Source organism: Strongylocentrotus purpuratus, unplaced genomic scaffold (genome assembly GCF_000002235.5).
Source record: "Strongylocentrotus purpuratus isolate Spur 01 unplaced genomic scaffold, Spur_5.0 spur5_scaffold_11, whole genome shotgun sequence".
In the NCBI taxonomy this organism is placed as follows: Eukaryota; Metazoa; Echinodermata; class Echinoidea; order Camarodonta; family Strongylocentrotidae; genus Strongylocentrotus; species Strongylocentrotus purpuratus.
In genome coordinates, this window is record NW_022145596.1 from 19,276,719 (window position 1) to 19,348,807 (window position 72,089).

At 37.3% G+C, this 72,089-nt stretch overlaps 2 protein-coding genes and 2 non-coding genes across 4 annotated transcripts; 2 read left to right on the forward strand and 2 right to left on the reverse strand.

The window, feature by feature from the left end:
• Window positions 1–898: 898 nt before the first annotated feature.
• On the reverse strand, window positions 899–1,031 carry LOC115922393. Its single transcript, XR_004063449.1, has one exon. It is a non-coding gene; the product is annotated as a U11 spliceosomal RNA (small nuclear RNA).
• Window positions 1,032–5,035: 4,004 nt separating this feature from the next.
• On the reverse strand, window positions 5,036–5,169 carry LOC115922399. The gene has a single exon (XR_004063456.1). It is a non-coding gene; the product is annotated as a U11 spliceosomal RNA (small nuclear RNA).
• A 12,070-nt stretch (window positions 5,170–17,239) lies between these two features.
• Window positions 17,240–24,341, forward strand: LOC105441515 (fibropellin-1-like). Its single transcript, XM_030981313.1, has 8 exons — window positions 17,240–17,430; window positions 17,542–17,698; window positions 19,333–19,575; window positions 20,631–20,747; window positions 21,247–21,360; window positions 21,836–23,209; window positions 23,812–23,925; window positions 24,283–24,341. The coding sequence occupies exons 2-8, from the start codon at window positions 17,578–17,580 to the stop codon at window positions 24,339–24,341; spliced, it is 2,142 nt and encodes a 713-aa protein (XP_030837173.1). The 5' UTR covers window positions 17,240–17,430; window positions 17,542–17,577.
• A 521-nt stretch (window positions 24,342–24,862) lies between these two features.
• On the forward strand, window positions 24,863–45,880 carry LOC755499 (adhesion G protein-coupled receptor L3-like). The gene is made up of 26 exons (XM_030981314.1): window positions 24,863–24,965; window positions 25,502–25,618; window positions 26,025–26,138; window positions 26,958–27,074; window positions 27,665–27,778; window positions 28,182–28,298; window positions 28,857–28,972; window positions 29,804–30,025; window positions 30,561–30,783; window positions 31,263–31,388; window positions 31,863–31,941; window positions 32,421–32,520; window positions 33,000–33,049; window positions 33,928–34,057; window positions 34,461–34,570; window positions 35,037–35,136; window positions 35,772–35,922; window positions 37,095–37,161; window positions 37,879–37,942; window positions 39,245–39,342; window positions 39,859–39,985; window positions 40,731–40,772; window positions 41,809–42,018; window positions 43,398–43,499; window positions 44,062–44,111; window positions 44,611–45,880. The coding sequence occupies exons 1-26, from the start codon at window positions 24,863–24,865 to the stop codon at window positions 44,726–44,728; spliced, it is 2,967 nt and encodes a 988-aa protein (XP_030837174.1). The 3' UTR covers window positions 44,729–45,880.
• Window positions 45,881–72,089: the final 26,209 nt, after the last annotated feature.

Consider the following 72,089-nt stretch of genomic DNA (forward strand, 5'->3'; position numbering starts at 1 on the left):
ACGCGGACTACTATAATTTACGATTTCCTCACTCTTGAATCTATTTTTCTCATAAGAAAAGACACATAAAACAGACCCGATTGAGAATCATACGAAGAATCATACGATTGAGAATCATACGAAGAATCATACGAAGAGAAATCATACGAAGAGAAATCATACGAAGAGAAAGGAGGAGGAGCGAAGAAGAAGAAGAAGAAGAAGAAGAAGAAGAAGAAGAAGAAGAAGAAGAAGAAGAAGAAGAAGAAGAAGAAGAGAAGAAGAAGAAGAAGAAGAAGAAGAAGAAGAAGAAGAAGAAGAAGAAGAAGAAGAAGAAGAAGAAGAAGAAAAGAAGAAGAAGAAGAAGAAGAAGAAGAAGAAGAAGAAGAAGAAGAAGAAAAAGAAGAAGAAGAAAGGAAGAAGAAGAAGAAGAAGGAGGAGGAGGAGAAGAAGAAGAAGAAGAAGGAGGAGAAGAAGGAGAACGGGTAAAACAGGGGAGGAGGATTAGGAGAAGGAGTAGCAGGAAAAGATGACGAAGAAGGAGGAGAAGAAGAGGGAGAATTAGAATGAGTAGGAGAAGGAAGAATATGAAGAAGGAGAAGAAGAAAAGAGAGCAGGAGATGGAGAAGGGGAATGAGTACAAGAAGGAGCAAGAGAATGAGGAAAGAAGAAGGAGAAGGAGGGGAAAAAACAATAAAGAAATACAAATACATATTTTAATCTTCATTAGGTTGTAAAACAATTTAAACAGATAAAGTATTCACTCCGATGTTTTCGAGGTCACTAAAGAAGGTGGACTAATTTACAGAATCTCACTTATAAATAATGAGGTGCATGTTTTCTCTTATGGAGGAATAACGTCTTTTTTAACAAAGTAATCGAATGTCTTGTATTCTAAATTCTTTCTTTGGTACAATACTAGGGCATCAGTGCAAGAAACAACTAACAGCCACAGGTTACAAATATTATGCTTCCGAAATCTCTTGATAGTGATTCCGCACAGGAAGCCCATATGGACTTCCCATGTGCCACAAGCAGCAAAAGCCCTTTTTAATGCAAGAAGGACGTTACATAAATTATATATTTTCAATATCCTTTAAATAAAATGGTTAATAAATTCAAACTTTAAATTATGATCGTTTCGTCTTTGATGTGTGAGCTAACATATTAGAAATATATAAACATAATTTTTTAAAATATTATGCCACGAATTTTTTCACAAAATTTATCAGATTATTCATTTAAGCGAAGCAAAATTAATGTGATATAAAACACAACTCATGCGGAAATGCATATTCATTAGAAACTCATGAATATGCATGTTCATCGAAGCGCGCTCGGCTGGTCAATATCACTGACCTGGTGTAGAGGTCAGTGGTCAATATACATCATCCGTCTCTTTCATCTCGCTTTCCTGTCCTTTCTCTCTCTCTCTCTCTCTCTCTCTCTTTCTCTCTTTCTCTCTTTCTCTCTCTCTCTCTCTTTCTTTCTCTCTCTCTCTCTCTCTCTCTCTCTCTCTCCTCCCCCTCTTTCTCCATCTCATTCTCTCCCCCCCCCCCCTCTGTCAAAGGGCTGATTTTATTTCTAGTGCCTGAAATAGCACTCTTCCTCCAAGCAGCGAGCGGTATTGCATGGTCATCTTAAAAGTCATGTTACTCAAGAAATATTTCTGGTGTGCTCATCAAATTTTTTGCAAAGATAAATTGATAATAGAAGAACGCAGAAATACCTTTATTACCTCCGATGTTTTCGAGGTCACTGACAAAGGTGGACGAATTTTAGAGCAATGTTACGGTTAAGGATGATCACCCCCCCCCCCCCCCCCCCCCCCCCCCCGCCAGCGACTTTGCGTTTTACACCCTGGCCTGGACCTTTTCCCAATAAATTTCAAGGAACCGACTGGGAAAAGTCTATCCATGACAAGATATTGCGCGCGCACGTAGCTCTTCTGCAATGCCCAACGTACGTCCTATATGTCCAGTGTCGCGGTACGCGGTACATGTACTTTTGTATCGAGACGTACGAGTGAGAGAAAAACAACGAATAACAACAGAAGGAAATAGAGAAAAACAATAAATAATTAAAGAACAGAGAGGAAACAAAGAATGTCATAAGCAGAGAGAGAAAACAAAAACTAACTTGAAAGAAAGAGAGAAATTAGAGAAGGAATTAATCAAAGTAAGGAAAGAGAGAAACCAAATAATATTATGGTTTTTGTGGTTTAATTCCGCCTTCTTCAGGGTTTCAATTTTTGACGTGTAGCCTACTTTCAAACCATTTGCTGATTCGGACCCCCCCCCCCCTAACACACGTGTACACATATCGACACATACACAGACTACACTCGACATAATATGTGTAATGGTAATGTAATGCATAAACTGTGATTTAAATATTGCACTCGTACCATTTTGTATTATTGTGGGATCACGTCTTTCATTTTTTAAATTCATGTCATTTGTTTCTAAGACCTAATTTCTCTAATTCTCTTGACCCCTCTCCCTTCATATTTGTTTTCTAAGACCTCCCCCCCCCCCTCATCTCTCTTCATATTTGTTTTCTAAGACCCATTTCTCCCCCGCCCCCCCCCCCCCCATCTCTATTCACATATCAATTCCTTCGCGCTCCTTTTGGGAGATCAACCGACCCGCGCGCATTTTATATTACATGACATATGGTAAAATTCTCGACATCTTTTTACACTTTTCTTTACCATTAAAAATCGAAATTGAGAATAATATCCTCAATCGAGATATGAGAAGAAGGAAACATTTCCTTTACATTCCATGTAAAACCATGCCCTTACTTGAAAAAAAACCTCCGTCACTTTGACGTTGAACTTTACAATCCATTTAAAAAAAATTACTCTCTCATACACAATGTCAATGGATCGGTCGCACTGTGCTCGATTGCCTTTCAATAAACCAATCTTTAACTTTGCAGCAACGCGTTTTGCGTCAAATTTGTAAATCCTCAATCACAGACAATGACATATGATACGTAAGCTTTTCATACATATAAATTTCATTTTGATTGATTCATTTTTAGCTCCGTCAATTTTCATGTCAAATCATGCTTCATGTCCCATTTTAGAAGCCCGACCCAGGGTTTTGTGCCAGCTAGCCCTGTATGCATATACGTAATGCTATGCATACACATATAACTGAACATGCATAAGTACAGTCATGTACACACGCAGCGCAGCGCGTACGAGCGCACTGCACTACATTTCATTGGGTCAGTACCATTATGAAAATAGGGGAACAATGAGTGGGATGGGTTTAGTGCCGTCACAATAAACTTGCGCATTACACGCGTACGTATAATTAGAGCAATTTATGCACCCCCAAGAAATAATGAATACAGCCCGACCTCTCTACACACAGAACTGCACAGATACCGCACAGTCCGGTCAAGGCGGTACGCGTAGCGTTAAAACTGCCAAATTTACAGAAATTGTGAGGAGCGCTTTTGCTATGAAAGGAATTGATATGATTTGTTTTCTAAGACCTCTCTCTCTCGACCCACTCTCTCTCTCGTATGTATTTCTCAGACCCCTCTTTCTTTCTCTCTCATTAACCCCCTCTTCATATTTGTTTCTAAGGCCTCTCTCTCTCTCTTCATATTTGTTTCTAAGACCCCCCCCCCCCTCTCTTTCTCATTTCTTGATATTTGTTTCTAAGACCTCTCTCTCTCTAGCTCTCAATTCATGATATTTGTTTCTAAGACCCCCTCTCTTTCTCACTTCTTGAATTCATATTTGTTTCTAAGACCTCTGTCTCTCTCTCCCTTTCTCTCTTTCTCATTTTAAATTCATGATATTTGTTTATAAGACCTCTCTTTCTCTCTTTTTCCATTCATCACTTTGTCTAGTGTAATGTACAGACACATAACATAATAAAGGAAATTATACACCAGTTTTACATGAATTCATTTGCACTTTATTTACTGCTTTACATTCATATACTTTTTTTTTGTGTGAAGGTAATCTAATCCTTCAATGTCAGAGAAGTAATACAAAAGATACAGGAGTATGTGTATGCATAAATAGTTATATAAAGAAGAAATATGTAGTAAAAGTGAAAGCAAACAATAGTAGAAATTTGAACAGATAATTTGACAGTGTGTTAAGATTTAGATGCAAGAAATGACTATAAGAAATTTTTATTTGAAAATACATGCACATGTAGATAAAAAGAGATCTGAACATAGGCGGATTCATACCCGCAAAGGCGTCTGCATTGCCACTCCGTCATCATCCTCGATGAATTCCATCGTGCAGCAAGCTTCTTAACTTGTTGTTCTGAACTTGAAATCCTATATCTTCTCACTTAATCTTCAGTATTGCAGCTGCGTACGGTGTGTATAAATGCTGCATCGACGGCGTACGTCTGTGCATGTACGATTCGATTTGGAACTGGCGCGCCCGATCGAGGAGCGTAGACTAGACTCATTCAAGCAGTTTCATTGCTATTTACCGGGAAAATGTCCAGGCCAGGGTGTAAAACGCAAAGTCGCCCCCCGCCAGAGTCTCACTTATAATAATGAAGAACCTTGTTTTTCCCTGTGGTGAGGCTAAAGTTTGAGCACTGAAGGATGAGTTATGGTCATGTGATTGCATTGTGAAAGGAACGTTGTGGAATCGATCAGAAAAGGTTGATCATCTCGCAATAAGACAGTAATGGTGTGTACTGCAAGGTTCTGGAATTATCAAAATGATAAGAAATGTGGCCCAGTCTTGCAGTTATGAGTTACAAGCACTGTACACAGAAATATGTATATGGGACTACACGAACACGTGGCATAACATTCCGTCCTGATTTTGTGCTGTTATAGGACAGTATTAGATGCTATTCAGGGAACTTTTTTTTTTATCTGATGTTCTTCCACACTTGCATAATTAATAACAATGATAACGCTCTCAAATTATTTTTCTCCTCTTCCCAGAACTCAACTTCCTCTTTAAGTTTCATACAGTAATACGCGCATATAGGAGGGTATTACGAGAGTACGTTACACTGAATCGTCTCATAATCTAATGTCTTTGGTATAAAACTAGGGCGTCAGTGCAAGAGACAACTAACAGCCACAGGTCACAAATATTATGCTTCCGAAATCTCTTGATAGTGATTCCGCACAGGAAGCCCATTATGGACTTCCCATGTGCCACAAGCGGCAGAAGCCCTTTTTAATCAAAGAAGGACGTTACATAAATTATATATTTTCAATATCTTTTAAATAAAATGGTTAATAAATTCAAACTTTAAATTATGATCATTTTGTCTTTGATTTGTCAATTACTATATAGGAAATATATAAACATGATTTTTTTTAAATATCATGCCAGAAAATTCTTCACAAAATTTATCAGATTATTCATTTGAGCGAAGTAAATGTGATATAAAACAAACCTCATGCGGAAATGCATATTCATTAGAAACTCATGAATATGCATTTCTTGAAGCGCGCTCGACTGTCACAATACATACACAATACATCTCTTTCATCTTTCTCTCTCTTTCTCTCTCTCTCTCACACACACACTCACTCTTTCTCTCTGTGGATCTCTCTATCTCACTCTCTTTCTCCCATTTTCTCTCTCTTCTCATTTGAGCGAAGCAAATGTGATATAAAACACACCTCATGTGGAAATGTATATTCATTAGCATCATGAATATGCATGCTCATTGAAGCGTGCTCGACTGGTCACATCAATATCCATCTCTTTCATCTCTCTCTCTCTCTCTCTCTTTCTCACTTCTCTCTCTCTCTCTCTCTCTCTCTTTCTTCCATTTTCTCTCTCCTTTAATATGAGCGAAGCAAATGCGATATAAAACACACACCATGCGGAAATGCATATTCATTAGATCATGAATATGCATAGAAGCGCTTGACTGGTCACATCAATCAGGGACGTGATAGAGAAGGACTGGAATCAAGCCGCTCTCCTTTGACCCCATGCTCCAAGCCGCCGAAAAGTTATGCGCTAATCTGCAACTGTTGACCAGGTGGTGAGATAAAAGAGCGCATGAAATTTCAGGAGTTAGAATTCCTACATCAGAAAATGGTATCACTGCAACTGTTCGCTGTCCCTTCCAATGATTTCTCATCCATTGTTGAATATGTAAAGAGTAGAACAAGCGAACACAAACTTGTGTACTTTCATCCTTTTTTAAACTTGAAAAATACAAAAAACACGCGAAAACACGCATTAGCAAACTTAATGTTATTGAAGATTGTAAATCATGGATCAAATAACGGGACATTAAAGCATGCACAAATTAGCGCATCATCCTAAAATATTGAGTTTTTGACAGGATGTAATTTTTCTTTTACCAACTCTGGCACACAAATTTAAGGAAGGACGGAGTTCTAAATTTGAAAATTTGTTTGATGCACTATTCCCAATAAAATCCCCATATAAAGTTTTTGATTTAGACTGAAATTTTGCCGGTAATTTAATATTTTGTAATAAATGTAAAACTGGTGCCTGGCTTCCGAAAGTCCCCGCAGTGGAAGCGCGGTTCGGAGCATGGAACTTCAAAGCCAAGTGGAATGTTATACATCCCATTGTTACGCTTTAGAACTCAAGAATGCGTTTGAATAAATTACAAGAGTTTCGCCTCCTTTTCTTTCACCTCCCTGCATCAATACACAATCCATCTCTTTCATCTCTCCCTCCCTCTCTCTCCCTCTCTCTACCTCTCTCTATCTCTCTCTATAATTATGTATCTAACTATCTCACTCTCTTTCTTCCATTTTCTCTCTTCTCTCATGCCAGTCAGACCGCAGGTCATGTGCAAATGAGCAAAAAAAAATTATTTCTAGCGCTTGAAAATTGTCCGTAAAGATTAACTGATACTGGTAGAGAAACAAAGGGACAAAGACACACCTTCATTAAAGGTATTACAAAGTTTTGGTAAATTTTGAAAATTGGCTGGATAGTGATTCTTTACAATTTTGATATATCTGAATGCCCCTATGGCTGTATTATAAGCACTACAAAATTTAGCCCCTAAACACTTCTGCTTTCGAGAAAAATTGAATATACAAATTTACCGGTGCTCCCGGTAAATTTTGATAAAATTCAAATAGCGCCTACGACCATACGATGGTAGCTGCGACCATGAAAATCTCAGAATATGTAGTTGTGATATATATATTCCAAACGGTAATAGCAAATCGGTCGATTTTATTCAAAAAACATTGTTTTATAGCTAAATTAATATATTGACCTTGAGAGGGGACTATACAACATAAATAGTATACTATTTACAATTTCATCACTTTAGACTCGATTTCAACCGCGACACCGATCACTGAATATTGTGGGATCGCCTATGCTTCCAATATGTTCATTTGAACCAAATTCATGACCACATACCAACACTTTGTATTACCTTTAATTCATAATTCTTATATTTATAATGAGTGGTTAGAAATAAGTGAATAAAAATGGACATAAAACACTTTTCTGTACAATATTTAAAGTGGTAAAAGGACACATAAAAGTATTATGAGCCACCAACAAAATACATGTATGTGAGCGTTGGAGATTTCTCTTTCACAATATGATATTCAAATATAATTGATTAAGTCATATCAGCTAAAGTCAGGATCCAGCAATATTTCAACCAAAGTACAAAATATAAACTTCAAGTTGTGAAGAGATTGGAATCCTAGCCCTGTAAATGGTCGGTCAGGCCAACCTGCAAGTCAGGGGTCGAATCAAAGGGTAGGAGTTGAAATTGGTTAAAATCTCCGCTGTTTCCCTGGAACTTAGATATTCGAAACACTTTTTCCCATTTCATAAAGTCAGGTAGTGTAATAGGTGTAAAGTAGAAAGTTGATGGAAAGAAAAAGACAAAGCAAAGACAAATTGTGCGTATCACTTTACCCTGTGCCACTTTACCCTGTATCACACTTTACGTGAAGCCTCAGTTGACCTTTGACACATTACGTCATACTGGGATCGCTGGCTGTCCGTGAGCTGGCTCATAATTTTACGCGAATAACTTTCCAATTCAGGGTATTAAGATGCAAAGTTATTATTCAAATATATATTTTCATATCGTGATGATGGCAAAATATTTGCATTGTAAATCAGAAGTTTACCCCACCATGTTCGCCGACCTAGATAACATAACTTTCAACACTTTAATTGTTGTTATATAGAGGAGACTTAAAGCCCCACTGTCCTACTTGTAGCTACTTGCTCCCTCTATATAGAAAACTTCCCAAATCGGTGCCTGTTGGTCCCCGATGATCCTCTTTTTCTTATGTTAGTTGAGAGCTGAGTTAATGAGATAGCCACATGTCAGTGACCTCGCCGTGTGGTCTAATCCCTCCTGGCCCAGTAGTGCTGACGGTCTTTAAATGCAATCTATGATTAAAGTATGATTTTGTTTTGTTTTGTTGTATTTTTACCGCGACAGCAAATTTGCATATCACGTAAAATTTACTGGGTTATAACGTTCTTACAATGTGCGCAGCTTGTTCAATGACATGACACACATCATTTGGTTCGTAGAGGGCAACGAATACAACTAAATGTCGTGCATGAAATTTTTTGCATACTCTTTCTAACATGATCACAAAGAATTAAAGCCCCACTGCACTAGTTTGTCCAGGAGGGATGAGACCTCCCTGCATGGTCATTGACAGGTGGTTATCTCATCAAATAAGCTCTCAATTAACATGAGAAAAAACGAATCATGGGGGACCAATGATCACTGATTAGACATTGTAAGTAGCCATATTTAGTGCAGTGGGGCTTTAAAAAATTAAAAACAGTAGCTAATTCACATGTTATGCAAGTTTAACTACTTTCCGCTACTTAGATTTTCCTGAACTTTTAGCATGGGATTATTCCGAAGGGTTTTGCTGCACAATAAACTATTTTGCAATTTGTCTTGGGTAAATTGCTATTTTGACTTGACCAAAACACTGGCGACCTTTTTCAATGATTTCGTGAATTTCCTAACACCTTGAACTCTCTTTTGTATTTTTTTTCTTCTTTGAAGAGAAGTAGGGCGACGTATATGATGAAAAGCAAGGTGTTCCTTGATTTCCATCACCTTGAATTGTCTTCACTTTATAAAAGAAATCCACTGAATGACGCATTTCTGAAAAGATGCCTTTCCTCCAACGTCTCCATCTCTGCAAGCGTTGGCAGGTGTTTTCATTTTGCCCACCCCATATTCTTTTTTTTCTCATCTGTTCCTCCCTTTTTCTATCATACGACCTCTTACCAGTTCAGCTTTTTTTTCTTCAAGAAGGTAATAACCCTCATCAATAAGTGATGCTACACCTCAGCGCTCTCCAAGTTACTTGTTATCGTTGATGAACAACTCGCAATAATGTTCTTAAATGGTATTGCATAATTATATCAGGTTCTTCTTGTAAGGAACAACTATCTGTGCATAGTAGTAATTGCGTATCGTTGATGGCGCTCTACCACGTTTTAAGAAAAGTCAAGTCTCGAGACAAATGAAATATGAAAAATGAAAATGAAAAAAGAAATAGACATCTACGGACGTGCATTGCACTTCAGGTGAAAATGTGGCGTTTATTCAAATTTGCTGAGCTTAATTATCCTCTGTAGCATTTTAGCTCGACCTTTCTCCGTCCACCTATCCCCCATTTAGGCTACTTATCCTAGCCGATATTTTGTTTTTCTTACTTTGCTAATCATTATACCAATTTTTGAGAATCATTTATCACAACAAGTTATTCTTTTATTCATTCTCAAGGCATCACCAGTGTTTTCCTCCCAACAGTTTTCTTCCCAAACCAACCTTGCAACCTCCTCTCGCCTGGAAGATGCATCGATTTGTTTCCATGACAACGGGACGCCATCTCGCTGCCTGAAGAGTAGTGGCAGGTGCGTCTTGGTTCTCTCGCTCCCACTGGCGCAGTTTCCGTTCCTTTCAAACCCCAAATGCGTGTTAATAATCTATATCTCCTTGTCACCATGGCTTCCTGCCCTTCCTATTCAAACATTGTTTTCTTCAGTCCACCTACAGGACTGGCGGAACCAGGATTATGTTACTGGAGGGGGGGGGGGGGCACTTGAGTGTGTGGACAAATATTCAACAGTCATGGACAGTTTTTAAAATGTACGGATATAACAACTTACATAGGTTTTGAAAAGTTGTAAAAGATAGCTAACAATCGGACCTGGCATGGAAGGGGGGGGGGGGGTAAATCTTACCCAGAGTGGATAGGGGCGAACGTTTCCCCCTCCCCCTCTTGGATCCGCCACTGCATAAATTATTTGACCCCAAATCTATCCTGTCCTTATGTCACGTTTGTGATGAGCTTATACAACTGCTCTAATACTTTGTATTTCAACAAATCTCTGACCAATCACATAATTATATCTGAGTCGAAAGGGATTAAGGCCCGGATGCCCTCAAAAAATGATGATTGCATAATCGGGAGTAATATCACGATATGTACAGTTTGTAGGTGAAATATATTTAATTCGACTTTAATAGACTAATATCAATCCTTGAGACCTGAAGTCGTTTTAGAAAAATAATTGCTTATAATATATAGGTCATGATAAAATATTCCAGAATTAAAAAAAAAATGGGAAAAGGTTGTAAAATGAACAGAGTCGCCTTGCATAAAACCATTTAATGTCAGACATAATAACAATGCTAATCGGCCTGATCTATTTTGTTGTCATTTTTTTGTACGTTTAACTTTCCATGGAAGAAGGCCCAGAACAAAGGAGTTAAGAGACAAAACGAAAGGGATGTGTGCGGATAGAAATCCTGAAATCACTTCAGACATTTTAACTAACTAGTCGTTCATTATATTCTTTTAAGTATGATATTATGTATCATTCATAGGTGTTTTCATTATATTTTAGAGATAGATTAATAAAGGAGAAAAAAGAAGAAGGGACAACAGATAGATATTATACACCCACTCGTCACCTTGTGAGAAGAATGTTGATAACTGCGTTTGATAGCCGTTAAATGCCAGGAATTTATAAAGTCATTGAACAATAGAGATTATCATAATTGATAGAATCACCTGCGACAAAATGTATTCAAATTTAACCCATTGCTTACGCGAACCAGGAGGTCCCTGTATAAAGCCTATGGAATTGGAAGAATTTAGTAGCCGACAGGTTAACTGGTCAACAGTAATTGTGACAAATCTACGTCAAGAAAAGACGAGAAGACGCGTTTCCCTAGAGTCGGTTCTTGTCTTCAAACAATCAGCGTTCATAATTTTTTTTTATTTACTCAACAGCATTTTCCTCCAGTAATAACAAAATCATTTTCGGTCAGATTATCCAAATATGGAAGTATACTTCAAGAGTGCGCATGCATGATTATGCAAAACAGAAACTTTGGTGGATATGAACGAAGCAACCTTTCTGTTTAATATCAATAATTAAAATCGCGTTAGTGCGAAGATTTATCCAATCGATGCTGACCAATAGGAACCGCCGCCCGCTTGCTGGATTTCTGCAGACGACATCTCAGCGATACTTCATTTTGGCGCGAAACGATCAATCACTCGGAGGGCTCTGTTGATTTCTCCCGAACGCCGATAAGCAATTGATCACGTATCGAACACGCCATTGATAACTATATCGGAAATTGGATTCACACATCGCGACAGGAAACAAGCAGGGAAATGGATTAGTGTCATTATCCCGGCCTGCTTTTGAATTTCTCTCTTTCTTTTTGGTTGTTTTCCCGCCAAAAACAATGGACGAAGGCGTCACCTACGATGACGGGCTTGTTGATGGAGCGATGGCGAGGATGAGCAGGAAACCGCCCCCGGTTGGATCGCGTACAACACCTGGTAAGTCGTGTTATGTTTTGAGTTGATATTTCATGTTGATTTCAAAATTAAAACAAGGAGTTTTTACTAAACCTACAGCTTTTCACCGTCGAATAGAATGTATACAAACAAAATATAGGCTAGTATTGATCCGGGGTTTTGATGAGAGCGAAATAAACGAGTCTGTTTGCACTTCATAACATATTTTGAAGACATAGCTTCAGGAATCACTATTCGTGGCGTATTACGTTTTACGGACAAACTGGTTTGCATCATAGAACTTTATGGATATGAGCCTAACCGTCGTTTGGTTTGAGTGATTCTCCTCTTATATAGGGTTGCGGGGATAACAGATATTATTAAAGTTTGTCAACTGGAATTTAATCACAAATAATATCTGCAGATACGGAACAACATCAACCATCAAGTTAGACAATAAGGACACGCGTACTGAAGCTGAGTAAGTTAAAAGATACGAATAATATATTTTCTTGTTTTTGTTTAGGGGCAGCTTAAGACTTTGATCTATCAAAATGTAGTTAAATGAGTTTAAAAGAGAAGTTGTGAAATAATGAACTATTGATATCATTCACTTAACCTTCTTTTGCATATGTTACCTATATGATAACAGCGAGTGATTATAAATAATATACCTCTTTTTAATACCATTACTACATTATCATCATGTTTTTCGTCTTAAAATTATTTTGCTATTGTTCTAAATTCGAATTTGTATTATGATTGCAATAATTACGTTGTGAAAAGAAATATGTTAACGTTGCATTAATAATGTGTTTATGTTTCTCGAACAAATATTTACTCTTACTTTATCGACATTATTTTATACGATTATCGTTATCATTGTTCCAACATCATCACACCAACATCCTCATCATCATCATCATCATCTTCACGACAATAATAGTAATAATAATAAGAATACGAATATACGAGATTTGTATCCACTTGAAAGCTAATACTCAAAGGGCACTTGTAAAACAACAGAAACAAGATATCATGTAAAAGCATCTGCATTATAAACAAAGAAACATGAGTAAGATAGAACATACAAACATGCAAGAACAATTCATTGTATTCTGAATTAAACAGATACGCTTCAAGATTATTTATTTAAATAACTCACACCCAGGTTACAACATATATGAGCTACATTGGTATTAAGGCCAGCAAGGGTAATGGAAGAAACATATAGCTTATTTAACTGTGTTTTGGAACCATATCATACAAATTTACAACAAATGTGAGTTTTGAAAGTATTACGAACATTTCATACGCAAGCCTCAAGATAATGGATAATGCTGTATAAATCTGTATAAATAAGATAATGAAAAGAGAAGTGTGGAAGAATACTTTTCAGACCAATTAAATAAAGTGGGAACAAAAGGGAATATTCAATTTGAAAATTTAGCCCTCTTTTACTAGATTCCCCCATATATCATTACAAATATATTTGTCTAATTTCAGTTAAAATACCATGCAATGGTATTTATTCTTCTTCTTCTGATTAAGTCTGCCTGGGCGCGTTTTATGTGCATTCGAGTGCTATTTACATGATAATATATACATGTAATCTCCATATGTTTATTCGACTATATTAGTACTTTCATGGCTAGATATTATTGTATGTTTTTTTTAACATCTATTGAAAGAACAGTTCTTGTCATTCTTATTGTTTTTTGCTTTTGATTTATGTAATGAATGTGAATGTGAAATATGAAATAAAACTAAACTGAGACTGAATGGACCCGCCCACAGAGCCCTGTAAGAGGTAAACAAAATCTTAAGTATAACTATTTATCAAGACGGCTTGCGAATGAAATGACAGGTATGATCTGGGCCATTGTAGGGAATGGCCTTTAAAGGCACACTGTCCTACTTGTAGCTACTTGCTCCCTCTATATAGAAAAATTCCCCAATCGGTGCATGTTGTTCCCCCATGATCCTCTATTTCTTATGTTATTTGAGAACTGAGTTGATGAGATAGCCACATGTCAGTGACCTTGCTGTGTGGTCTAATCCCTCCTAGCCACACTAGTGTTGATAAGCTTTGATACCGAGAGACGTAAGAAAATTCAACAAAATCATCATCATCTTCATTTTCATGTTAACGGTCAGTCGACTTCACATCATTATTTTTTACTATTATTTAGAAGAATCGACTGGAACGAATATCATAGTTGCACGATATTTTGAAACATAAATATAATTTGTTTTCTTCGTTTTTTCTCTCCTTCAGATTGGGTGATGCAGGCGCGACGGTATCTAACACTCGTTCTCATAGCTTTGCTCCTTTCCAGCTGTCAATTAGCAGGTAAACTGGTTTGTCTTTATTTACAGGCCTACATCGACTATAGTTCATTCTCTGAGCTTCTAATCGTTAGGTTTGGGGTTCAAATCACATCCCGGTTCCAATGTCATACCACCCTGAACAGAAATACCTGGCACGCTTAAGACCTACTTCAAAGTTCCTATCAATCAAATGAGGCGTTCCACGAGGGTCAATATTAGGCCCCTTCATTTTTCTATTATATTTGATATAACCAATACAACGTCTTTGTTATCGTTCATATCATTTGCAGATGGCACGAAAACAAATTGTTCACATCATAACTTTAAAACCCAAGTACATGCCGTTAATAATGAGTTGCCAAAATTGTCTCAGTGGTTTAAATACCAACAATTGTTCTTTAATGTAAATAAAAGCAATTTCTTGCACTTAAGCGCGCACCTTCTCATGCAACTTAATTTTCTCACAACATAATTATGTATAGATAATGTTCCTCTCGAAAGGAAGAGACAGGCATAATTTGGGGTTGTCATTATCGACGAAAATTTAAATTGGAATGAACATATACGTCTTATCACTACTTTTATTTCTGGGAATGTTGATATACTATACAAAATGAGAAAAAATATCTAATGTAACACGCTTATTATGCTTTATATTCATTGGTATTATATGCCGTATAAAACATATTATAATGCAGAGTGGGGCACCAGCGCCAAAACCAAAATAAACTATATTCACTCATTACAAACGAAAGCATTTCGCGTCTGTACTGGTTTACATTTTGTTTCTCACATAAGTCCAATATTCTGACACTGATGAGAGTAAATATATTTTCATTTATGCACAATAATGGAGTTATGCTAAAATCATCAAATGTCTTATTTTGTAAACATAAAATATGTGTTTCAAGTTCAAATTGCTATTGTTCCACATTTTACACAAAATATACAATACATGTAGTATAAATGAGCACGTCTCAAAGATTCTCAATTCAAATAGTAGATTAAGTAGAATGAGAGGAACCTATTAAAAATCAGTGCTTGTAGTTATAGGTTCCCGGAAAAATAAGTATTGTAGATGAAAAAACCGTTGTGCTTGTATGGAGAGCAAGTTATGATTGGACAGGACCTGCCCTAAGAGAATGTGAGAGTGAACGAAAAAATATAATTTGTGCCAATTTGAAAATGCAATGTTAATTCATTCAGACTTTTGGATTTTTTTAATGATACATAACCAGAGAAAAAATTTTAAAAAATGCAATCGCTGTTATTTATTATGCAGACAGTCAGCAATGCATTGCCCGATCATCAGACACAAACGATCTGGGAGAGTGGTCGGGAAGCATTCGGTCGGCAAACTTTGGCCGAGTGGCGTACCCGAACAACGAAGACTGTCAATGGGTCATTCGGCTTTCACTCGGCTCCAGAATCTCGCTGCATTTCAAAGCGTTTGAATTGGAGCAGCCTAGTGGTGGCAGATGCTACGATTTCATTGAGGTTTTTACTTTTGTCTTATTTCTAAACGTTAAAGGAATTTAAAAAATAAAGAATGACGTGTTTGGTTAATCAGAAATAGACATTTGGTATAAATAGACATTTGTTAATTCATTAAAATACCAAATGTCTTTTTGTTCCTATTTAATAATTGTTATACTGGCTGATACAAAAGAAAACAACATTGCGGAATGTTGATGAACTTACTATAGGCTATGTTAAAAAAAGAGTGATGTACATAAGATCTAAGGACAATTCTGTTCCCACAAACTTTATTTTTCTTAGTTCAAATATTCTAGATTCTTGATTCTTTAGTTCGGAAGTTTTAAATGTCTCGCGTCAGTTCAGACAAATTGTGATTTCGGAGCAAAAAGGCACTTTTTGTATATCAACAAATTGTGTCAATATAAAGTTCATAAGTTCATTTTGTTTTCCACAACAATAAAAGTACAAACGTGTACGGAAGATCTAAAAGCCTGTTAAGGCGTGCAACTTCGAGAAATCAAAATACGAAAGCAAAGCAGTCGACAAAATGGCATTGACGATTTCACATAGGTCAACAAATTGAAACAGAATGAGAAAACAAAATTATATCATTGTCAAAGGAACCAACATGAAGACGGTCTTAAAGATTTCGGCACCGAACAAAAAAAAAAGAGTAGTGCGTGTTCAATTCTAGTAAGCAAAAATGAGTCAGTTACATTATGATAAAATTAAATATAAATACATATTGCACAATACAGCGATATTATTGTGGTCAATTTATAATAGAAAATAATCGTTTATGAAATTTTGATTTAAACAAAAAAGAAGGAAAACAAATGGTGCTTTTTTTTCTCTAGATTTTTGACGGTGGAAACACCAATGCTCCATCCCTCGGTATCTTCTGCGGGTCGACGATCCCGCCTGATATGACGTCATCAGGACACGAAGTGACTGTAAGGTTCCAGTCAGACAACACACAAGGCTTTAGCGGATTTGAACTGGAATACACAGGTCTGTATATACTGCTTTTTATGTGAAGGATCATAAGTTAAGAAGAGAAATGGAAGAAGAAAGAGGAGGATGAAGAAGAAAAAGAAGATGGAGAAGAAGAAGAAGAGAAAGAAGAAGAAGGAGAAGAAGAATGAGAAAAGGAGAGGGAGGACGAAGAGAAAGAGGAGGAGAAGGAGGAAGAGGAGGGGGAGAGCTCGATGCAGACTGAGGAGAGTGTTGGAAGCTATTGTAGGTGAGAGAGAGAGAGAGAGACAGACAGACAGACAGACAGACAGACAGAGAGAGACAGACAGACAGACAGAGAGAGACAGACAGAGAGACAGACACAGAGAGAGAGAGAGACAGAGAGAGGGAGACAGACAGACAGAGAGAGAGAGAGAGAGAGAGAACAACATACATATTTAACTGAAAAGTTAGAAGGATCACAAATATATGAATTTCATCAACAAAGGGAATTGTTTCATTTTAATTTTAATTTGAAACACAATAAAACACATATCCAGGGATCTCGAAGCAACTGCAGCAGAGCAACATCGAATGCCTAACAAAATTACTTGGATTGATAAAGTACAAATGACTTGCCTACTGACTTTTTTAAGGAAGGTAAAAGCCTGAAATATATATAATGTCTCTGATTCTGTGATTTCAGGAGGTTGTTCTGCAGTCTCGATCCCCCTCGCAGCCGACGAGACCGTCGCCATCGAGTCTCCTCTCTACCCGACCACTCCCCTGTCTCAGGCGGCCTGTAGTTGGTCCCTGGTAGCACCCGATGGATACTATGTCGAGGTTGAATTCACCAACTTCCAACCGAGCAGCGATTCGTGTGATGACACAGCGGTAAAGGTATGGGAAATCACGAGCATTTTTTTACAATATAAGAATATAAGAATCTGATCCGACTTCATCATTCAAATTTATAATAAGATATTCTCACTAGCAAATTATTCTTTATAGGTTTATGATGGAGACGTCTCGCTATCTAGCGTTTTGATGACGGTTTGTCCTGACACGACAGCGCCATCGAATCTGATGTCGACTACCAAGACCCTGGTCATCGTTTTTGAAAGTAGTCAAGACACATCCCTCGTATTCTCTATCCAAGGCACAGCAAGTAAGCGCTTTGTGTTACTATGCCATAACGTTGGACTAAATGTTACCTGTCTTCGTTAAAGGATTGTGATCAGATTTATTCTTGATCTAAATGGTTTATATATTCTCAGGGCTTCATCTATCAAGAATAAATCGTTATTGGCTCAATCATGTAATGAAGAAGTAAGAAAATTATTCCAACTTCATTGGCAGCATTGTAGTTAGAATTTGACTGGAATATGATTTGATTTAGACATAGGTCTATCATTCTATACATACTCTAAAACAATTAACGTGAAATAAATTATAATAATAGTAATCACATTTGAACCGCTTATAACTACGATGACACTTCATTGAAACCGTCCGTACATGTGCCTCCATTTTGACAGGGGTTGATGGAGCGACCCCGGCCATTGGATTCAATTGCTAATCCGCATATAAAAGAGCACACGATCAGCTTCCGTCGCATCCTACCGGGTGTACCCAGTAAACACCTGGGTGGAGAGTGGCTAATGTAGATCAATGTCTTGCCAAAGAACATTTAGTGCCGCGGAGGGACTCGAACCGCGAACCATGCGATCTAAATTTCGGTGACATATTTACTAGACCACGACACCACTACGAGAAATATATGTTTAAAATTGTGTTCATTTTGAATACATTTTCTTCCTTTTTTTAGTAGGGGCTTCGTTAGACCAAATTGAATAGTGTGATATGGGGATGCTGACAAATGAGCCGACATTTTCTCAACAAGCGTTTAAAACAAAACAAGACAAAAATGATGGAGGCCAACAGATCGCCTCATTGTAGAATTTGCCGAAGATTCATTTCCTGGAACCAAATAATCTCTCTCTATATATATTATATACAAACCTTAATTCGTTCAACTAGTCAGAAAAACTTTAGACAGTTTGTTCTAAGTAAAACTTTGCTTATAGCATGTTTACTCTACATTTTGGCTAACGTGTAATTACTGTTTATACTGATGTATAGAGTACCGAAGCTGTGACGTCATAAAAATCTATTTTTAGAATTTCTCTTTTTTTTTCTTCATTTTCCGAAAGAGCATCAAAAATAATGTCAACATGTCGGAAACCAATTGAATCTGTTTAGTATTAGCTGAGATATAACCATCTGAATAAATATGTGTCCTATGGGAGCTCAGTGTTATTATGCTCTGGCTCCTAACCATTAGGAGCCAGAGCATATAACACTGAGTTCCTATAGGAAATATATTCATTTAGATGGTCATATCTCAGCCAACACTTAACATATTCAATTGGTTTTCGATATTTGGACATTATTTTTGATGCTCTTTCGGAAAATAAAGAAAAAATTGAGAAATTATAAAAATAGATTTTTGATGACGTCACACTTCACCACTCTATAGAGAAACTTATAGCCCTCTTCACTACTTTACAGCTATTTGCGCCCTCTATACAGCAAACAATGCCTAAACGATGACCGTTGGTCCCCAATGGTCCCCTTTTTGTTATGTTCATTGAGAACTGATTTGATGAGATAACCACCTGTCAGTGACCATGCAGGGAGGTCTAATCCCTCTTGGCCGAACTAGTGCAGATAGGCTCTAAGTATTGGCTGAAATAAAAAAATAAAAAAATAAAAAGAAAATCAACCTTTTCTCTTGTTTAGGAGTCCTACCCTGCTCTTCAAGCCCTTGCCTGTCCGGTGGATCCTGCTCAGACAAGTTACAGCTGACTCCTCCCACCTACCAGTGCACATGCACATCAGCATACGTGGGTACGCAGTGCGAGACGGAGGCCGATGAATGCGCATCCAATCCATGCAGTACGCATGCGCAACAGTGCATCGACCAATTGGACAGCTTCGAATGCGTTTGCAGTTCAGGATTCACAGGTGTCTTGTGCGAAACAGGTATATAATATGTTGTTCTATATAGTTTCTTAAAACCTTTGTATGCCTACTTATCATAAACACATCCAAATAATTCCATTTGATTATATTCTCTACCGTATAGAGTAGGGCCTACAACTCCTACATTTCCACCTTGACAATAGGCCCCCGACTCACTTCCTACTTGTCATTGGCAACGCATACATTACACTTGCTTTTCTTACCATAATGTTCATTTACCTGTGCATCCCATTTACACGTGCTATCCGTCAATTTTCAAAGGAAATTTACTAGACATTATATTATTATAATGCCGCTTGTATCATACTGATTATAATTTCCTTAGTAATAATTTCCTAAGTGATATCCATTTTTGTAGGAATATGCGATGTAATACATTTGTCATTTTTGTTTTAGTTTTTGGAAGGAGGGGGGGGGGGGGGGGGGTTAAGATGTATTTTTTTTTCAAACAATGTGTAATATTGTATGTAAGTCAATGTTATGTTTATATATATATATATATATATATATATATATATATATATATATATAAGTTGGTTTGGGAGCAACATGTGAGGGCTCACATGCCTCCGGGTAATAGTGTTGAATTTCACTTTTGTGAGCCCTGGCCCACACGTTGCTCCCTCCCTTTTCCTCTTGTATTGTTTATGTATTGCATGATCTGTCAAAATGTATTTGTATTGTGCTTTTATGATTGGCCTAATAAATAATAATAATAATAATAATAATAATAATAATAATAATAATAATAATAGTATTTTGTACAGAAGATCATGACATATATTACACGTATGAGACATCTGTGCATCTGGGTCAGGGAACATGGTCGATTTTCTTGATTTCGTTGATCACAATTAACTCATATTGAAATCACTTGGCAAACGTCCTTCATTTGGTCATGTTTGTCTGTTTGTACTTTTGAGCATTCAGTACAAGTTTGTTTGATTACATGATAATTTCTTTTCGTTAATTATTGAGATTAGTTAGATATTGCATATTATATGAAAAAATCTGCCCATTTTTTTCTTCTTCTTCATTTGCCATCAAATTTAAAGATATCAACGAATGCAGTAGTCCAGATGTGTGCTTCAATGGTGGCGTTTGTATCAATAGCGAAGGCTCCTTTGAGTGCCAGTGTGCTGTTGGTTTCATTGGACAATTCTGCGAAACGGGTAAACAGGAATATATTTTTGTTTTGTTTGTTTGCCTTTTTCTTCAATGTCTTTCCTTCAAAGTGACATTTTCATTATGATTCTTTGTTACCCTGTTACCTCTAAACAAAGTATCATTTCTTCGGTACTTTCTTTTTTGTTAGGTTGTTTGTTGTAGGTTTCCATTAAACTACATTATCTTAACCCTACAACACAAAGTGTACATCAATGGAGAAAGGCATCGTCAGTTTTTATTTCAGAGCTGCATCGCTCACCGTTATGGTTTGCATTTCTTCATAATTATGATCAGATAGGTTTACGTGGATATTCTCCTCCACTGTTGATTATCTACCGAGTAATGATAGGATGTCATTTGAGCGGCTAACTAGAACAGCTGAAGAAATGAAGTTATGGAGAATTTGTGTCTCAAGGTCTTTTTAATTGTCCAAACTATGGGACTTACAAAGATAGATATATGGAAGTGATAGAATTATTGGTATTTTCCATTTTTTGTGTCCAGATATCAATGAATGCGACGAGAACCCTTGTCAAAATGGAGGGTCATGTACGAACGAGGCGGGCGGCTTTTCCTGTGATTGTTTTCCGGGATATGAAGGTGCTACGTGTGCACAAGGTAAATTTCATCACGTTTGTAATCAGCATTCTAGATAAAACAATGAATTATAACGAAAAATCGCTAATGCAAGTCACGTGACATAGCAAAACTACATGATATTTTGTATTTTGTGTTCTTAGTTATCAATAAACCGAAAAGAATTTGAATTAAAATGATGATGAAAATTTATCTGAAAGAATGGTGACGGAAGAAGATTATCATGGTCAAGAATTTAGGAATTTAAATCCTATATGCACTAGTTTGGCAGGAGGGATTAAACCTCCCTGCATGGTCACTGACAGGCGGTTATCTCATCAAATCAGCTCTCAATCAGCTTAAGAAAAAGGGGACCATGGGGACAAATGGTCTCCGATTAGGCATTGTTGGCTATATCGAGGGCGCAAGTAGCAATAATATAAGTAGTGCAGTGGGGCTTTAAGACATTTCGACAAGGTTTTTCTTCAACTTCACCCCTTAATTGTTTAATTGACAGATACAAATGAGTGCTTGCAGTCGAACACATTATGCCAGAACGGAGGTCAGTGCGTCAATTCAGAGGGATCCTATCGCTGCGAGTGCCTTGCGACATACTCAGGACAGCACTGTCAGGAAGATGTCGACGAGTGTGCAGCTAACCCCTGTGGTAATGAAGGGACTTGCTCCAACACTTTCGGTTCCTATCTCTGCTCCTGCGCCGATGGCTTTGAAGGACTGAACTGTGAAAGGGATGTGAACGAGTGCACCCTTTCACCTTGCCTGAACTGGGGAACTTGTGTTAACACCCCGGGGTCGTACCACTGCAGTTGCTCCGAAGCGTACACGGGGGAGTTCTGTAATGAGGATGCCGATGAGTGCGAAAATGAGCCATGTTTGAACGGTGGGACCTGCACCAATACGATCGGATCCTATCGATGTGAATGCCCATCGTCTTCCACGGGGAAGAACTGTGAAGTAGACGTCAACGAATGCCTCAACAGCCCTTGCCAGAATGGTGGAAGCTGCGTAGATATTGTTGGCTCCTACTACTGCTCCTGTACGTCATACTACACTGGACAACACTGCGATGTCGACGTTCAAGAATGTGAAACAGACCCCTGTTTAAACGGAGGGACCTGTTCTAACACGGTTGGTTCTTACCATTGTCAGTGCATGCCGGGGTATGAAGGGCGCACTTGTGAGCTGGATAGGAACGAATGTGAAAACGACCCCTGCCGTAACGGTGGGAGTTGCACTAACACGGTGGGTTCGTATACATGCACTTGTCCACCATCTTACTTCGGTTATAACTGTGCCGATGACGTCGACGAATGCGATGCCGATCCTTGTTCCAACGGTGGTACATGCACCAACCTTGTCGGTTCTTATCGATGCGGGTGTACTGCTGCTTACACAGGGCAGCACTGTGAGGATGATGTTGACGAATGCCAAAGCCTCCCATGCAAGTTCGGAGGTACTTGCACAAATACCTTTGGCTCCTATGTCTGCCAATGCATCCCATCTTTCACAGGACAGGACTGTGAGGTTGACACTGATGAATGCACTACCGACCCCTGCCTCAATGGAGGCACTTGCTCTAACAGTTTTGGTTCCTACGCCTGTACCTGCACTTCATTTTACACGGGTCGGCACTGCGCGGAGGACGTCGATGAATGTGAAACCAACCCCTGTTTGAATGGAGGGACCTGTTCTAACAGTATTGGATCCTACCATTGCCAGTGCACCCAGCGATTTGGAGGACCAAACTGTGGTGCTGACGTCGATGAGTGTGAAATCAACCCCTGTATGAACGAAGGAACCTGTTCTAATTTCCATGGGACGTATCAATGTGAATGCAGGGGCCTGTTCGCTGGGCCACATTGCGAAGAAGGTAGTTATCTTTTTGTTCTTCCCAACTCTGATCATAGTGAAAAATAATGATCAGCGAAATTTCAAGAAAAATCGAGTTCATGAATTGTCATTATGTGTCTAAGCATTTTATTAAGGCGGCCATTGTTTTATAGAAAATAATTATATTGGTTCTATGGTTCACCTGAATATTATCTTAAATTTCAACCTCACAATTGTGACCCAGAGCAAAAAGTATCTTTATACAAAAGGATGCAGATTCTTTATTTAACCACAACGACATTTCAATTATTATCTGAGAGAATTTAATTAGATAGATAGATTTAAGTCGTATGCCATCCAGTCGCCCATGATATATTTTTTACCCAAAACTTTATATTACTTTGGAAATCTGTTTTGACAGATTTAATCTTTTTGACCGTCAGTCTCGTGAACCTTCCGACGAGTGGTTAGATTGTCCACGAGAATGAGACCGTTGTTTAAACCTTAGGATTAGAAGGGCTTTGATTCTTTAGAATAATATGAAGGTCCAGGATGAAACTTCCCATAATCCTTCGATCAAGTGAAGAGTCCCGGTCTGACCGGGTCTATTATTCAATGCTGCCGTTTTTGTTTATCCCACAGACGTGGACGAATGTCTAGGAAACCCCTGTCACAATGGAGGTACTTGTCGCAACAGTTACGGCGGATTCGTGTGTACTTGTCCAGATACCCTGACTGGTCCAACATGTGAAAACGGTCAGTACCAAACAAATTTATGTTTCAAAATGTCTATATCTGGTTCAAACCGACAAGACAAATGATCCATAATCCACCTTTTCCTTTCGTAACACAGAAACTTTACACCATTTTCAATGCAACTTCCTATCAACATGATTTAATGATACTCTATGTATCCTCATTTGTTGTGTGGACTACTTTATAATATCGATTTGTAAGCCTTTAATATGGTGAATAGTTTCATACCAATAGTCGAGACTATTTCACTTCCCACAATCTTCCTTAAAAAAGAAATGCTATTACAAAATAGTTAGAAGTAGAATTCACTTGATTAACATGTAAACGTTAATCAATTATTCTGAATCATTTTTGAAGGCCTTGATGTACTCTGTTGCCCAGAAATTTGGAATACGTTCTTGATGAAACGCTTTTGACAATATGATTTATTCTTGACAAACAAAGTTTAAAGCTTATCATAACTTTATTGAACACAGTGACTGCCCAATAAAGATAGATCAATAACGTTCTGAGAAAGTATCAACTTCATCTTTCAAGAATATTTCATAATGTCACAATCATTTCATGAAAAGGAGCAATAATTTTTTTTCCAGCCTATGGTCAACAATGTATATGAATCATTACTTGAACATGGTAAATATATAAATATGAATATAGAATACGTTCATTTGGTTGTATGATTCTGTATACGTTATGCAATCGAATGTATATCATATTTTATATTTCACATACAAAGAATCTTGCGATACGATTGGTCAAAAGTATATCACGTGATGAAAGATAGTTCGCCCACCATTGATTGAATAAGAAAAGTTCGTTGCACTGTGTAGATATTTTCTACTATCTACACAGTGCAACGAACTTGCACTGAAGATAGAATTATTTGCTTACTATCCGCCAGATCTTGACGAATGTGCACTTTACACCCCTTGTGAGAATGGCGCCACCTGCGTCAACGAAGAGGATGGGTACAGCTGCAGATGTGCCTCAGGATTCCAGGGACCCACCTGCTCACAAGGTACTCATAGAGATCAAAAGAAGTCTCACTGACTTACCCCCTACTTCATCCTTGATAATGATTCCCACGATGCACTTTAGGACCAAACTTAATATTGAAAGTATAGTTTGTTTGATATTGTATTCTCCGTCGCTGACAGGAGGAGGAGGAGGCAAGAAGAAGAAGAAGAAGAAGCAGAAGAAAAAAAGAAAAAACAAAAAAGAAAAAGAAGAAGAAGAAGAAGGAGAAGAAGAAGAAGAAGAAGAGGATGATGAAGAAGAAGAAGAAGAAGAAGAAGAAGAAGAAAAAGAAGAAGAAGAAGAAGAAAAAGAAGAAATAGAAGAAGAAGAACAAGAACAAGAACAAGAAGAAGAAGACGACGACGACGACGAAGAAGAAGACAAAAGCCAAATATGTGTCTCAGCCAATTTATAAAAATACATGTTTGTATCCAGAGAGAGAGAGAGAGGAGAAAAAACAAGATGGGTTATTTCGGGGAATCTGTGATCATGTTAACCGGACAGAAACTATCATTCTTTTAAATATATTTGCTTGTTTTTTTTTTCTCATGCTCTTTAGACATCGATGAGTGTGCCTTGACTAGTCCTTGCCTGAATAAAGCACGTTGTACCAATAACTTTGGTGGCTATACGTGTGCATGTGGGCAGAACTTCAGTGGTAAAAACTGCGGAATTGGTAAGAAAAATTTCAGTCATACCCTATTTGCACGAATGTGTGAACACCTTTTTGATGTGATCTACGAGGATATGTGCGATAGTTATAAGCTGACTGCATGCACAGGTCTTGTTAAACTTATTTCGCAAAGTTCGATACGATTTGATTTGATTTTAAAACAAATCTTATAGTTTTCTTTCAACACGGTGGTCCCATAAAAAATAAAACGCAGTTTTCCCTAGGGGCCCTGTATAAAAAAGAATACATTAAAATTCACTGATACATAAAGAACACAAATTATAATTCGTTCCTCGCTCTCTTGGGTATTCCTTTATCTCTCTATGTTGGTGTCTCCTTGTTTGTCATTCTACACCCCTCCTCATTTCGATCTCTCCTCTCTATTCAATCTCCGCCCTCTCCCTCCTAGATGTCAACGAGTGTACTGCGCTGCCGTGTTACAACAGAGGAACCTGTATTAATACATATGGTGGCTTTGCTTGTGTCTGCACCGAAACATATCAGGGACAACTCTGCAATGAGGGTGAGCATATTTCTCTCATTTTTATTTCAAAAGAAACATGTTAAACCTGAAGATCCGTTTGTGGCGGACAAGAGTATAATCCATATTATATATTATATTATTATTTCATGCTTACACCCTGCATGCCCAATCCGACTCGTTGTACATACTCTACAAGGAGTGTTGAGTCGTATTTCTTCAGAGTTCAGATTTAGATTCAGAGTTTTAAAACTATTAAACAAGTATATTTGGTTACTATTGATACGCTCAGCCGAATTAGGTAGACGTAGGCCCGCCCCCCCCCCCACTCAGAGGTCGGAATGACCGCATGCGTGTTGCCAAAATGTCCGGTAAAGGGGTACTTTTCGTGCGACAAAGTCCGGCCCGAGAATTGTAAAAAAAAGGGGTGTATTTGACTTTTCACCCGGAGATTTCTTTAAAAAGGGGGTGTTTTTCTTTTTTCTCTCATCTCTTTGGACTCCTGAGATATTATTCCGAATTTAGGGGGGTACATTGAGCATTTTTCCTGATTTAGGGGGGTCTCCAAGGCAGGAAAAGCACGCGAAAAGCCCGCGAAAGGGGGGTTCGGAAATGTTGGCAGTCCTCAGATAGGGGGTGCTTTCAAAAAAAGGGTACGAGCATATGCGTACCCTAAATAACACTGAGTGGGGGGGGGGGGGGGGCCGGGGACGTAGGGTTAAAGTGAAATTGGATCACGTCCAGTCCCCTTCCACTTCAGTCTAGCGACGTCCTTTTACATATCTTCCACATATAGCAATATTCTTCTACTTCTACTCCTTCTTCTTCTTATTATCATATTTTTGTATTGCTACGATTTAGACGTCAACGAATGCAACATCGCGGGTCGGTGTCAGCACGGAAGTACATGCGTCAACACGGAAGGCTGGTTCCGATGCGACTGCGCAGATGGGTATGAGGGACAAGTTTGTGAAATAAGTAAGAATAAATTGCCTTCTGCTTGCTCCCCTAGGCTATAATTCAATCATGTGCATGATTCGATATTTTCAAAAGATTACATTTCATCGGTTGCTACCCATGTAATTAGTAACTATGACATAGAAAATTTTATCAGAATCATGACAAGAACGTGAACAAGTATTTTGGGTTTGTAACTCATTATAATTGTGTGTATTTAAGCATCATTTTATTTACGAATGCTTTTAAATTTAGTTCCTCTTTTCTCGTGTCATCACTATTATATTTGTCTTGTTTCATTGTATATTTTTTGTCATATACTTATATTAAATTGCAAACAACATTGCACTTTCATTGTATTATGTTTTGCATGAGAAATAAATTCATTTGAATCTTGAAGAACAAAAAATAATAACTTTGTGCAAATCTTGCCGAAAAAAATTATCGTCATAATTCCGGTGAGCTTTTGTTTCAAATAATTTCAGTCACAAGTGCGTGCAACATACCTTTATATACAATTTATTTATTTCTCCAGCATACTATTCTACATGTTTGATTTAAATAGAATATCTGATGAAGTCGGTATGATAACTTAAACCGTTTGTAAACAGATATTGATGACTGCGCAGAATCGCCCTGCCAAAACGGAGGAACGTGCATCGATGGTGTTGAAAGTTTCACGTGTGTCTGTGCACGAGGCCACTATGGTGAAACATGTGACATGGGTAAGAATCTTTAGACGAGTAAAATTGACAATCCAGTTGAAAATTCTGTTTTTTTAATTTATATCTTGTCTTACTCGTTTTGTTTTTGAATATGTTCTCCGCCCGTCTACATGTGTTTTTTTTTTCGCCCCTGTCCGATGCAACAAAACACAATCAACCCCTTCCTTTCTCTCTTTCCTTTAAGACATATCTTTGATTTGACTTTAATTAAATATGTTTGTTGCAAATTTATCCTCTTTTTTAAAATAAAAAACAGCCTTAATTTTGTATCAAATTTGCTCAAACCGATAAAGAACGTATGTACCTTTCAAAAATAATAATAACAATGATAAGACAAAAATCTTCCTAATTTATAAAATTTCATTCATGCCTATTTAAAAGATCTATTTTCCTGTTTTTTTAGTTGTGAGGGAAAATATCCCGGATTGTGAAGAAGGCCGAGATTCCATCAGCCGTCTATACTGGAATAGAACAACTGCTGGTAAAACGGATGTAACGGCTTGTCCTCAGGGCACAACTGGTAAGTTTCTTAATAAACCCTATGTTGTAGTGTTTATGCCACAACTTGGCTTTCATTTAAGTTCATTAATGTTGTTTGCATGGTTTGGGCACGTGCATCAACTTCAATATACATGATAAATGTACAAAGGTGCCACGTTTTGAGGTTAAACATCGCTTTTCAACAATGCCAATTTATTCGCTAGTCCAAAATAGCGTCGACGGTATTCTTTTCGGGGATCGAATGTGATCATACATACTTATTACCGGGCTGTATTGGTTATTATGTAATAGCTAATATCGAACTGATTACATAGAACTGTATGAGCTTAAAATACACCAATTCGTCGCTGTTTTCACGAAGTGACGGTAGTGAAAAAAAATTGCATTCACTTTGCGTGACGATTTTCCTCACTACCGTCACTTCGTGAAAACAAGGACGAATTGTGGTGTCAATAATCGATATATATTAAGAGAAAATCATAACAACAAATCAGTGGAAGCCAGTAATACCTGCCAGGAAGTAGTTTATTGTGAATTCGTTACAAGTACGTTGTCCAACTTTCCCCCTTCAATTTAGGTATTGCAACCCGTCTGTGTTCCGCTCTGACTGATGTGACACCACCTTTGTCTGTATGGAAGATACCTGACCTTTCGCAATGTATCAATCCCAATTTCCAGAAGGTCACTGAAACGGTATGAAGGTTACATTTCTTTTGGTTCCACCTAGGTTAAATAAAAAAAAAAAAATTTGGACCCCCTATGAAGTCAATTTCGACTCCCCAATAGTCGGACAAATTGAGGTTCCGACACCCCTATATCCGACACTTCTAAAATGTTCCGATACCCTTATGTTACGACACCTGCTTTTTCGACCTCCTTTACATCCCAACACTCCTATGTTCCCAAATCCCATGTACTGACAATATTCCGACGTTCTGGTAGCTCCTTGTTCCGACAGTCCTATGTTCGATGCCCGTAAGTTCTGACACCCCTAAATTTCCGACACCCCTATGTTTCGACACTCCTATGTTCCCACATCCCTTTGTTTCGACATTCCTGTGTTCCGCCATTCCCATGTAGCAACACCCCTATGTTTCGACACCCTATGTTCCGATAATCCTATGTTCCGACACATTTTGTTCTGACAACATTATGTTCCGACACATATGTTCCGATACCCCTATGTTCCGACACTGTTATATTCCGACACCACTTATATTATCTTCTCAGTCAAATAGTTATCTCAATGTGGACGTGTAAAAAATTGTCAAAAAATTTAAGTTCTTCAGAAAACGGGTATAGCGAGAAAAAAAAATATAAGTATAACGTGTAGCCCATAAAATAAGTATAACGTGTAGCCCATTAAATATTTAGTATATAGTGGACCTGTCACTCCTTAATAATTTCCTGTGGTTCATTCTCAAGACACATAAAACCGTCATCGTAATTATAAAATACGAAGTAGAGACTGGGGCTGAAGTGTACCAAGACTTTTAAAGTGTCATATAAATCTTTGCTATATAGCTGGACATGCTGGAACAAAGCCCCAACATCACGGTTCACGATGTCATTGACCTCGCCGCTCTTCTTTCCAACCTGACATCGTCGACGTCGACCGAGGTCAGCGAGCTCCACATCGTACCGCAAGACATCACGATCACCACCCAGGCACTAAGTAGAGTAGCAGACCTCTCGGCGATGATCAGCAAGAACCTGACTGATAAGGATATTGATGATCTGACAAATGTAAGACAGTAGTGACTGTTTGTTAAAGACAGGGTTTTGCCAAAGTCCCAACATTATTTTGCTTGTTCCTCATTATGATATCGTGAAAAATTTCACATCGCGCCCATACTTTCGAAAGAAAAAGATGAAGCTATTTTTACTTCAATATAATTCAAGTCTTGTCTACTCGTCTGCCAAACACCTTTGCACCCCACCCAGATATCTTAACCCCAGAAAAAGGGTCCAACTCCAAAGATAGATCCTTGGTACTTTGCTATATGGATGCAGAAAAACAATTACGAACAACAATATGAATATTACAATTACTAAGATTAGTAGTAACGCGTAATGTTTAAATATCAGTTACTTGATGATAAAACAGTAAAAGTCTGAACTATTAAAAGAAGTTTTTTAAAAGTTTTTTTTTTAACCACAAAACATCAGCTGACTGCAGAAAGGACACTACCATCATGTATCGTCAATGTCTTTAATGTTCTTTAAGCAATAAGATGATGAAAATACACGTGCATACACTCCTTTATCATGATTACCCAAGGCCTTTGTTGATACCGTGGACAATATCCTGGATGACGCCAACCTGGGTGCATGGAAGACCTCGGACGATGCCGACATCGTGACCCAACAGCTGACGTCAGTGGTTGCGTCATCCGAGAACATGGCCCTCAGCATGGCGAGGGCGAGACGTCGACTGGATCAGAAAACCGACTCGACAACGACCTCAACCAACCAGAGTATATCGTTCAACAAGACCAATATAGGTAACTGGTGTGTATGGGGGAGTGTGGGTGTGGGAGGGGTGTGTGGATGAACCCATCTCCCGAATCGTGACTATTAGTTCAACTTAGTGTTCTACATTTATTTACTATTTAAAAACAGAACAATCTATGATAAATTTTGGTTAAAACAAGAGTGGCAACATTAGCTCTTCACGTCTCCATTTATATAGCAATAGAGCAAAATATTTTGTTGCTGAAAAGAACCCGTTCCTCTTTATAAAGAGAGAGACAGAAATTTACAGCGTGTTCTCTCAAAATAAAGATAGCCGACCTTGTTTATTTGTGGCAATGACTATGAAGTATTTGGGATTATTGTAATCATGATAATGACAAGATACCAGGTAGATCGTTTGTTACCTGGGAAAGCACAAAAACACTTAACTGTTTATAATAGAAGTTTGAAAATCTTGAGGACGTTTATCTCTTTACGTTTTCTCTCTCTCCATTGTCTTTGCTAACAGAATTCGATGTCGTCTTCGTAGCGGACTCTGAGAGCGATGATAGCGAGACGATGACGTTCGTTCGATCAGGCGGTAGTCTGTCTCTCCCACGGGAGGTCCTCAACATAGCCAATCAGCAAAGCTCTGGTAAGTCACGTGGTCTAGTGGGTTGTTTCTTCGGGAGATTCCGAGTGCCGCACAAAACAAGACGAAGCAGCAATCGTGCATTTCTGTGACGTGCTGGTCTTTTTCTCTACGCCCGTATGTCCAACACTTTGTACATTAAACCCTTCATGATGTTTAAGTGGTGTATCCATAATATTTCTCGAGGTAACGCGATTCTTACTGCTTATCTCTGCGTTTCTCACTTTGTTGAAGGGTTATTTGTTCTGCACCTCCATACGGCAGGGGTATATGTAATGTAGACTGTAAACAAAAATTGATACAAAGAAAATAGGATTAAGAAGACAAACAGGTATTTTGTTTTCTTTTCAGATCGTAATTTACTGAAAGAACTGATTTCGTTAATCAAAATTTCATTGCATTCGAATTTGATTACAGTTTGATGAAAACAATTAAATTGTGGGGTTATTCTACAAACATTTCGCTTCTGTTCAACAGATCAGTTAGCTATCTACAGAGCCAGGTACCCATCGCTTGCATCCTTATATTCTGCCTTAGAAGAGGAAAGCATTTCGAGGTAAGAACGCCCCCACATTTTCGTTTTGGTTTCTTGGATACACGAGAAAGAACTTTACATTTTAGTGGAGTTTACATTTTGGTGAATGTAATAAGGCGCATAATACGAATGTCTCATAGTTTCTTGATCTAAAAGTAGAAGCTCTTTTAGTTGTTCAGTCAAGTTATCAAGAATAAGTTAAATTATAACTTTTTCACATGTAATTGATGAGAATTCCATTCAGAGATGACAATATTTTTTTCTTCTCATCCATTTCCGTCATATTTCACGGCCGACTGGGAAGAGGGGCTAATTCTATTACTCAGATAATGTTAATGGCGTAACATTACTGTTCATTCTTTATCTTTCATATCCATGTAATTGTTTTCATGAATCCCTTAGCCACTGGCTCATGTACTGTGTCGTAAAATGGTGGGGAGAAATTTTCAGACCTTAAATCTGTAGACTTATCCTTTTTTTTTTTTAAATCTACGTTTTAGGATCAATACTGATGTCATGGCAACCAAGATCCTTGGTATAGACGAGGCTTTCTTCAAGGATCTAATCGAACCTGTTGTAGGAATTTACAAGCACCAAGAGGTAAAATTCGTTTTTATCTTTTAATTCAATGAAAAGGTAGTTAAACACTTTTAAAGCCCATCTGCACTAGTTTGGCCAGGAGGGATTAGACCTCCCTGGATGGTCACTGACAGGTGGTTATCTCTTCAAATCAGCTCTCAATTAATATAAGAAAAGAGGACCACGGGGGACCAACGGTCACCGATTAGGTATTGTTTGCTATATAGAGGGCGTAAATAGTTAATGGGTACCTTGAAGGAGTGCGTTAAGGGCCATAATATTGATAACAAACTAATAACATGGAAATCAATAGTTTGTAATGAGAGCTATGTGCTGTTCGTACTATATAATATTTCATATTTTTATATATAAAATATATGATGCGTACTACGAAATTGTTTCAGCTGAAATAAGGTACACTTCAAACCACTGCACCAAATGATGAATTTTACATTATTCGATTGTGATTTTGTAATTACTTGAGTTTCCTCTTTTCCCAGCTTGGCGCCAATTTGAACCCGAGTTGTGTGTTCCTAGATCTCGATCAAACGTAAGTATTGCAGGCAGTGTTCCCTCATTTCCACATCCTCTCCTTTTTGTAATTAAAAGAACTGCGTGTTGAACTTTTTTCTTCACACAACTCACGTCTCGTCTTGTAATTATTTTGAAAATAGAGGAATGATTATTCATCTCTGTCTTTGTTATAACAATTAACAAAGAGGGTCAGGGCCCTGTTTCATAAAACCTGTCATCAATATTAAACAAGAGCTAACTTTCTATGACAAATTTGCTCTCAGCCAATCGGATGCCACGACTTCAGTAGCTTATAACAGTTATTGTAACGTGTTATTCATAACGAAGTTTATGATACAGGGCTCAGATCTGCATTGGTCTTTCGGATGTGCATATAGACGTTTAATCATAATATTATAATTTTACGAACGTTTTATCATAATGTGATAATTCTGCGATATACAATTACAGATTATTCTTCAGGCGAGTACTATATGTGTTGCTTCGTTGATTGTATTCTAGTTGCCATGAAACACCAGGGGCACACTTCTGGAAGACGTACTTTCCCTGCCAGTTCGGGATGTCAAGGCTCAGTCTTATAAACAGTTGCGATTCATCACAACTTCTTTGCGATTGAAATCAATCGCAAGTATGTACATACGAGATAGAAGACTGTAAACTTGCGATAGATTATAGGACTGCGATTGATTGGGATAAATCGAAACTCTTTATAAGACGGGGCGCAGAAATCATCAACATTCGTAACCGTAATTATAATCACGTTTGTATATTGGTGTTGATAGAAGGTTTTCGGTATTCGTTTTGTCATATATATTTTGTCAACATTTCTATAAAATGAAATTCACAAATACTTATTAATGCATTTGATGTTTCTAAATGATTTATTTGATATAGTTCTGGAGAAGAGTCGGAATCGTGGAAGGCGACTGGATGCGAAGTCTACGCCAGCAATGAAACCCATACGACCTGTCACTGTTACCATCTCACCAACTTTGCAGTCATCATGGATGTCCACGGTGTTCAGGTAATACTTCAGTCATGTTAAACTTTCCGCTGTCTTCTTTAATAATTAAAAAAAGAACATCACATATTTATGATTTCATATCTAATGCATGGTATTAAAATGTGTTGCCGTGAAAATCCTCTTATAAGAGTTCTAAGAATGGCAGTGCTAATAATGCAGAATAAAGTGATGCTACACCGCCCCCTGTTCCAGTGATGTGACGAAAATCGGTTGAAAAAAAAATCAGTAAACTGGTAAAAAAAAAAAGAAAGAGCGAAATTTTTTGTTGTTTAAAGTTCCCGTAATGGCCATTCTTCTTACGTCGAAAAAAAAACACCTAAGTCACAATATTTACTTATAGAACAACTGTATACATGAATTTCTATTTTTCTCTTGAATGTGTTTGTTGCTTTGCCCATTGCAGAGTAGCCTATCAAACGGCCATGAGACAGCCCTGTCTATCATATCTCAGATCGGTGGTTCCGTGTCCATCGTAGGGTGTGTGACTTCCGTTGCAGTATACGAGTTCTTCCGGTAGGTGAAATTTATAGTTGAGGAGGTCATATGGTTCTACCCTATTCCCCATTTTCAAGTCGTGGGAAGAAAAAATAAATCATCTTTGGAAGTGCCATTGCCAAAATTATGAGGATGAACCTGATCAGTATGTTTTTGATAAATATTGAGTTAGACATGTTAGAAAGTGATAAATTGTCGTGAGCTTTTTCATTGTCAATGGTATCTGAATGGTGTCACATAAAAGTGTTGATACATATGATTGTAGTAGAAGAAATGTGGTGGCAGGGGGTTACCTACTAATATTAAAATCTGGAAGAACGAAAAAACAAATCAAAATTCATAAATCAAATTTCGTGACGGATATACGAAATGCCAAAAGTTAATAACTCATCATGCTCTGATATCATATGCCATAGGTGAAAAAAGGGTTGTAGGTATCATTCATTTTGATTTCAGTAATGTTTTTTTCATGTGGTCATTACAGATTGAAGTCGGACAGGATACGTGTTCACGAGAATCTAGGAGTGGCCATTGCAATCTCACAGCTTATATTCCTGGTGGGGATGGAGCGAACAGATATCGTGGTAAGCAGTCAGGGTCAATAGGATTTTTTTTTTTTAATTTAAAATAAAGCTCAACGACATAACATATTTACAATAATTTAATATCAATAAAGTAAATGGATGTATACACTATTAGGACAGTATAGAGTTTTGTCACTATTATTATACAATTTACGCGCTGCCGATCGATGAGAAGGGAGTGCAATAACAAACAGTAAAACATGTTTTGTTTTGGCTTGATTTGATTTGGTTTATTTTGCGTTCCATGTACAATTTTTGGTAACAAAACAAAAATAACATACTAAAAAGTACTTTATGACAATTTATCATATATAAGCAAATATACATAACAACTATTATAGTAAGCAATAAAAGATAGATTGCCAAATTATCATATTTCATAAAAAACTCAACCATTATTGGTAGCAAATTGCTTGAAAATATGAAGAAAAATGTTTTTTTCCCCCACTACATTAAATAACAAGGCGCAAGAGCATTAGCGCCGGAAAAAATAGGTTAGATGGGGGGGGGGGGGGGGGGCGGGGCCGAAACAGCTTTGCCTCCCCCATCATAGTATAAGATCAAATAGAAAATGAAGAAGAGTTAAACAAAATAATGTAATTACTCTTTCATTAACTTAATCGTTCCTCCCCCAGTGGTTATGCAAAGCGGTTGCTATCGCTTTCCACTACGCCATCACTGCCATGTTCTGCTGGATGTTGTTAGAGGGCGTACATCTCTATGTCATGCTGGTCAAGGTGTTCGGTACAGGCAGGATGGTCAAGAAATACTTGCTAGCTGGTTGGGGTAAGTAGGAAGCAAAAAAAAAAAACCTTCTTAAAGCCCCACTGCACTATTTTGGCCAGGGGATTAGACCTCCCTGCATGGTCACTGGCAGGTGGTTATCTCATCAAATCAGCTCTCAATGAACATAAGAAAAAGGGGGCCATGGGGGACCAACGGTCACCGATTAGGCATCGTTTGCTATACAGAGGGCGCAGGTAGCTATACGAAGTGCAGTCGGGCTTTAAGATATTCAGAAGGGAGTGGATGGCATAGGGTTCTTGCAAGTTGCTTTTCATTGGTATTTACCACGCCCACCCCCCCCCCCCCCTCCCTCCCCCACGAATACGATTGGGAATGTCGCAAACCGTTTAACACACCATAAGCCAGAACAATATGTGGTTCCAGGGCCCTGTTTCATCAAACTTGTTATCAATAACAAGTTACAAGCTACTGTTACAGGCTACTGAAATCATGGCATCTGATTGGCTGGGAGCAAATTTGTCATAGAAATGTAGTAGTTGTTATAGATAACAAGTTTTTTTTAAACAGGTCCCTGATTGTAACAAATTTAAGCCCCAGAAAACTGTTTTAGCAGTTCATTTCCCCCCTCAAGGAAAGCGCGTTGCGGCAGGTTTGCTCCCATTTTTCCCGGATAAAACTATACGTACCCTTCGATGAAATGACGTATACAAATACTGATAAAGCATTGCTACATGTCACGGGAATCCCCAAGTCCCCCCAAGTCCCCCACCCCATCCACTACCAATTTCTTCGAGGTGTTTAAACATCGCAAGGGGCTTTCTATGCCTCCACTGTGTAATCAATATGAAAATGCATGTAAAAAACATTGTTTCATTTTTTTTTAAATTGAGAGAAAAAAGATATTGTTCTTCTTTATAATGTTTTGGATGATAGAAAAAAAGTACGATTTTTTTTTGACTTGTAACTGATTTAACTTCTGAATGATATAATTTGTATTGACTTTGTTTTAATGTGTACTACTTCTTTTTGGAGAAATAAAACATTTTATTAGAAAGTTAAAAAATATACAGCCTTCTTGATATTACAATGTACTTTTATATATTTATATAGTAGCCGTTAGTCAAGGTATAGCTTTTACAATGCTGTTTTATGTTGTTTTCATTTCTTAATTTTAATCCAATTGAATAATTAATTTTCTCTTTTTTAAATAGGAATTCCCTTGATAGTTGCCGGAGTTTCAGCTGGTATCTTCTATAAAGAATACGCATTAGGCAACGTGTAAGAAATTTATATGTGTCAAGATTTTTTTCCTCAATATCTAACATTCTAAGTATGGCAATTACAATAGACTTGGGCCCCGTCTCACAAAGAGTATTTGATCGCAACTTATTTGCGATTGATAACAGTCGCAACTATATACATAAGAGATAAGAGACTGCAAACTTGCGATTGATTGTAATCAATCGCAACTTTTTATAAGATGGGGCCCTTATCTTTCCTATTTCTTTGCTCAACGCTCACTTATACAATTGTTATCGATTTCGTTGGAAGAAAGGCATATCACATGTATTTTTAGAGTATTTTGAGGCTATGAGCCCCTCCCCCGCCCTCTCTCTTGCAGAGTATGATACAGAACCACTTACATTTTGTTAAATTTTGTTCACAACAAGAACGAATGGTTATCTCTAACAGTTTCTTTATGATATGCACATTGAAGAGTGGTGGATTAATTTCTTCAACCGTAAACTAGATTTTTAAATCTTACCATTCTACATGGAGCACTTATCACGAAATCTGTATGCCTTTATAATGATGGGGGTATTGATGTTACACACAATATCTTGCTGGTATAATGTATATCACGTTATCTGTGTTAACCAACCGGCCACGAGTTGAAAGTTAGACCTTATTTATACTTCTCAAACAATTCTCGGTGATCAATCAATTGATCAGACAACTGGATAACGTTCTCATGTATTCTTTCACTTGCTCTAGGTGCTGGATGTCGACCAGAGCTATGCTCATCTCCTTCATACCAACGGTGGCTATCGTGATTGTAGTGAGTATTGAACCTCTAACCTACATCAAGTCACATTGAATAATGTCGACCAACCAACACGGCTTATGATTATAATAATTTAAGGGAAGAAAAAGTGACACATGTCTGGTTTCAAAATGCTGCACAAGTCAGATGATAGTGAGCATTTTTTTTTTTTTTTTTTTTTTTTTTGGGGGGGGGGGGAAGCTCTCGAAATTTTGAAAAATCGCAACCCCCCCCCTTGAGCGCCAGGGGATGGGGCCAATCTCCAGAAAAAGGTAAAAATTAACGTGTTTTTACCTGTTTTTTTACCCTGGATCCACCACTGTGTATTCGTACCACGTTAGGATTTAAAAGAATAGAACTATACAAGAGTTGGGAAGAAAAATGGCAAAATTACAATAAAACAAACGTAAGACCTTTCAAACCAACAATTCAACATAACTTTGAGAGCACCCTGTTTAGAGACTGCGAAGTCATAATTCGCAGGCTCAGACTTTGCAACATAGGACTAAACGCAGACCCCTCAAAAGTATGGGTATCCCAAACAACCCAACCTGGCCAAGCCAACAAAAATTGTAAATACTGTAACACCCCTGAAACAATAACACACTATCTGATCGAATGTCCAAAATATACAATAGAAAGAGCAATGCTGATAATGGAAAGTGATATAACGAGCCCAAACGAAATAATGAAACTCCTAAAATCAACAGAAAGTGCGACCCAGAGAGCACTGATCCGCTTTGTTCGTAGAACGAGGCGTTTTGAGTGTTCCTAATATATATATATATATATATATATATATATATATATATATTTTTATTATTATTATTTATTTTTTGTTTTTGTTTTGTTTTGCACATATCGCACGACAACCATATGCCCTAAGATGTTGATACCTACTTTGATAGAAAAATAAGGTTTTACAAAATGGAAAAATACTAGAAGAGAAAAGGTAAGAAAGAGTAAAGACGGATTGAGGACGGTAAACCCCAAACAAGAGACTCTGGAGATCTACCCCAGAATCCTCTCTCCGGCACCAGAGTTGCCTAGGCCAATGATGGCCGAGAAGATTGCGCAATGTACCGCGCCGGTCTGGCAGGAAGGTGCCAATTGCGGTGAGGGGTTTTCATGGACCAGTAGATCTGAGATTATATTATCCCCCAAAGAAGAGAAGATTATGAATTTACAAATAGTACCAACAAATAGAAGAAAAAAAAATAAAGTGAAAGGCGTAAATATTCTTAAAAAGTATGAAACGCCGATAATACCAAACAACAACAACAACTGTATTGTATTACATTCCTTATCTTTTTGCAGGTGAACACGGCTTTCTTGATAATGGTCCTGCATGTCATGATGAGATCCATGTCAGCCAAGTACAAGAGCAGAGTCTCCAGCAACACATCACAAGTCAAGTAAGTTCACAACAAGCGACTCAGTCGCGTAGCTTCCGGTGAGGGTCAGATTGGGGGGGGGGGGGGCACGGTACAATGTACCGCCCTTATCGATTGGAAAGAAAGGCGGTTCAGAATTCTCTTTTAAAACAATATTAATTTGGTCTTTCTTATTAAGGGTTAGCTACATCAATATTGATACTCTTCTTCCCGCAGGCCCTGCAGTTAATAATGAAGATAAATTTCCATAGCGCATAATTATGGGATATATTATACCTTATAACCTAGAAAAGCAAAAATCCTCTCTCTTAGGAGGTGCACTTTGGAGCGACAGAGAAACTTTAAGAAGCAAGGAAAGAAAAGCCAGATATATGTAGGAATCAGAAAATGGAGAGTTTAACAGAAAATATTATGGAAAATATTATTGGCTCATTGAACAAGATTCAGTAAAGATATCTTGTATAAGAAGAAAAAGAACAGAAGATGAAAATGTGACGAAGGATTGGAATGAAGTGCTTGTCATTTTTGTCTGTCAAGGGCTGGATTGAAGGCGGCCGCCATCTTGTTGCCTCTGCTTGGTCTCACCTGGGTGTTCGGTTTCCTCTCGGTGAACGCTCGGACACTTGTCTTCACCTACATGTTCGCCATCCTTAACTCATTCCAGGTGAGCTTATGAACAATCATAATGGCGTATACATATCAAAGGGCGTAGCCCTGCTTGCATGCCCCCCCCCCCGAACAAATACCACAAAAATGTTCATTTTCACCTACAATGTTTCCGATCCTCAACTTATTTCATGTGTGCTGTTCAGCAAGTCATTCAGGTCATTACCCATTGGCGTATCAACCAAAAGGCGTAGCCGGCGCATGCCCCTTCCATTTGCATGTTCACTTCCCAAAATAAAATACAAAACAATAACTAACTTGTTTTCACCTATTATTTGTTCGCCATCGTCAACTCGTCAACGTCAGTTATTCTGTCACCGTCGCAATTCACCAGTTGTGTATCCACGGTAATTTTAAAGCGCGTAGCCGGTGTACGCCGCCCCCATTTCAGCCCTCCAACAAACATACCTTAACACTCAGCTCTGAGGACTCTTTCCACCTTTATTTATCGTATGTCTGCTTGTTCTATCCTTAATCCACGACAGTTTCATTGTCCAACATTATTATAGTTATTTCATTTTTTTGAATACTCTCTAGCAACAGGTGTTTATTCTTTGACAACTCAAATTAAATATTTTCTCAAATTTGGGTTGAGCTCTTCAGCCCACGCGGTATTTCATGTATATTTTGTATCTGAATTTACATGAAAATAAACGAAATTACAAAGTAAATGATACCAGCTCACCTCCAGAAAATCTTTCAAACTAACCCAACATTTTCATATTTTGATTTTCGATTCACAGGGACTGTTCTTCTTCATCGCCCATTGTGTCCTTAACATGGAGGTAAGTAAAACCACAGACTTTGCGATCTTCTTGCGACCCGATTTTCGAAGAAATTACAACAATATTAGCTATATAAATCTAAGCAAAGAAGTAGTAGTAGTAGTAGTAGTAGTAGTAGTAGTAGAATGGTTTTTATTAGACAACTTCAAAATGGTAGCCCGAAAGCTAAATTACGTTGCAAGTTTTACAAGTGTTAAAAAGCATTTCAACAAAACTTAGATATAGACAAGTACACATACTACACAGTCGGGTGGTTCTTAACTTATTACTTATTCCCTACTTGCAAACAAATTGATGAAACAAATAGAATAGATTCGGCATTATTATTATTTCTGTAATCATTGTTAAGTGAGGAATATTCATATTTTAAAAAGAAAAACTTTAACCCCCTTTATTTCTGATTGACAATATTCCCTCAAGAAAATTGTCCATCATACCGGCACCCTTAATATGATTATTTATCATATGTTTCTATAAAACCCCTCTACGGAAGAATTATATTCTGTCTTCAATAACGAAGAAAATTTAAGTTGATGAAATGTTATGTACAGGGCAAGTTGAAGAGGAGCTCGCAAGGTACGTCACAGTGTTGCCGATGTATGTTTGACTTTTTTCTTCAGATATTATTTCTATAAGTATTAAAGTTCCAGTATAATTTTACTTAATTTGAACCTCCACAAATATTGCAATCGTTTTTTTTTTTAAATACGTGCTGTGGCAATTTCATGGTTGGAGGCATTACCATTTCCATTCCTATTGAAAACTATCTGGAAAACCTTTTGCCAAATGTAAGACTTAAAAGGCACCTGGAAAACTTTTAACTTCGTTTCCGGCCTATCTGAAGCTATTTTCGAGAAGAAAAAAGCTGCCTCCTGCAAATCTCTTATTCGGTAATTTTTTCGGGGTCGTGCCCCCATTTTTTACAAAATGCTGGATGCACCACCAATACGTGTTTGAAAAGAAAAAAGGTTCAAACATCTTTGAAAATCATTTACATTAAGTGTGTGTGCGTGGGTGTGTTTGTGTGTATTTTCAGGTAAGGAAGGCATACGAGCGTCGATACGGCAAGACCAGGGGAGTCGTCAGCTCTACGGTTTTCTCGTCCGTCTCCAACACGGCTAGCGGCAAAGGCGGCAGCAGTAAGGCATCGGGCAAGTCGAGGTCGATCTCCGGATCATCATCGAAGAACAAGAGCAACGACACGGTTGCCCTTTGCAGGAAAGGCAGTGATATCTCGAACGGCATGGTAATAATAGCGATGGTATATGGTTAAATTCATTTTAAAGAGAAAGTTCACCCCGATTTTCAATTGGTTTTTTAACAGAATTTTCTGTTAGAAGTTACAAGTTAGACGAAAATGTCAGTGAAAGTTCGAGCAAATTCCGTTTAAAAGTAAGAAATTTATGAATTTTGAATTTGCGATCAATCAAAATTGATTAAAAATTGATTGAAAATTGATTGAAAATGTTTCCTCAAGAAAATTGTCCATCTTACCCGTACCCTTAATATGATTATCGCTCATATGTTTCTATAAAACCCCTGTATGGAAGATATGTATTCCGTCTTAAATAATGAATAAAATTAAAGTTGATGGAATCTATGTACAGAGCAAATTGGAGAGGAGCTTGCAAGACAAGCCTCGTGTTCCCAATTTGTGTTTAATTTAGCGGAACTTCAAAAATTCATAACTTGCTCATTTTTAATTGGAATTTCCTCAATCGTTCACTGATATGTTCCTCTCAGGTTTCGGCTCCTATTAAAACCAACTTAATATCAGGGTGTACTGTACTTCCCCTTTAACAGCCTAAAAAGTACTTTTACCCTGGTTTTAGCCAGACTGCCGTTAGTACGTGAAAGCATTCAATGAAATTCACCCTATCATCATGATCATTTATCCATTTACTACATCTCCGTTGGGATTTGAAAGGTAGATTAATGTCTCGTCAAAGGGCGTTAGCGCCGCCAATCATTTTAATCCACAGATTTGCATCGTATACACTTGAGCAGATATTTTTACGACTTTTCAGATGTCTGCATTAGGATAATTAATTGGATTTTCTTGAAATTAATATAGTTGAGCCACTGTGCTCTAGGAAGATTCTAAAAGCAATTAGCCACGAGAGGAATGATTGTTAAACAGCAAGTCATCTGCAATCTTCAATTCCCTAATCAATTTTGAAAAAGCGTCCCCCACAATCAATTCAAAAGGTAAATGATAGCAAGGTTTTATGCAGGGCTAACACCGGTGTTCTTTGAAAACACCGTTCATCAACTATTCCGGGTTCTAATCTCAGCCATGGTTTCACGTTCTTGACCCAGGGGTAGAAAATGGGTCTCTGAATGGAGGTATTGCGATCAAAGATAGAGGGTCTTATGGCAGCTTAGAAGGAACAGGGGGGATGTTGACGATATTTTAATATTATTCATTGCATTATTTTAAACACCTTTTTACTTTCAAAGTTATATGTTCATTCCACAATAAGTAGTGGTCAATAACTAATTCAAGGCATTTTTATACTATTGTATTGTTCAATGTATATACCATCTTCGAAATGAACAGATAATTTTTCTCTTACTGTTTTTCCAAATATTTATATCATATATTTTCTATTTTTATGATGACAGGATTGTCATGACAACCCTTTGAAGACTTCAAGTGTTGATGAAACCAATAATCTCAACAACGGATCAAACACCAATCAAGATTCGATCAAGAAGAAACTAAGCGTACGTGCTATGTAATAAATTATAGAATAAACAAATATTCATGTATTTGTACTTCTCTAAGTTTTAAGTCAACTGATCATTGTTTAAAGATCTGAAAAGGAATTTCACTTGTTTCTTATTGCTTTAAACAAATACGTAAATAAATCATAGACAAATGATAGATATATATATTTTTCTAATATGAATATTTCGCAACATAGTTGCTTTTCTCTTTTTTTAATAAAATTTTTGCATCATAATGCAAAGTAAGTCTTTGAATGTCTTCACACAATTGTGTTCTGAAGGATGGTCGAGGACAAAATATATTATGTCATTTGTTTGGATGTGAGTTAGGTATGCTGAGAATAATAGCGTATAGATCTGACACCATGTCGAATGTGTAACGACATAAAGAAATCTTATAGGCCAAATGGGTACTTCAAACCGCTGTCACCTCTTGTTATCATTATTTTTTATCAAGTTGACGCAAATAATTTGGGTGAATAAACGTGTTGGTACACATCGTTTGGTCCATGAAATTGAATGAGGATTTTAACATTTCTATATTTTCTTATTCCAATAGCCCGATGGACCCCTCCAGCACAACGAAATACAGTGCCTCGTGAAGGACAGGTAAACACTTTTGAAAATGTATTATTTTAATTATGTTATTAATTAATTATCCGCCTTGTAATCAGCTTCCAATTAAATTCTAAAACTTTCCTAGTGGCATTATTTAACAAAATTCTGACCATCAATAATCTTTCCTTCTAAAAAGTTCCTCCATTCACATCGCCCTTAAAGTGTACTCTCTCTCTCATACATTCATTCATCATGAAATTATTAATTAGCACTCATTGATCACTTTATTGCTGCTATTTGTAACTCTTTACGCTGTACTCCCTTTTTGTTACATTTGTTTACATTGCATGATTCCAGTTGGAATACACAAATTGAAAATTGAACCAGTTCTCTGTTTCGTCAAGATGTCACGTATGTCACAATTTTGTTCCCCTTATTGTACAAATTATTCATTTCCATTACAATTTCTCAAATGCAGCTTTTAATCTACGTTGTCCATCTTTTATTCACTTACATGTTCTTTTTAATTATTATTTTTTTTTATATATAGTGAGAAGAACGTCAACCAGGAGAGCCAAAATAGCGAACTGTCGAAAGAAGCAAAAGTGGCCATGGAGAATATGATTTCAAAATCTAACGTCGCTTCGAACAACGAGAATATCGCTTAAGAGCAAAGAATATTTTGAAGTTTATAGTGCAACGAAAGTACTCACAGTTTAATTGGTAATTTTGTTTTGAGTTCGATGTTTGATGGTGAAAGTTCTCAACAAGTAATTACATTTATATAAGTAGACTCACGTTATGAACTTGTATTGTGTTGCACGATTCCAATTCTGTATTTCGAAATCTAACGTCGTTTCGAACAATGAGAATATCGGTTAAGAGCAAAGAATATTTTTGAAGTTTAAAGTGCGAGGAAAGTACACTCATTTAATTGCTAATTATATTTGAAGTTCGTTGTTTGAAGTTGAAAGTTCAAAGAAAGTAATTCTAGTTCAATAGTAGCTCACAGTGTCTTTCACAGACTCACGTTATGAACTTGTATTGTGTTGCACAATTCCATTCTGTAACCTTAAGCAGCACTACCCCCATCAGCGTCTGAATGGAGTACAGGCATGATGGCTATGCTTGTATCATTTTGTAGACCTAAGTAAATAGTAAAAGAAGTTGAAATGCACCTTTACCTACCCGTCTTCAGAACGGCTATTTCTGGAACAATGTTTGTATTAAATGTATATATTGCTATTTCGACCTTCGTGTAAGTAATGTGTCTACTGATATTTCATTTAGAAATAAAATTGAACCAAAAATCATTACAAATTTCTTCAAATTTGATAAAATATTGATTATACTATACCTATGTAACAAAAGCGTACCGCACGCCTACAGGCATGACGAGTTTCACCTAAATTAAATTCGGTTGAAATTCGATAGCGAACATGTCAAATTCTATTTTTGTAGTTTTATCTAATAACCGTTAGATGATTTTATTGATATGTAGCCACATCATGGAACAGTTTGACGATCAATTTGATGATTGAATACTTGAAAAGAGAAATGCATGAAAACAGTGGCGTGCCATAACAAAAAATTGCTTACGGCGCAGCTACAGCCAAGCCAACCTATGTTAGGGTAAAAGTGTACATATAGTTTTGTTGTGAGAAATACCAGTTTCCAGTTTTAGAAAAGCATTCACTTTGCGCTTAATTTGTTTGCATCGATTTTAGCAGCAAATCATAGCTATGTCCCTATCTATTCCGTCCATGAATACTTGTACAGAGATATGACATGTGAATGATTATTTACGATATATATTTGAAAATGCATGGGTCAAAATGTTAACTAAAGATTTGTATATTTTTGTAGATGTGACAGTGATGTACGTAATATGTAGAATATGATACCGAGTTCGTTTAAAGCCCCACTGCACTACTTATAGCTACTTGCGCCCTCCATATAGCAAACAATGCCTAATGGTGACCGTTGATTCACAATGGTCCCCTTTTTCTTATGTTAACTGAGAGCTGATTTGATGATAACTGTGATAACCATGCAGGGAGGTCTTATCCCTCCTGGCCAAACGAGTGCAGATAGGAATGAACCATCAGCTTCACTTCCTGTGTAAACTCAAGTGACTTAATAATAACATTTGTTGCAGAGAAAGGAAAACATTTGATTAGTTTAAAGGCACACTGTCCTACTTGTAGCTACTTGCTCCCTCTATATAGAAAACTTCCCCAATCGGTGCCTGTTGGTCCCCCATGATCCTCTTTTTCTTATGTTAAATGAGAGCTGAGTTAATGAGATAGCCACCTGTCACAGTGACCTCGCTGGCTCGCTTGGTGGTCTAATCCCTTTTGGCTGAAGTAGTAAAGCGCCTGCCTTTAAGATCTTTAAACATAGATGCTTTCGTCTCCTTTGTCAAGGATATTTAGGCACATTTCGATTATTCAAATTGGAGGTGCAAAGAAAACACCGATAATTATGATACTGAGTTCGTTTAATCCTCAATTTCACTTCCCGTGTATACTCGGCTGATTTAATAACAATATTTGTTACAGAGAAAGGAAAACATTTGATTAGTTTAAGATCTTTAAACATAGAAACATAAATGCTTTGTGCTCCACTGTTCAAGGATATTTAGGCACATTTCGATTATTCGAATTGGAGGTGCAAAGAAAACACCGATGTGTTTATCGTTCGTCTGCTGCCCGCATGCTCCAAAAATAGACGTCTGGGTTCTCGCAAGACAAACAAAATCGACCAAGGTCCGCATCCTCGAACCACTCTGTAAACACTGACTCCAATTCAAATCTCGGTAGGAAAATAGATAGGGTATCTTGCTTAGGTAAAGAATGGGGGAAGGATGGAGGAAAGAGGGGGGGGGGGGGGAGTGATAAGGGGGGAAGTTGTATAAAGTATCACGAGTAATGTACTTTATTTTCTGTGTTATATTTCAAAGAGAAATGTGGCTGTACGTACATTTTTGCCATTCCTGGTTATTGTAATTTTGACATTTGCACTTAATTATCCTTGTCACACTGTAATTAAACATTTGTTATCCATTATCCTGCCCCCCCCCCCAAAAAAAAAGGGAAGACGGGGGAATCAAGAAATTAACTCAATGAAAATTAAAAAAAAAAAACATCCAGAAAGATTTTCTCCCCTTTACTCCTTTAATCGCTTCTAAAAACGACACAGAAATGTTAGTAGCTTTTGTTGACCATTTTTTCCTCTTGTAAATCTGAAAATTCTGACACTTTTTGTCTCTCTCTTTTTTTTTGATTCCTTACAAATTTCAGGCTTAACAATCTTATCTGCAAAGTTCGTTCAATACCCCAAATGAAATCAAGTTGGAATAAATTTGTCTGACCACTTTTCATGAAATGTTTGTAACAATACGATTTATTCTCGATAGATAAATTTGATTTCTTCTCAGAACTTTATTGCTCAAACTTGATTTATTTGTGAAATTCTGAGAAGATATACATTTCGTTTATCTAGCATCAATCATATTTGCCACCGTCATTTCATGAAATGAGGTAAAACCATATTCTATTTTTATGGGCAACAGCGTATTCATCATATTCAATAAATGTCTACTTTGTGCAAAAACAAGTTGAGAGCAGTTTCATTTGTGAACGGAGTAAGGTTTTGGTAAAGGCCTAGATTAGTACAAAATGCCGTGAGAGGATTCAACAAATTCAGAAGGTTTCTGTAATAATACAGTCAAATCGATTCGAGGAAAATAAAATACAGACATGCATATTATGAGACATACACAAAATGAACGTGAGATATATATACGTAGATCAGTCGAAACAATACATAAAGATCAGTTCATGAAAGGGGCGGGCGGGGGAGGGAGAGAGAGAGAGAGAGAGAGAGAGGGGGGGGGAGAGAGAGAGAGAGAGAGAGAGAGAGAGAGAGAGAGAGAGAGAAAGAGAGAGAAGAGGGCGGGGGGGGGGGGTGTAGGGAGCGGTTAAGTGATGGATATGAGAGAAAGGATGCTCAAAGTAATTTTTCCTATAGATTGGAACCACCAGGCAATTTCGTTTAATGTAAATGTCAAGGCCAAAACTAGAATGCAACATATTTAGCAATTAGAAGTGTGTGGGGGATGTGGGTGCGATATGTGCGTGTGAGGAAGAGAGAGTGTAAGAGAGAGAGAGAGAGAGAGAGAGGGAGAGAGAGAGAGAGAGAGAGAGAGACAGAGAGAGAGAGAGAGAGAGAGAGAAGGAAAGCGACAAACAAACTTGAGAAGCACGGAAGAAAAGCCAGAGAGATGTAGGAATCAGAAAATGGAGACTATAACGGAAAGCTAAGGAGAAAAAAAAAAACATGGAAATGTGAACGAAGGACTTTTACAGAAAATGTAGACAGTTTCTAAGAGAGGGGGGGGGGGGGAGGGGGTGAGAAGAAAAGAAAGAGAGGTATAACGGATTTGAGGAAAGAGTGGAAGCAGTATGCAGAAATAGAGGGAGGAAGAGATATCATGATAGGGAGAAGGAGTGAGAAGGAAAGAGAGAGAGAGAGAGAGAGAGAGAGCGGGAGACAGACAGACAGACAGAGAGGAGGGAGAGAGAGAGAGATAGAGAGAGAGAGAGAGTGTCATTAAAAAAAAATTAAAAGCAAACAAGAACATCTTAATATGCAGCTAAAACTACTCCACCATGTTGAACGTACTCAAACATATCGCGAATAAAAACACCAACAAGGACACACTTCAGATCTCTGAATAGTACAAGTGGTATTTTTGTACCTATTTTCCCTACCCAAGTACTCAGGAAACTAGGCCAAACAGATTATAAAACTGAGCACAAGAGAGAGAAAGAGAGAGAGAGAGAGAGAGGGAGAGAGATAGAGAGATAGAGAGAGAGAGAGAGAGATAGAGGAGGGGAGAAAGCAGAAACATTGAAAATGGTTAAATTGAATCTTTCTTAAGCAAATTTTGAAGCACTTAAAAGACGAATACCTCGCTTCTCGCTCCTACTTAATATTGCCGAGTGCAATAAACGAAAGCGACGCACACAATTGAGTGAAAGAGTGCTTCATGATGCTGGTGGAAAAAAAAGGCATTTAAGCATAAGATGGTACGACAGCAATACAAGGATTATGTTGTTGTTCACGATTACAGTGTGAATATGTATATACACAGGCCTATATATCAAAGAGGTTTTTTTTTTAATAACAGGAGTCTCACCATGGAAGTGCTTGAAAGTAATTTTTCTCAAAAGCCATCTTAATTTATAAAACATTGGTGGTGTAACAATTGGTCTCGTGTTAAAGTGCAACGTCATCTCAAGGAAAGACAAAATATGATTGTAATCCCAAATGAAATTTATAATTTGTATAGAATGTATAACTAATACATAATTTGTTTACAAAATAAACATAGGCATAAACAGGATATTGTTTGCTGAGGGCCAAAAGGGTTTTGAGCTAATGTTGACCAAGAATGATTCAACACCATTCCAGCTCTCATTAGCCGGTTACATAACAAGAATATTGTTCGGAGTAACATCATAATTACATTCGTACATATCAAATAGCAAACTGAAATAAAGAACAAAACCACAACTTCTTTCAAGGGATTGGGTGTTTTTGTCTCAGATTCTCAACAAAATACTGGATTAAGCTCATGCTGCAATCATAATTATAAACATTTTGGTTTGTCAGGAACCCCATGACTTTTACAAGCCGGTCGCCTGTCTGATTACCAAGATATTCATGATTGGAATTCGAAATTTCAAAAACAACACTACAGTCTATTGGGGAAAATGAGTACCATGGTAAAACCGGTCAATCAAAGATTTTTACTTTTTTGAAGCACTTCATGATCATTTTGAAGCGCAATTTTTGTAGGGCTTCAATATTACACCATCATCACACACACTGATAACACGAAAGGCCATGAATCTCAGATGTTTAAAACTGGAAACATTGTTAAACAATGCCTTTAAGGCAAATTGAGAAAGAGAGAGTGAGCTAGAGCAAATGAGAGAAAGAAGTGAGACAACAGAACGAGGGAAAAAAGGGAAAGAAAGAGAGAAACAGTGCGATGGAGGGAGAGAGAGAGAGAGGGAGATTATTTATATATATATATATATATAGAGAGAGAGAGAGAGAGAGAGAGAGAGAGAGAGAGGGAGAGAGAGAGAGAGAGAGAGAGGGGGGGAGAGCGAGCGAGGAGGGGGGGGGGCAGTTGAGTATATATTCAGAACACTCAATTTGATAACTAGTTCTAAGGATATATTTACAATTGGAACCAGTCGAAACAAATATTTGATGTGACAAGTTTAGGCAACCGAATCATTTCGCATGATCATTTTATCAATGATATTTTCCAGGAAAAAGTTGAAACCAACGATACGAGACTGCAAATCATTCCATTTCTGCTTTGGAGCGGTTGCAAACAAATCATGACGTTGACATCATCCGCTGTTTCCGCAGCAATGATGAAACCAACAAAAAATGGTAAGATCTAAATTTCTGGTACGCTAATTTTGAATGACAGCTCATGAGGATATATCTTCTTTTTTTTTTTTATATCACACATAAATCCCGATTGATTCTTTCCAGAATTGATCGTACGTGTAATTGCGATTTTAGAAGTAGGTTAAGCGAGCGATTCAATAATTGGACCTCAGTTTTCAGCGTGTACCCCGAAAGGCAAAGGCCTTGGAATAATAGAAAGCGTGTATTCCATGTATATGTGACGTTGTAACGAAGCAAATATGGGCTGCATATACGAAATGGAATTTTAAAGGCAAGGACCAGAATGACCGCAAGAATTTATGTACATGACCTACGGAGAGTTTGTCAAATCTGATGTGTTTGAAATTGATTCATAATGATAATAATAATCATCATCATAATCATAAACAGTCAAACCTCCTTTATCGACGACCAGTATGGAAAGACCACCTGTCTATAGAGACCACATTTTTTGTTTCCCTGGAATATAGCTTCTCATTGAAACACGTACTAAAGATACCTGAATATAAAGACTACCTGCCTATTAAGGCCACTTTAATATCATATATCCCTTGAGCTGTATGAGATTTGTGAGGTGCCTAATTCACTTTGATTTGATTTGATTTCTGCATTTTTTCAAATATATTAGCTTAATGACAAAGAACATATAAACGTTAGGTATAATACAAAATATACAAACAATAATAACTTCATGTCAAATTGTTTTTGTTTTTGTTTACATACATGTAATAAAGGAACTTAATATTTCTATGACATATTATAATAAATTTCAAGTATTATCCTAACTTTCTGTTGAAAAAGTGCAGAACACCGCAATTATCAGCGATGATAAGGGCAGTAAAGAGAGAAAATGAGAAGGGGAAAGGACGAAAAAGAAAAAGCCTGGACCGTCTTCCGGACCCTATCCATAACAGTAGGCTTGTGAAGTTAACATAAATGATACCACACAAAACATAAAAAGATAACCGAAAAGATTGATGACATCTAACGAGAAAAAAAAAATAAGATACAATTGTTTTCATGATAATGTATTATTATAATGTGTAACGAGCGGTGGCCCGTAGCGTCATTTCAGGAATATTATTGTCCCTCCCGAGGCTGAACCTAATTAAGAACCTTTAGCTGACCAGTTGGAAGCTCTCCTAGGATTATCTTTTCCTTCTTCATGCACGCTGTATCATTATCATTGCTATATTTTATTTATATTTCAAGCGCAGACCCCCACGTTTTCATATAACAGTTATTATTCTGCTGATTAACTATGTCGTTTTCATGTGTTTTTTTAACGCTTTTATTACAGTGATTGTCCGGCCTTTCGTAAAGTCTATTGGAGCTTGTGTAACAACCCGCCCTCAACGTACAATCAAAGTCACTCTCATTTCACCCCTGGCAACGGATACTCATCGATTATGTGACAGCCGCCAACCTCCCTACCCCCCTCGGAAAACAATATAAATATTAAAGGGATCCGGTAACTTTGTCCTTTAAAAAAAAATCCTTGATTTAGCTCATGCTGCAATGATAAATAGATACCTTTAGGTCAGTCAGGAACCCCATGACTTTTACAAGCCGATCGCCTGTCTGATTATCAAGATATTTATGATAGAAAATCGAAATCAAATTTTGCGTTTGCCAAATGGTTTTGATAACACTACAGTCTATTGGGGAAAACGAGTATGGTAAAACCGGTCAGTCAAAGGTTTTTACTTTTTTGAGGCACTTCTTGATCATTTTGAAGCGCAATTTTGTTTAGGGCTTCAATATAACACCATATCACAGACACTGATAACACGTAGGGCCGTGCATCTCAGCTTTAACATTGTTAAACGATCCCTTTAAAAGGTGGGCTGTATTTCAATTCAATTCAATTCAATTCAAGGTTTATTAAATTATATCTATATTAATTAAAATGAACAAAGATTGGCATAAATTTAAAACAAAATAGAAATTAGAGTACAGAATTACAGTTGAAAATCTAGTTCAAATAATTTGATATAGATTCCTAGCAATATATGTTGAGAGTATTATCAGTTGGCTTTAAAATATGTAAACAGATAACCAAACAGGTTTAAATGTGAGTTTCAGAAAAAATGGGTTGTTCAAATTAAATCGGGAACTTAGTGACTATTAAAAACCATTGTAAACATCTAAAGACAAGACGAGAAATTGCTAAAGATTATATTTCAAATTAAAACCGAAATTTGGAGTGATAAAAGATAATTTTGTTCATTAGAAGTTCATCATCGATTTACAATGTTCACATGGTAATAAGTTAAATGTATTGCACAAAGTTTTTAGGAAAGTACAATTATAGAAATATATCGAAAAAAAATCTCTTCTTAAAAAGCTACAATTTTTATAGCGATTTCCATTTAACATGTTATGGAGAAGAGATTCTGTGTTTAATAGCCGGACTATGTAAAGTATTTCTAATAGATATCGTCAAATTATTAATTAATCAACTAATACTTATTAATTAATGTATATATACTAATATACAACTAAAACAACCCTCTTTGTTTTCTAACTACAATTCCAGTTCGTGATATCATTTTGGATTACATAAGCGCGGTGATAAATAAAGTGTGTTTATACAAGCAACATAATTATGTGCTTTGTACTCGTCATTTATATTCTGTGCCGCAGACAGTTTTGGAAAAGAGTGAAGTCTACATTTCCTGTGTCGTAATGTGAAAAGTGGAATAAAAAGAAATAGTGTGAGGTGTGTGTGTGTGTGTGTGTGTGTGTGTGAATGTGTACATCTTTCTTGCTTAATACTAGGAAAATGATATAGTTAAAACATACATACCGCTATCGTGGCGTAAAGCGTGAGGACGCCCAATGTTATTTCACAAAATGCAAATAATAATAATTATTACATTTTATCACCTTCTCCTCCGTTTCCCGCTCTTTATTTCTCTCACTCCGTTCATCATATTCTGCTAACTCTTCTACTTTTCCTCAGTCACCTTGCCCTCTCTTTTTATCCCAGCTTCCCCCTCCCTCCAACCAGTATCCTCTTCTCTCGTTTCCTCATTCTTTCCATCAACCACTCTCGCTTCTACATCTTCCATCCTCTACTATTCTCTCCAGTCTCTAAGCCGACATGTAAGTCGTGGCGACCTCTGCATGTTGTAATACAGACGAATACAGGGGCATCGCTATGATTGTCAAGGGGTGGGGGGGGGGGGGTCCGATTTCAAACGATATTTTCTAAGGGATATGATTTCAGGTAGCCGTTGGGTCGTCTTCAAGCTATTAGTAGGGGCAAAGAGAACAGAATTAAGATTTTCTTCAATTGGGTAATGATTTCTTGAACTTAAACTTGAAGTTGGAATTTATTCGAAACGAGGAGACCCGACCCCCATAGATAGCAACCACGGAATTATGATGATGATGATTACGATGGTGATGATGATGATTTCGCAAACCCTGTCGACCCTGAAATGGAGGGGAAACCCTCCATATAACAATTTCTACACTACAAAAAGCTTTTATTTCACATGTTTTCCGCACTGTGGGGGCGACCCCGTGCATTCACCTCTTCAACATGCCACTGCCAACTACATGAGCAGACCGTATTAACCTCTCGAAAAGAAAAGAAAAGCCTTCCTGCCCTCGATCGATGCTGTAGCATCATTGAGAGTACAGTGACATAAAGGTACAAGCACTTTGGATACGGGATATACTTTAAACATTGCTAAAGGCTTTCAGATCCTCTCAGCGCCCAGTCTCATCTATTCTTCTCATTTTTGTAAATGAAAGTGCATACTTTCGGGTTACTTACATTTGCGTTGTTTCACCCTCCGTCATGTATATACACGGACGTAATTTTCCTCGGTGTCTTGACAAATTTGGAATTTCACTCAGCAAAAAATAATTTTGACCCGGCTCGGAGGAATAAATGGACTTCTTTTAAATTACCAGGGCACTGGATTATGAGCCCTGGAGGTAGTAACTCTAAACTTGGCGTGAAGGACAAGAGAGGGAGAGGGAGAGGGAGAGGGAGAGGGAGAGGGAGAGGGAGAGGGAGAGGGAGAGGGAGAGGGAGAGGCAGAGGCAGAGGCATAGAGAGAGAGAGAGAGAGAGAGAGAGAGAAATATTTGGTTGGAATTGTTTCATATCTTCATTAGATAAGTATAATGCGTATGATATAACAATGTGTTTGTGTGTGTGTGTGTGTGCGTGCGCGCGCGTAGTATCTTTAAAATGTTTATGGGAGAGATAATGAGAGAAAAATTATGGGGAGGAAAAGAGGAAAAGGGGGGGGGGGGATGGAGGTAGGAATGAAGAGGGAGGGTTGGGTGGGGAAAAATTAAGGTCAAACAAAAGACCAAAATTAAAAAAAAGAAAATGAGGTTTTCGGAAATGATTCACTCTTTAAACAACACTCACGAAAATTGAACTAGATATTTTCATTACTTCATAAAAACTATCATATCTAGTATATGAGAATGGTAAAACATTGAATAGGCACCTACATCATAAAAAGACAAGAACATAATAAAGCTACTTAAAAAATGAGAAAGAAAGAAAGATGGAACGAGAAACTGAAAAATATATCTTTTATAATTGGCTGTATTGTCACAAGAGAAACACTTGAGTTGCACGTAACCTTAACTTGAAGAACTAAAAGGAAAAACGTCACAACGTATTCCAATACGATGCACTTAATGACGATCGATTGCTTTCACACCAAGTCATAAGTATGTAATTACATATACTTCGAAACGTCTTAAAGTTGGGAATGTCATCTCAAAAAATGGTGAACCAAAAAAGAAGAAGAAAAAGTACCCCTCCGGACTAAGTTACTTTAAATATAATAAAAGGGTATACACTTAACAGTGCATCGATCTTCAAATTTAAAAGGCGAAAAAGATGCTATTTCGCAGATGATTCGTTTGAAACGTTTCCATTGTCATTTGCTAGACGCTTTTAGTGGTTGTTAAATTTCCCATCACTCAATTTTCATTTTCCTCTTCATTTTTTGTAAAGGATACACATTGAATCGACTTAAATTCTTCGTCTAATATCTAGCTGACAGTAAAATGAAAGGGATATTTAATTTCTAGGCCATGGCATGTAGTCTAAAAGCATTCGGAAAGCAATATCCTTTGTTCAGACTTTTAATGTTTGCCCTAAAAGCCCTCGAGGGAGACCCATCGTAATTTGACTATGATACACGACATTCAATCGGACGGGATTGCGAAAACGCATCATCAACATCAATTTCATGTTTGAACAATGTTCCGCCGAGCAAATTGCTCCATCCATCCAAGTTGTCGAGAGGAATAGGAGGTCTCTAGCGCAATGTTTGACATTTATTACTATGGCAACCATTATAGATGATAACAAACCTGGAGAAACATGATTAGTAGCTAAATGTCTCTACAGCAAAGTTTCACGTATATTACCATGGCAACCATTAAAGATAATAACAAACCTGGAGTAACATGATTATCAGCTAAATGTTTCTCTGGACTATAGTAGGCATCGATGAAAATAAATACATGCTGTTAATAAATTGTAATGATAGTGATAAAAAAAGTTTAATTAATAAATGAATATGATAATGATAACCACAATAATACTACTTTCACTACTACTAATAATAAGGATAATAATGATGATAATGATAATAAAGATAAGAATAATAATGATAATAATAGTAATAAGGAAAAAGATTATGATGATGATGACGATTTTAAAAAAGGAGGAAAAGAAAAGGAAAAAGAAGAAAAAGAAGAAAAAAAGGAAGGAGAAGAAGAAGAAGAAGAAGAAGAGAAGAAGAAGAAGAAGAAGAAGAAAAAAAAGAAGAAGAAGAAGAAGAAGAAGAAGAAGAAGAAGAAAGAAGAAGAAAAAGAAGAAAAAGAAGAAAAAGAAGAAGAAAAAGGAAGAAGAAGAAGAAGAAGAAGAAGAAGAAGAATTTTTTATTTTTTATTGAAATATATTTAATCAGGATAACAAGAATCAGATATACATTGTAGATACAAAATCTGTTTTACATCATGGTCCTGAAAAGAAGAAGAAGAAGAAAAAGAAGAAAAAGAAGAAAAAGAAGAAGAAAAAGGAAGAAGAAGAAGAAGAAGAAGAAGAAGAAGAAGAAGAAGAAGAAGAAGAAGAAAGAAATATTGCTTAGTGTAGGAACGAATTATTTGCGTTTCATTGAAAATGAGAATTCTATTTCGAACACGGTATGAATAGCACGAAAGTCATAGATATATCGTTACCATGCCGACGAGAGAATGAATACCGAAATAATTCAATACCGTCCTCACCAAACATTTAGAACTGAGTTTCCCCAGTAATATTTCTGAGAGTAAAACAGCTGAAGCTTTAAAGGTGCAGAGTGCTGGACATGCACTTTATCGGGTTAGAAAATGCACTCTTAAAGAAGCTATACGGTTTACATTTGATCTTTAATCACACCGCACACTACACGATCGTCCAGCGATCCGGTTTTTGAAGAAATTGTAATTATACTAAATAGGAAAACTAGAGAAACATAATTTTCCTGATTTTAGCATATAAATAATGATAAGAATACCAACAATAGGAATTTTAGTGCATTGATCTCTTCTAGTCAGCATGAAGCCGAATCGGCTTCGAATCGTGGACAATCGCACTACTGGCCTGACGTCACTATAGGATCCTGAGCCGATTTAACTTTTCCTTTTCCGAGGAAGTAAGGAATCATTTGAACTTTAGAAATGTCTTAATCATATGACTAAATTCAGATCCACGCTTACTAGTAGTAAGATTTCACATGTGTGAATGTTCGTTTCAAATGCTATTGTAAATTATTCCAAAATCGGGTCGTAGTCGGATCGCAGTCGGATCCCAGTTGGATCGTATACTGTGCAGTGCGCATAAGGTTGTTGTTGTTGTGTTTTGAGTTATTGGCGATTAGTCAGTGATTTGACTATTGTCGCCAAAATACTTTACGGCACGTGTTATATCTCTCAATTTTGGATTTAAAAAAAAAAAAAAATATTTATTTCGTTTTATAATTATCTATCTTTTAAGATAGTATCGTAAAATAATATCGTAAGCAAAACATTCATGGGCTTTGTTAGTGTTTCTTAACAGTACGTGCAGATTATTTGTTATATCACATACACACCATACATAAAGGGCGATGGCTATGGTGTCTCCTAAATTGAATTGAATTGAAAAATGCAAAAGGGAAACATGAGTCTGAAGCTAGTGTTTAGAATATGTTTTGCTCTAAATGATGAACAGACTCCAGATTGATATACTTATCGCAATCAAAATTTTTTGAAAACACATTTGGAGCCGAATGTTCTTACGAAAACAAGTCGAGTTCAGAAGTACACACTATTTATAGAGATTAACCAAGATATTGAAATATTATACAGAAGAGCATTTTTATGTTTTTACTGGCGTACGAAACAAGAGAGAAAAAACTCGACGATGAAAGGGATAATTAATGGAAAGCAGGAGAAAACAAGGAGAAAACAGAAAGGAAGAAAGACTGTTACAAGAAAGATTTTCGTGTTTATAGTACAAGTACTTCAATTTCGACCCCCTTTTCATTAGATGTAGAGTGTTTTGCCTATATACAAGCCATATTGAACTCTCGCTCCCTTCGGTCCCATATATTGACCCTAGGGTTGTTGTCCAAATAAAATGGAGTGGAGGGCTAAACGAGTGGTCAAATTTTACGCCATTAACAAAATTACCTCATGGATTTTTTCTTCTTTTCTCCGTATAAACCTCTCACTGTATAAACACACCGATCTCTGAGTAACGGAGCAAATAATAGTCCTGTGAGGGGGAAGGGGTAGGGGGCGAACGGCCATTATGTAGATGTAATATTTTAATGTTGATTCCAAATGAAGCGCTGGTATTTTGCACAGAGTTTGAATCGTCACAGGAGTCATTCGAAAATGACCCCAGAGTGCAACCAACAGGAACCTTTTCATCTGGTCTAGTCTCATGAATATGTATATCTCTGAATATGCATATATATAATTAATATGCTTATATAAAAATGATGTCAAGTGATGTCAATTGATGTAACATACCCAAATGTATAAAGGCCCTCTAAAGAAAGGGGGTGATAACTCGTGGTAAGAAAATAGCTGAATACACTTCACCTTTTACTCAGCAATGATTAATCTTGAATATCTTCCGAAACGTAAAGAGGACATTAAAAAGGCCTTCATTTGGCCCTCGCCACGCCACAGAGAGGGCGCTCTATGTTCCATTCTCCCCGAAATTCATTAGCAGGTTATAATGGAACTCTGCCTACAAATAGACCTACCTAAAATACTTCCCAAAAGAAAGAAGGAATAAAAAGATAAAGAAAGAAAGAAGGAAAGAAGGAAAGAAAGAAAGAAAACCTCAAGACCAATTCATTGTTCTAAATATAAGAGTCGGATAATCGCATATTGGATTGAATCAAAACAATGTCGTGCTTACTAGTTAAATTGATTTGCTTGACCGCAGGCCAATTCGTTTGCAAGATTTGAATACGCCCCCCCCCCCCGCCCTAATCTAGTATATGGTCTCCACTTCATACGCTTTCCATACACGTAGCCTCGAATCCTATGCCTGCAGAAATCCTCACTTTCGCATTTTTTCGTTGTTTTAAAAACATTTAACATGCAAATAAAGAAGAATGAAAGCGTAAATAAAAAGTCGCCATATGGGGCAGTTTTTTTTTGTTTGGTTTGCGTTGGTATCGTATATATAATCAAAGAACAATATTGTGACCAATTTTGTGAAAACAACCTAAATTTATCAAACAGCCTTTACTTTTCTTATTCTGGCGGGAAATTTACGATGGAAGCGTCGTCTGTTTACCACTATACATTCTAATAATACCACGGCGTAGCCTTCATTTCCGTAGATATACACTTAGATCAACGCCTACTGTTTTTGATAAAACTGTAAACTAGATCCGTGTTATCGTCACGGTCAGAGTAATTTTGTGCGATTTCTCAGGTGTTTACACAAATTTAGAGTGGAATGGAAACCGAGCCGTCTGTGGAATTGCCCAATTAATTTGGGGAACCATGTAGCTGTTGTTCTACGAACCCTCCGCGAAGCCGTGGCCGGTTTGTTGGCATTTAAAGATAAAGTTGAGCATTGGTCATGCAATGTGATTGTGAAAGAAAAAATAGATTTGATTCATTTTCAAAATTAGAAGAAGTTGACACAGTCTTGGTGAAATCTAAATGTTCTGTACACATAGCCTACATTGGTTTATTGGACTACACACACACACATACATTGTTTTCACTTTCGCAGTGTTCCTTTTTGATTATCAACTCATTTTCACAAAAGATTGATATATGCACTATTCCATGACTTGTCATATTGATATTGCTTATGCCCACACGGTGACCACAATGGTAGGAATACTCCCCAGGGAGTGGAGATTAATTCGATGACCAATATAAATAAATACAACTTGGACACAAATTCTATATCATAACAACAAACAAGCAGACTGAGCATAAACACTCAGAAACATTAATTTTGGTAAAATGAAACCATTCTTTCACGAAAATATTTTCATTAAATTCTTTTTGTTGCTATATATGTTTCCATACCATAATAACTTTTAACAGCTGACATAATTTTTTTCAAACAATGGTATCTGATTTTTGCATTTGGCTGAATAGATTTATTTTCTTACAATAATTAAGATACAATTAAAAGCGTTGTTATGATCTCCATTCAAGTCAAACAATTTTTGTTGTTGTTAGTTTAGCCCTTATATTGGTCTTACTGAAAAAACCATCACTCAAGTTTTTACCATGTTTTATTCGAATATGGGCAGTAACAAAAAATATGCATGATATTTTCTCTTCATTGCTGTTACAAAATGTTCAATGTTTATCAGCAAATATTTGGAATTGCTTGCAATTAAACTTTCATGTAAATCATCCTGTGTAAAATGACCCCTTACCCACACACATGTGGCGCACAAGTTTGTTCCAAACTTTTCAGATATTTATTGCTATATTTCTAACATAAAGGTATTTGCAGAGCAATCGTTTGGAAGGCACATTTCTAATTAGATTTTCTTCCAAACTGGTATAAAAAGAACGAAACAGCCCACAGATTACGTTTCATTTTTACCATGCTGAACTCAACCTTGTCTTTAAGTTGGTTCAAGTATTCCGTCCTCGGCACAGCCCACACTGCATACATAAAAGGAATGAGGAGGGGTGAGCACAACGATCGACAGCCACCTTTTCTCAAAAAGTTGTATTCCTTTGAGCTGCACGTAAATAATAACAGTATAATACAAAACAATTTGAAGCGCCTTCTCATTAAGCACAAACGGAGCACTCTTTTAACGAGAAAATAACAATTACAAATGCCAAGAGATGGCATTGACCGAATAGAGATGTGCACAAAAAGCATTAGCATCAAATCAAGTCATTACAAAAGACACGTAACAAATGACAAAACTATACAATAAGTTTGTAAGAACAAAATAAAAATTAATTTGATGCTGCTGAGCGGGCATTAAGAGAATATATATGCTTTTAAGTACAGATGATACCATAATAGATGTGGTTTGAACACAGGCAGTAAAATGGGAAAACTATAGGGGAAATCCCGGAAAATAATTCAGCATTATGAAAATAAACATACAAATGAAAAGTTATGCGTGGTTTATAGATGTTGTTCTTTACTGTCAAAAAGTAAACCACAAACAGACAAATGGGGGAATGAAGAAAAAGCAGTCTGGATCATGAAATTTTAAGTTTTCAAAATCCCTTCCTAATCCTTTCCTCGAAAGAACGGTATGAATATTTCAGGGAGCGCGTGGTTAGGTTAAAGGTGTATGAACGCCGAACTCGAAAAAAAACGAACTTCTTACGAACATCAAAGTTTATCTGACGCCACAGGGAGGGGTTGAAAAGGAAACAGGAGATTCATAACAAACAAACAAAACTGAAAACTTATTATCTAGGGAGAGATAGATAAGACTGTTGCGGTTCACCAACCAGAGGTATGTTTCACATCAGTGATATTTGTCATGTATATATATATACAACGGGTCATACGGGTGATGAAGTAGCATCCAAGATGATATTTGATTAATTTTCTCTTTTTTTTAGAGTACATTGGGGAAGAAATATTGATTGATGGATGTGATAAAAAGAAGGTCCATGTCCGGAGAAGGTACAAGAGGAGGAGGGAAGAGAGAGAGAGAGAGAGAGAGAGAGAGAGAGAGAGGGAGAGGGAAAGAGAGGGAGAGAGAGAGAGAGGGGGAGAGAGAGAGAGAGACCGGGATGGGATTAGAAACAAGAAGGGATGAGGGAGTGAGGGAATGAGGGAATAATGAAAGAGGGAGAGACAATGCGAGGGGAAAAAAGAGAGAGATAGAGGGAGGAAGAGAGAGAGAGAGAGAGAGAGAGAGAGAGAGAGAGAGAGAGAGAGAGAGAGAGAGAGAGAGAGAGAGTTGAACAATATATCGGAATTACATGTAATTAGATTTTCACTCCCGTGCAATATCTTGCGAGTAATTGAGCTTCGACAATAAATTTCATACATAATCTTGACTGACTTTCCGCAGAATATGTTCGAACTCAGAAGATTAAATTATTACTGGCTAATTACGACAACTCTATATGACAGTATGCTATTTATAATTAATTGAATTTATATTTATGAGGAAATGATTAAGTGTAATGAAATTATGCCGCTACTAAAAGAGGGATCGGATCACAATCAAAAAGTCCTCTCCGTTGCAGAATATAAATTACGTTTCGTATTTCTTTTTTTCTTTGAACACGGTAATTTCCTTGTACATAAAGTAAAAGAGTGATGATATAAAAAAATAAAGACTTTTTTTTAATACTACTACTACTACTACTACTACTACTGCTGCTGCTGCTGCTGCTGCTTCTACTGCTGCTGCTACTACTGCTACTGCTACTACTACTACTACTACTACTACTACTACTACTACTACTACTACTGCTACTGCTACTACTACTATTACTACTTATATCGCTGCTACTACTTCTTCTACTACTTCTACTACCACTTTTACTTCTACTACTACTACTACTACTACTACTACTACAACTACTACTACTACTACTACTACTACCACTACTACTCCTACTACTTCTACTCCTACTACTACTCCTACTGCTACTACTACTTCTACTTCAGGCTACTTCTACTACTACTACTACTACTACTACTACTACTACTACTACTACTACTACTACTACTATTACTAATACCTCTACTAATACAACAACTACTACTACTACTCCTACTACTACTACTACTACTACTACTACTACCACAATTACTACTTCTACTACAATTACTACCCTGTTGCCTCTACAGTTGACAGTTGGAATTCATTTTAAAGTACATTGTGCTACTACTAGCGTGACTAGTATACTAAAACTAAACAAGCTAAAAAGAAATTCGAGGGTAAGTCTATCGGGTCAATATCCTCTTCTGCTTTTCATTAAGTAAGTCAACTTTAGAGAGTGAGAACGAACGAAATAAAATGTCACCGACTGCTGGACAATTTAAGCGGCAATTATCTTTAACTACCTGACTAATTTGCTCGTGAATTGCGGCTGTTACAACACTAGTGAGGTGATAAAGAAGACGTGTACATTCAATAATAACCGTAGGCATATAACATTCACACGTTTAAAGGGAAAGTCCACCCTGAAATTAAGTTAGTTTTAATAGGAGTAGAAAAATGAGAGAAACAAGTCAGTGAAAGTTTGAGCAAATTCCGATTAAAAATAAGGAAGTTAGGATTTTTTAAGTTGTGATCAATCAAACACAAATTGGCAACTCTATGACGTATCATGCGAGCTCAACTTCCATTTGCTCAGTAAAAAAAAAATCTAAAATTTTCATTTTCCCTCAAGAAAAATTTCAACCATACACATGCACCCTAAATATAATAATTGCAAATATGTTTCTATACTCCCCCTGCAAGGAACAAATATATATTCCGTCATCAATAACGAAGAAAACATGATTTTATGGAATATTATGCACAAAGCAAATGAAGGAGAGCTCGTATAATAAGTCACAGAGTTGCCAATTTGTATTTGATTGGTCACAACTTCAATAATTCATAACTTTCTTATTTTCATTCAGAATTTGCTCAAACTTTCACTCACCTGATTTTTTTATTATTCTGCCTCTATCGAAACAAACTTATTTTGGGGGTGGACTTTCCCTTTAACACCCGTGACTCGGAGAAGCATGTTTGGACAGATCCCACATTCTAATTCTCAAAAGCAACTATGAAGCTTTTGCCTCTTTTTAAAGCCCCCCTATTATTTCTTCTCCATTTTCCAGTTATTTTAGCAGAGGGCCGAGCAGGGTTTAAAATGTTTTTTTTCCTGCTTAATTCATCTGTTATTGAAGGGGGGATTTTCAGTTTTGTTTTTGTACAAGACCATCATTTGGTTCAACATGTTTGACAAATATGGGCAAAATCATTTCGATCTTACTAGTAACCAATAAAACCTTAGATATGTGTGAGGGAACGGAATATTTCCCTCGAAAAAAGTAAAATATGTTCTGTCAATGTTGTCTAATTACCTGTAGGCCTATGTGGTTACCAACACCTAGCGTTTGCGTTTGCGTCAGCTAGCCGCGGGGTGACGCTCCACATTACACTGCATCTGCAGTGGCTGCCATTACGATGCTCTTTGACACCCCGACAATGATCCCTTTCTATCATCCCCATCCACTCAACCGGCTTCGTATTCGTAAATATTTAAAGGCCGGGTAAATTCCTGAGAACGTACCGTCCACTCAGTGACATACATCTCATTCCGTTCTGTCACTATCCTTTCACCATGAACTTAAAGTAGGTCCATGCACCTTCCTGCTTTCACGAAGTGTATTTCAGAGACCACGAAGAAAATAAGTGCAGAGTGAACGCAAGTGCGTTGGTAATTATATGAGGACAACCTTGAACAAAAATTGTCGTGGGAAATGCAGGAAAGGAAACGTGTGCGGGCCTACAGATAATTTGTAGCTGTCCTTTGTGATGTTTAACAGCAAGTATCGAGCTATTAGAAGAATATTAAGTTAGATTTAATGAACATCTCTTGTCGAGCTGCCGTAGGGAAACGGAGTAGGGCTATGGAATCTCGACATGATTGGTAAAGCGAGAGAGAATGATGCGTGTGGGCGTGCGTGTGGGTACGTGTGTTCATTGTGCGAGGAAAGGGACACATAAAGAGAGAAAGAGAGATAAAGAGAGAGAGAGAGAGAGAAAGAGAGAAAGAGGGGTGAGATAAAATTACAAAATAGTTCAATGGATCAGTAAACCATTCAATTCAGTTTCAACTTTACTAGCAGATGATACATTAAAAGTGTACCCATTCACATACACACACGCAATGCACGCACAAACTCATACACAAAAATCGTATGAACACATTTTCATTTAAATTTAAATTTAAGAGTTTTCTTTTGAGGCCACCATTCTAGTCAAGGGTAGCTTTTGTTGGCAATCTTCTGTACTCTTTAGCAGATAGTTAGGATGATAGTACTATAATGGTCACTGTGATGGTATATGGCAATTACTAGGACAACGGCTTTCGTCATCCTACGATGTCCCCATTTCTCTCCTGGGTATGGAGTGGCAAAGGTAGATTAATGCCTTGCCAAAGGACAATAGTGCGGTGTCAGGGATTGAACCCATGACCTTTGCATTTTAGGTCAAGTGCTCGAACCACTCGACTACGACTCCTCCACAGAAATGACTACCCGAGAACAAGTAACTTAAAACGATGTGACACTTGAAAAAACCGCGGATCAAGATAATCGGCAACGCCCAATCGCCCCCCCCCCTCCCAACTCAAATAATCGATTTTCGTCACTAAATCAACTCTTTCCTACCATGATAAACCTATCGAACAAGCAATGGTTCGCCACAGTCGACTGTTGGCACACGTTTAGTATAAACATGTTAATGTACTCAAAATAATGTGTAAGTCTTGGGTTTCATTTCCTGGCAAATTCAATTCAATTCGCGGATAGAATGACGTTTAATTTAATAACCTACTCAGCGTATTGTGGTTAACTAATTGTTTTCAGAATTGTTTTACCATCGACTAAACAGTGTTTATTTTCTACAAATAAATCCTATTGGAAAATTTAGATGGGTTTGCTCTAGGATGTTTAATTCTGGAATATTTGCTTAACGCATATCATGCACATCCTTCTCTGTTCTTTTCGTAAATCGATTGTGGTAACCAGAATGGATGACCGTTTTGCAAGCAATCAATAAAATGCGTCTGACCAAAAAAATCGACTAGAAAGAAACCCCGAAAGGATAATATTTAGGATGAAGTACGCAATATCATTAACAGTCATGAAGAAAGTTCTTTTGGTTTTCTTGATCTGAAGAAATCACTCCGTGGAGATAGAGGGAGTGAGAGAGAGAGAGAGAGAGAGAGAGAGAGAGAGAGAGAGAGAGAGAGAGAGAAATAGAGGGTGAGATAAAATTACAAAATAGTTCAATGGATCGGTAAACCCATTCAATTCAGTTTCAACATTACTAGCAGATGATACATTAAAAGTGTACACATTCACATACACACACGCAATGCACGCACAAACTCATACACAAAAATCGTATGAACACATTTTCATTTAAATTTAAATTTAAGAGTGTTCTTTTGAGGCCGCCATTCTAGTCAAGGGTAGCTTTTGTTGGCAATCTCCTGTACTTTTTAGCAGATAGTTAGGATGATAGTACTATAATGGTCACTGTGATGGTATATGGCAATTACTAGGACAACGGCTTTCGACATTCTACGATGTCCCCATTTCTCTCCTGGGTATGGAGTGGCAAATGTAGATTAATGCCTTGCCAGAGGACAATAGTGCGGTGTCGGGGATTGAACCCATGACCTTTGCATTTTAGGTCAAGTGCTCAACAACTCGACTACGACTCCTCCACAGAAATGACTACCCGAGAACAAGTAACTTAAAACGATGTGACACTTGAATAAACCGCGGATCAAGATAATCGGCAACGCCCAACTCAAATAATCGATTTTCGTCATTAAATCAACTCTTTCCCTACCATGATAAACCTATCGAACGAGCAATGGTTCGCCACAGTCGACTGTTGGCACACGTTTAGTATATACATGTTAATGTACTCAAAATAATGTGTAAGTCTTGGGTTTTATTTCCTGGCAAATTCAATTCAATTCGCGGATAGAATGACGTTTAATTTAACAACCTACTCAGCGTTTTGTGGTTAACTAATTGTTTTCAGAATTGTTTTACCATCGACTAAACAGTGTTTATTTTCTACAAATAAATCCTATTGGAATATTTGCTTAACGCATATCAAGCACATCCTTCTCTGTTCTTTTCGTAAATCGATTGTGGTAACCAGAATGGATGACCGTTTTGCAAGCAATCAATAAAATGCGTCTGACCAAAAAAATCGACTAGAAAGAAACCCCGAAAGGATAATATTTAGGATGAAGTACGCAATATCATTAACAGTCATGAAGAAAGTTCTTTTGGTTTTCTTGACCTGAAGAAATCACTCCGTGGAAATAGAGGGAGTGAGAGAGAGAGAGAGAGAGAGAGAGAGAGGGAGGGAGGGAGAGAGAGAGAGAGAGAGAGAGAGAGAGAGAGAGAGAGGGAGAAAGGAGTAGAGTAGGCGTACGAGACAAGGGGGGAGGGAGCAGCTTCTTAACGGGAGATTTAGAAGAAAAAAAAAGATACAACCAGATATAAACTATAAAGGGATAGAGCCAGAGAGAGAGAGAGAGAGCGAGAGAGAGAGAGAGGGAGGGAGAGGGAGAGAGAAAGAGAGAGAGAGAGAGAGGGAAAAGGGGGAAGGGATGGATGAGATAACAGGGAAAATGGAACCTCCAATTCAAAAACTACTGCTGACTATACCTTTCAAGGACATTAAAACGAGAACAGTTTTATAAAGAGGCGGTTCCTATACAAGCGTTCACATTTCTTAGATTTCACCAAACATCGATACAGCATTGATTGTTTTAACTGCGTCCACCGCAGTCATCCGTCTCCGGTGTTACCGCGGATCGATTAATTTTAACACCCGTGAGAACGGAGTTTCGATTAGACGCCGCGTCGGAAAGATCATTTTATCCGTGATACCTTGTTTAAGACAACTAGACGCCCTTTTTCCCCTCGAAATCGTCGGTCATCGTCCTCGGGTTCATTGACCAGGATAACACCCGGACGAACTGGTGATCAGCGCTATGATAATATTTTTCAGCTTGCTCAATGGGGGCAGGAAATTTGATGACATTTAATACTTGTAATTGCATCCATCTATCCGGGAAAGTAGGGCAGGTCTACCTGTCAATTCACTCCTACTGAATGGCTCTCTCGGGGCGTCAAGGAAAGTCTAGACAATTATTGCTTACTTCATGTGTTTTTTCTTACCCATAATTGCCATCTACAGTTATCAACTAAATTATTCATACCCCTTGTAAATTTGAAGTTATTTTTTTTCTGTTATAGAAATGAAAGGTTAACTTGTTAGGCCTTTGTTGAATACTTTTAGATGTAAGCTTTAATATGTCCCATTCTCAAGAAACATAAATGGGAGAAATAAAATGTTCACATATCTGAACAAATTATAGAACTAGGCGAGGGTAAAAATAATACATAAAATGTATTTGTTAAAGGTAAAGACCAGTATTGGAAACGCCCCAATTTCAAAAAATGAAATGGAAGCTCTCATTACCAATCATGTGAAAGAATATGTTTTGACTAATACATGATGATAAAAAATTTACCGGGAAACCGCCTACTAATTCATATATTTGGTAAATTTGTTTCTCTCATGGCCTGTGAGAGATATAGGGTAGTCCCATATACATCTTTCTGTGTATAGTGCTTGTAACTTTACGAAGAATGGGCCAAATTTCTTATCATTTTGATGATTCCAGAACCTTGCAGATGCTAGATGCTAGATGCTAGATGATCAACCTTTTCTGATCGATTCCACAACGTTTCTTTCACAATGCAATCGCATGACCATAACTGGTCTTTACCTTTAACTATATGCCTATTCTTAGATGTCACTTTGTATCTATGCGGTCATCTACATGCCTTTGTTTTAGAGATAGAGGCGAATATCCACGTAGAGGTGTCGTGGTCGAGTGGATATGTCACCGGACTGTGGATCACAAGGTCATTGGTTCGAGTCCCGCCGCGGCACTATAATGTCCTTTGGCAAGACAGTAATCTGTATTTGCCACATTCAATTCAATTCAATTCAATTGAAATGAACATTTATTTTCTTCCGTTCGAGGTAAATGGATGCCTGGTATGATTATTCCTTGAAATGCACTGTACGCTGATAACGGCTGCCGGAGCTAAAGCTAGGGTAATTATGTAATATATAATAAAATCGCACTGATATTTCTTAGGGCAGGAATTGCGCTATATAAGTGGTACATGTTATTATATTATGATTAAAGAATGGAATGGCTTAGCACGACACCTTTAGCGTTAGTATGTAATTTTCGCGGGATGGATGATTAAAATGATTAAAAAGAAAATGACGAATATGATGGCGATGGTGATGATGATGATGCTGAAGATAATGATGATGAGAATGAAAATTTAAAAAAAATTGATGTAGATATGTCTGACATTAAAAGAATTATACAAAAAATGATGACAGTGATGATGATGAAGTTGATGAGAATGATGATGAGAATGGAAATGAAAATATGTTCAGGTAAATATGTCTGTCACTTGTACTTGTATTGGTAAAACATATGGACTATCGGGACTGTCCCCTTTCATACAGACCTCCCCCATTGTGGCAGACTTCCTCGTTAAGACTATACCAAACGAACTTGTTTTGGAATTGCCAATTTGAAATATCGAAATTATACACTGTAAAGTTAAACTATAAATTCTTGTAATGTTATAACCAATCAAATCAAATGATACTAACACAAAATTTGAAACACTGAATCACACTCTATCAAGTATTGCCGTTTATGTACTAATATAATCCCAACAGAGAGGTGATTATCATTTCAGAAGCAAAATCATATGAATAAACATCGAGGTATGAAATTTCGTATGCAGAAGACAACGATGTCATTAAATAGAACAAATTGCATATTACCGTGTCCTTAAGTCTGAATTTCATCTCACAAATGCAATTAAAGAAACCCGAAAGTAACCATCGCTCTCTTGAGAACATCATTTGAGCTCTCCTACACGAAATACGAGACAATAGTAGTTTATCGTAACCATGGTTTTAAATCCTACTCGAGTAATTTAATTCTTGGAAATGACGTTTATGTCTGTAAAATATTACTGTAATAAAAGCACTGAAATAGCTGTATGAAACGGAAAGGCTAGTAGTAAATAGTCGGAGAAGCTATTAACCGTATGATTAGGTTCGTAATTCATCAAGCATAAACTGGAAACGAGGTGGGGGCAGGGCGCCATAAGAGTAGGGTGCGTTCAAGCAATTTTGTGAAGCTAGGATCACAAGCATGAATCACAAATCAAAACGCCGTTTCAAAACACGGTTACTGCGGGAGATCGTTCAAGCGATTTTCCATCAACGCTGATTCTCATTGCATAGCGCAGTTCGACCCAGGAAGTATAGGTCAACTTCTGCGCGCGTTTTCTGAATTTGTTTACGGTCGACTGTCGTCCAAACAGGAAGCAGGCCACGATAATGACGTCATACAATCATGGTTGAGAGATTTTAAGCGATTTTTAGCAACCGTGATTCTGTACAATCGCGTTACAAAACGCATCTTTTTAGGCGTTTCATGTTTGCGTTTTGAAACATTTTTATTTTTACGACCGACAAAAAAAAAAAATCGCTTGAACGCAACCGTGTTTTAAACTAAACGTCTTTGAAAACCGCGTTTCTAGGGTGAAAAAGTGTCGCTTGAACGCATCCCAACCATTCGCCAATAAGCAGAGCCGCCGAGAGAGGGTGTACGGGAGGGATTCGCTCCATTAGTGTCAGCAATAAAGACAATAAAAGTAGTAATGACGTTGTTGAGAAGAGGAGGGGATGGGGGCGTTTCGACATTTAAAGGAATTGGGTATCATTGCCTCAGATTCTAACCTAAATCCTGGATTTAGCTCATGCCGCAATCATAGTTATAAGCCTTTAAGTCAGACAGGAATCCCTTTTGAATTTTACAAACCGATCACCTGTCTGATTGTCAAGATATTTATGACTGGAAATCGAAATTTCAAAAACCGTTGAGGGAAATAAGTATGGTAAAAACCAGACACTCAAAGATTTTTATTTTTTTGAAGCACTTCATGATCATTTTGAAGCGCAATTCTTTTCGGGCTTCAATGTTACACCATATCGCAGACACTGATAACACGTAGGGCCATGCATCTCAAGTTTAACATTGTTAAATAATGCCTTTAAGGCAGTTGTCAGCACATTTTGATCCGACATCCTCATCATTCAAAATGATCTAGCGACGCTCCTGTCGTTCACCGACAAAAAGGCAAAAGGATCCATCCAGGGGATGCCGTTGTTTAGTGGTTTATTCCACCCCCGCACTAACGTCATTTGGAAAGATATTAATTTAGTTTTGCCAGTCTCCACCCAGGCTTTCATGGGTACCCGATAGAGTGCTACATATTTTGGCCGGGATAATAATGTTGGAGCGCCACGAGCGTCAAGGCGTAACCAACATGATCGCTATTTATAAAGAAGCCACGATTACCATTATTACTATTATCGAAACAAAAAACGGAATCTAACTAAATAAGAACCATTGTGAAGTTATCAAGAACCCTTAAAGGGGAAGTGCACCCTGATATCACGTTGGTTTTAAAAGAAGCAGAAAAATAATAGGAACAGGTCAGTGAAAGTTTGAGCAAATTCCGATTTAAAAATAAGAAAGTTATGAATGTTTAAAGTTACGATCAATCAAACACAAATAAGTAACTCTGTGACGAATCTTGAGAGTTCACCTCTCATTTGCTCTGTACATAAATAAATCATAAACTTTCATTATCCCTCAAACAAATACATACATGTACCCTAAATATACTTATTGCAAATATGTGTCTACACAGCCCCTATTGGAAAAACCTCTATTCCGTCATCAATAACGATGAAAACGAATGTTGACTTTATACTACACGTAGAGTGACGTACGATGATAGATGTTTGTTTTATCTCTCCGTATAAAATGCAAATCATGGAAAAATAAGCTTACAATGACACCTTTAGGGGAAAAAAAAGTTCCTATAGTTACAAACACGGCAATGGGGGGGGGGGGGGGGGGGGGGAGATAGATGTTATGAAGACGGACGGGAGAATCAAGCAATGAATACATGTGAGCATTTATTTGTTTTGAATGCACTATAATTATGATAAATCGCTTTCCTTCAAGATTCCTCACAAAAGTTCCTAACTCGTTCTTGGGTCATTGGCCACTTACAGATAGCTAAACAAAGAAATAGTAAAATACAATTGCTAGCCGGTAGGCTTGATGACCATGTTACTTCGGAATGGAGGGA

What these genes read in the sequence shown, in the direction of transcription:
- LOC105441515 (XM_030981313.1), top strand. Translation starts at nt 17,578, where the DNA reads ATGACGGTTTGTCCTGACACGACAGCGCCATCGAATCTGATGTCGACT. An exon ending in AGGTGTCTTGTGCGAAACAG is followed by an intron (nt 19,576 to 20,630) that starts GTATATAATATG and finishes TCAAATTTAAAG; the next exon opens with ATATCAACGAATGCAGTAGT. An exon ending in AGGTGCTACGTGTGCACAAG is followed by an intron (nt 21,361 to 21,835) that starts GTAAATTTCATC and finishes TTTAATTGACAG; the next exon opens with ATACAAATGAGTGCTTGCAG.
- LOC755499 (XM_030981314.1), top strand. Translation starts at nt 24,863, where the DNA reads ATGGCGCCACCTGCGTCAACGAAGAGGATGGGTACAGCTGCAGATGTG. An exon ending in TTCCTAGATCTCGATCAAAC is followed by an intron (nt 33,050 to 33,927) that starts GTAAGTATTGCA and finishes TATTTGATATAG; the next exon opens with TTCTGGAGAAGAGTCGGAAT. An exon ending in ATACTTGCTAGCTGGTTGGG is followed by an intron (nt 35,923 to 37,094) that starts GTAAGTAGGAAG and finishes TTTTTTAAATAG; the next exon opens with GAATTCCCTTGATAGTTGCC.